Source organism: Zingiber officinale, chromosome 10A, assembly GCF_018446385.1.
Source record: "Zingiber officinale cultivar Zhangliang chromosome 10A, Zo_v1.1, whole genome shotgun sequence".
NCBI classification, from domain to species: Eukaryota; Viridiplantae; Streptophyta; class Magnoliopsida; order Zingiberales; family Zingiberaceae; genus Zingiber; species Zingiber officinale.
In genome coordinates this window covers 21352687-21424775 of record NC_056004.1, presented here as the reverse complement: position 1 = coordinate 21424775, position 72089 = coordinate 21352687, and the positions used below count along the sequence as shown (strand labels likewise).

Genomic DNA, 72089 nt, shown 5'->3' with positions numbered 1-72089 from the left:
GTGCAACCTTAGGTTAAGGTTGACCTGGTTGACCAGACTCGAGTTGACTTGACTCGAGTTGTGTTTTGATGTTTGACGAGTTATGTTTGACAATGTTTGTACCTTGATGTTTTACAAGGATACAAGCTTGGGAGATTGTGGGTGCAACCCGTGGTCAAGGTTGACCTGGTTGACCCGAGGTAAGTTGACCTGACTCAGAAAAGTCCAAGCAGGGAGCTTGGCACGGGAAAAGACCAAGCAGGGAGCTTGGCATGGGAAAAGTCCAAGCAGGGAGTTTGGCATGGTGAAAAGTCCAAGCAGGGAGCTTGGCACGGGAAAAGTCCAAGTATGGAGACTTGGCACGGAGAAGTCCAAGTATGGAAGCTTGGCACATGGGAAGTCGGAGAGGGCTCGGTAGCTAGTTCTCCGGACTGTGGTCAGAGAGGGCTCGGTAGCTCGTTCTCCGAACTGTGGTCAGAGAGGGCTCGGTAGCTCGTTCTCTGGACCGGATGTGGAAAGTCCTGGTGAGTGAAGCCAGGCAGACGGATAAACCCTAGTGAGTGAAGCTAGGTGAAAGTCTTGGTGAGTGAAGCCAGACAGTTGGAAAGTCCTGGTGAGTGAAGCCAGGCAGTTGGAAAGTCCTGGTGAGTGAAGTCGGGCAGATTGGAAATCCTGGTGAGTGAAGCCAGGTGAAAACCCTAGTGAGTGAAGCTAGGTGAAAGTCCTGGTGAGTGAAGCCGGGCAAGGGAAAATCCAGATGGATCAAGGGTGATCGGACATCTGGTGTTGAGAATGTCAAGTAGGTCAAGGGAGTGACCGGATACTTGACACGAAGAGAAAAGTCCAAGTGGGTCAAAGGGATTGACCGGACACTTGGTGGGGAGTCTTAGCAGGTCAAGGGAGTGACCGGATGCTAAGCATGATGTACCAACAGGTCAAGGTTGACCGAATGTTAGTTTGGAAGGTTTGGGACTTGGTTTGGGTAAAAACCAAGCTCTGGATCGATCTGGGGACCGATCCAGTGATACGGCTGATCCGTCTAGTGACCGATCAGTAATCAAAAAGAATGCTTCTGTGGATTATCTGATCGGTCTGAAGAACGATCAGGAAGCAAACAGAAGAGAAGAAGGAGAAAGGTTGATCGGTCCAAGGGACCGATCAGACTCCTCCTAGACCGATCAAGACATAGCCTGATCGGTCCCCAAGACCGATCAGGGACAGTGTGGACCGATCAGATTGGAGCCTGATCGGTCCAGGACTAGCCGTTGTGAGTGACAACGGCTAGGTTATTTCGGGCTTCTGTGTTCTGTTCTTTTTGCTTGTAGGTTCGCAGGTTGGCTCAGGATATCAGAGGTTATAAGAAGAGATCGAGGGCTGCTGACTACTACTTTTCTTCTTTTTTCTCCTCGAGCTGCTGTTCTTCTGAAAGTTGTGCTTGAGCTTTGCTGAGCTCCGAAGCTTCGGGGGAGCTTCTTTGACTGAGTTGCTTGTTGGCATTCGTCCGTGAAGTTGGTGCTTCATCCGGGACTTCAGTCGACGAGAAGGCAAGCGAATATTTGTACATTCATTGTGTATTTTGTTCTTGCTCTTCTTTGTATTTCCATATTGCTGTTGCAAGCTATTGTGGCGAGGTTTCTCCACCCACAAGGAGTATTTATTAGCCGGTTCTCCGGGGACTCATCCACCGACGGATTAATAGGGCTCGTCCACCTTACGGACACGCCGAGGAGTAGGAGTATCACCTCCGAACCTCGTTACATCCATCAAGTTTGAGGTTTGTCTTTTTCCTTTTCGTTTCTATGATTTCATTTCCGCTGCACTAACCCTAATCGTAGGAAGAACGGAAAGAATTTGGGGCGGCTATTCACACCCCCCCTCTCTAACCGCGATCATCGATCCTAACAGAAAACACTCAAGCAACTCTCACAATGCTAACACAAGGGATTTATTTGGTATCCACCTCTAGAAGAGGTGACTAATCCAAGGATCCACACACTACACGCTCTCCACTATGAAAAATACTCCTTCTCGATAACTATCGGAGGTGGAGAAATCTTGTACAAGACTCACACAACATACAACACAATGAAAGAAGAAAAATACAAGTACACAAGGAAAAACCTCTTCTTGCATGACCTTGTTATAGTTGATCGCCTCTTGAACCTTGGAAGTGCAGCAGTACTTATCCCCAAGAGCTTCCAAGAACTGACAGTGAGTGTCGGGGAAGATCGCGTGAGCTGGAGAAGAAAGGTTGCAACGTTTGAACGCTTCGTCGCCTTTATATCTATGCTTCTAGGGCTTCCAATAGATTAGGGCTCCTCCCAATCGATTGCCACGTCAGATCCCAACGATCTTGGCCATCTAAAACCTGCATCCTGCGCAACGGTCGTATCCCAATCGATTGAGCAATCGATTGGGGAGGCTTGAATCAATTGGATAATCGATTCAAAGTGCCTCTGTGCTCTTCGTTGGAAAAGCTTGAATCGATCAACTGATCGATTCAGCTTTCTCGCGTCACACGCGATTTCCAGGCCCCAATCGATCGACTGATCGATTGGCAGTGCCCAATCGATCGGCTGATCTAATGGGAAGCATTCTGTTTGTGCAATATAAGCTCCCAATCAATTGGCTGATCGAGTGGGCCAGCCTTCACTCGTGCACACAACCAATCGATCGACAGATCAATTGGACTACGGTCCAATCGATTGGTTGATCGATTGGCCTCCCTTCGACTTGCTTAAATCAAGTCTAGATCCCTAAATCCGACATCCGATCAATCGTGACCTGTTGAAACTCCTCGTGCCTAGCATTCGGTCAACCTTGACCTGCTGTGACTTCTTCACCAAGTGTCGGGTCAATCCTTTGACCCACTAGGACTTTTCTCTTCGTGTCAAGTCTCTGGTCAACCATGACCCACTTGGACTTATCGTCTCGTGCCAAGTGTCCGATCCTCCATGACCCACTTGGACTTCCACCAAATGTCTGGTCACCCTTGACCCATCTGGATTTTCTATGCCAAGTATCCGGTCAATCCTTTGACCTACTTGGGCTTCTCAACATCAGGTATCTGGTCAACCTTGACCCACCTGGATCTCCACGTGTCTGGCTTCATTTACCAGGTTTTTTCATCTACCTAGCTTCACTCACTGGGACTTTTCATCTGCCTGGCTTCCCTCACCAGGGTTTTCACCTAGCTTCACTCGCTAAGATTTTCTCACTATCTGGCTTCACTCACCGAGACTTTCCTTTGCCTAACCTCCAGTTAGGACTTTACCAGTCAAGTATCCAGTCAACCTTGACCTACTTAACTCTTCTTCATATCAGGCTGGTCAAATCTTGACCAGAGAGAAATTGCTCCAACAATCTCCCCAATCAGATGATTGCTCCTGCAATCTCCATATATTATCAAACATCAAAACTCAAATATCAAGACTCAAGCTTGGTCAATCTGGTTAACCTTGACCCAGGGATATTGCACTAACAACATTCTCATTACTAGTAAATTCAGTATATATTCTCTAATATATACTCATATGCTAATGTGATATCTCATATCCATGACTTATGGGATTAAGTTATCAATTGACCTACATGTTAGTCTCAATGTATTAATATTATATTTACATATTAATGCTTGACCAGGAATAGTTAAGAGTAGTGTCTATATGTATCTACAAGCTCCCATTATTAATTCAATTAATTGATATGCTGTAGACTAGAACCTACTACCCTAGGACATTATTATACTTATTCATCTAGTATAAATCTAAAGTAAATATAATAATCATTGTCTTTTATTAATGAAATATGATATAATATGTCCTAAGTCAATCAAATCTTGATTGGCTCTTAGGGCTTATACTAACAAGTTTGTCATCTTATCATTTATGTTGATAATATGTTAATAACTAGAAGTGACAAAAATATGTGATAGAAATAACATCGTAGTTTTCATCATAATTTGACATAATAGATATGAGAGAAGTTGAGTACATCTTAGAAGTAAAGATCATTAGAGATCAATAAAAAAAGCTTTGGGTTTGTCTCAAGAGACTTATATCACTAAGATACTATAACACTTCAACATGTCAAATTGTAATATTGAACAATTGTGGCAAAAAGGCGAATACGCTCGCCCCCAGCGCCCCCGCCAACACGGAGGAGGTAAATCACGGGTGGCTACTAGCCTTTGGAATAGTGACTAGCACATAAGGGAGGTATTTACCTCGGCTTTGCCAAGATTCGAACCCCAGACCTCATTGTGGCAACACCTCATGTGCTAGCCACTAGACCCATCTGAGGGGATAATTGTAATATTGAACAAGCACCTACAATGAGAGGTATTATTTTGAGCAAAAGTATGTATCCCAAGACTCTTAAAAAAATAATCGAAATGAAGAAAAAAAGCATATGCCAGTGTCATTGGTAGTTTAATGTAAACTATGTTGTGTACTCGTTCTGATATAAATTATATTATTGACTTAGTTAGCCATTTTCAGTTAAACCCAGGATCAAGACACTTGAAAGCGGTGAAGATGATATTCAGATATCTCAAAGGAACAATGATTATTGTATCTATTTCCAAAGATCTAAGATAAGTCTGAAGGGCTATACAGATGCAGATTGGGCAGAAGATCTTGATGACAAAAAATCCACAACTGGCTATACCTTCTTACTGAATGGTGACATCATCTGATGGAACAAGAGGAAACAAGTTTGTGTAGCCTGTTGACAATGGAAGCCAAGTATGTGGTTTGCGCAGTGGTTGTGCAAGAAGCTGTCTAGTTGAAAAGATTCCTGAAGTATTTGAGAATTGTTGAGGACAATGGGAGTCCTGTTATAGTGTACTATGACAATCAAGCTGTTATAACTTTTTTCAAGGATTCCAAATATCACAACAATGACAAACACATAGAAATTAAGTATAATTTTATAAGGAATATTGTTGACTAGAAAAAGATAATTCTTGAGTATATCCCTACATGTGGTATGCTTGCAGATTCTTTTACTAAGTCATTAACTAAAAAGTTATTTCAAGGACATGTGAAATTTTTGGGACTTCATAAAATGTAACACTTTATAAAGATAATTAGATATATGAAATATCATGATCTATTCAGTGTAAATATCTTTGTTACATTTGGATAAAAGTCTTGGTGAGTATGTTAGCAGGTTGAAATTGGTCCAGTCAAATGGGTAATCATTTCTATTTGTTAAATATAAATAGAGGTAAGACCATTACTTAGGGACAACTTATGTAGCTATGAATACAGACACACTGAGTAATTAAGGTCGCCTTGATAATTATATTAAGAAGAGATAATTTATGTATTACTAATGATCAAAGTTAATGAACCCACCATTTACTGAATATGCTTAAGGTCATATTGTAATTCAAATGTTGAATTCAAAAAAAAAAAATGTGGAACCGCCACATCAGCGGCCCCCCTAGAGCCGGTCCCACGGATATGGAGGGAGGTAAATGCAGGTACACAGGTGGAAAGTGCATGGCGGAGACGTTAACCCCAGGCAGTGACACCCCGGGGATCGACCCCTGGACCTTTCAGCCACAGAATCATGCACTCCCCATCTGTGCTACGCCCTGGGGACTTCAAATATGCACTCTTTTTTTGTAAAGAGAAAAAAATATATACGATGTTAAATTTTGAGAAAAATATGCACTCTTTTTTTTGTAAAGAGAAAATATTATAGCATGTGATTCATACCACATGTGCTATAACGACAATAAGAGTAGTACGAGAATGGATCCCTTTTTCTCTACTATGTGAGACCCTTGAGGTCATAAGTTAATCTCAATCTTACCCTAAATGATTATTTAGCCGTCTACTTAAAGTTCTAATTAGTGTCTGCTACTTTAGTATGTTTCCTATTGGCTATGGATAATTCGGTCTACGGAGCATAATTAGGAAAACGACTAATTAGAATGAATAGATTCTAACTAAAAGGAAGATTAATATTGATTTACATCTCTGGCATTTATTCACTGATCGACCAGTTATATTTTTTGTTGAGTACTTAAAATGTGATTATGAATAATTGTATTGATTAGAAATATTGAACATGCTCTCGACATAATAACCATAGTGAGGGATTAGAGATATTCATATTGATGTACATGATTTAATCTAGGATAATACAAGATATTGATGTCTTAGATTTGTTCTATAGAGCAGCTAAGTTAAGTGTAACAATTTTCTTAGTAGTAATTGTTCAGTGTATTTGTTGTCGCAAGAATCATTTTTTCTGAAGTATGAATTGAATATTCTTACATAATCTTTGTGACTATATATATATATATATATATATATATATATATATATATATATATATAATATTGTGGACCATTACATTGCATGACTATGCAGACCTAAGGTGTCGAGATTGAATCCAGGCGCCCTGGGTTGAATTCAAGACACCTGGATTCAATCCAGGCTCCCTGGATTCAATCAAAAGTTTTATTTATTTTTTATTTATTTTTTGGATATATTATATATATTTAAGGTTCAAGATTTTAGGATTTAGGAGTTGGGTTATAATGGATTTTAGCTAATAAGATTTTTTTCTCTTGGATTCAAGCTTCTCTCTTGGGTTATAGTGTTCAAAATTAAAAATTTTAAATGTTCACAGGATATATTATATAGATTTAGAGTTTAAGATTTTAAGATTTAAGAGTTGGATTATAATGAGTTTAAGTTAATAAGATTTTCCTTCTAGAGTTTAGCCTTCTCTCTTGGGTTATAGTATTTAAAATTAAAAATTTTAGATACTCATGAGGTATAGTGTTCATCTTTAAGGAAATGTTGATTTTTAAAAATAAAAATAAAATGAATTGAGATGTTTGGATTTGATTTAGGCACCTCAACCCTATAAAAAAAAACTCTTACGAAGGGATCTCTAATATATTTGAGGTGCCTTAAGTCAGGATGTACACGAATCTATAACAGATGATTATATATATATATATATATACCCCTTATTCATCTTATGTTTTATACTTTAAATCCTATGTTTAAATCCTGAGCTTTAGAAAAAGTTATACTTGGTGCCTATGGGTATGAGTACTTAGAATTTTTTTTTTTATTATTTTCACTTTTAGTCTAAATATTATATCATAAATTTTAAATCATAAAAAAATAACTCTAGATGCTCAACAGATATACACGGATAGAATTGCAAGATAATATTTCACTATATTTAGTACTTTACACGCCATCTAAGGGTAGTCAAGAGGCTTCGGGTGTTAAATTTTTTTTTCTGATTTAGTGTTTAGGTTTAAGAAAGTATTTTTTTAAAAAAAATTAACAATATATAAAAGACATTTAAATTTTACAACTCAATCGATTCTGGATAAACGGTCCGGTCTTATATTTTGTTCATCGAATAAATACAAGAAAGACGATGATCTATGGCCTGGCAGTTTAGCATCAACCAGTTGTTACGTTCGAGAATGCAATCGAGGGTATCCCCACACGTGCACGCGAGCATACACCAGGACGGGTAGCAGATCAACTTTTTATACATTAGAGCATCCCAATAAGGTGTTAAATAGGTATTATAATGTTCATTTAACACCTCCTCTTCATTATGAATAAGTATTATAATGTACACTCATAAGAGAAAGGAGAGAGAGTATTCAAAGATTCTCTTAATTTTTTTTATTATAATTTTTTTAATATTATTTAAAAAATAGTAAAATTGTTTTTTACATGTAAGATTATTATTAAAAATAATAATAATAATTTAACTATTTTAAAATATATTTATTTAATATAATATAATTTTAAGATGAGTGAGTGGACGGTAGAACTCATAAATAATGAATGTTAATATTAAAAATAATATAAATAAAAGAGATATATTTTTAATAATGAGTATGTGATAATAGATTATATATATATTTTTTAATGAGATTATAATATTATAATGACATACATTGTGGATGCGATTAGAGAGAGTAATGTTAAGTTGTTTGATTTGCCGTATATGACTCCGTCTATCACTAACGCACAGTCGGAGAGGGGATCGGACAACGTATTAATATATATATATATATATATATTACTTTTACAGGTTGATTGAGTATCCGTGATTTTTTTTCGCTATTTAATTTATTTTAAACGAGCGGAAGAATTAAACTGGAGAAGAAAAAACAGGGAAGGTATGGACGGTTTCAACGAGCGGTGGCTGCTGCCTCTGCACCTCCATCAAACAAGCTTATCTACGTTGAGGGTCATGGAACGAGTCCCGAGGTGGCATCGCAGAGCAGACTCTGCTACTCGCCTCGGCACGCACACAAACACGTACTCCAAACTCGCTCTCTTACGTATCCCATTGATCTTTCCTTCTGCATCCACAAATTTATTTATTATAATCCAAACGCGAGGAGAAAAACGTTAAACATCCTGCTGCGTAATCAAATAAGCAAGTCTTCCTCACAATAAATCGCACAGGGCCAAGCCTCGCCTCTGATTCCTGCCGCTCCTCTGCTTTTAATCTGCCACCACCTCGTTCTTGGGTTTGCAAGGAGTCGTCGATATAGAGAACATCCCATAGAGCTTCCCATCGTAGTTTTCTTGGTTTCTGGGTTGCAGCTTGCATCATAGTTTTCTCGGGCTTGATGGAGGTGAACGACTGGCTTGGCTTCTCCTTGTCTTCCAGCAGGGGAGAAGTTGAGGAAGATGAGTTGCATGGGAGTGGAGAGGGAGGGAATGGTGAGGAGGTGGGGCTTACTACTGGCACTGACCCTCCTGTCAATCCTCTTGTTCTTATGCCTCTGAATTCTGATGCCTCCGTTTCCCTCATGGAACCACCCTTGAGGCATCCCCCTGCTTCAGGTAGGATGAGAATGTTAGGCTTTGTTAATCTATTCTCATCTCTTATCTATCCAAATTTTTTTGTTGTTTGAGAAATGGGTTTGTTGTCCAAGTTTATGTCTATGGATTTAGGTGTTTATCTATCTTGGTTCCAGTTGAATCCATGCAATCCTTCTCATCCATTTTGACCTCTTGTCATTTTTGCTTGGCTCTTGTTTGAAAATATGTGTGGTTGGGGTTATGTTTGCTAATCTTTTCCTACCCTTTTTTCATGAAGTCATTGATTTCTGGAGAAGTTCTCATTAAGGAATTTGTACAGATAGTGCCTTACCCTTCTCTAATAACAGTTCCTTCTAAGTTGTTGGATCCATGTAGTGTTTGATTGAATTAAGTACTTTTATTATGTCGAAAAAGCCCATTTTTTAATCAATATTCGTCTTCAAAAGTTGGTCCTTTCTTTCAGAAAAAGTGAGTAACTTGGGTTTGGATCTAAGATAGGCTACTTGATGTTGGTAGTTTCTCGCTTTAAGAAAGAATTGAATTGAGGCATTAACTCAATTGTTCCTTTATTGAAGATGTTGAAGTTTGATTCCTTAACATGGTAAAACATGGATAAGATTCACTAACACTATGAATGATGCTTGGAATTTTTTTTAGACTGGAAATATGATGTAATTGCCAGCCCTATCCATGATGAACAAGGGCCAAAGTTTGAGGATTTCTTGGGTAGCTACTCAGGGAATCCCAATGGTGAGCACCAATCCCTGCAACAACAGCAGCCCATCTCGCAGTTCCACGACTTGTATTATCACCACAGCTCGGGCGTAGATGGAATCAATGTTAACATTCCCCCTTCAATCACCTCCACCGAGATAACACCGGCAGCAGAAAAAGGCGAAGTGGGATACCCCTATATTCACTGCTTCCACCAGCACCACCACCACCCTCACCAATCGTTTGATGATCGAATCACCCCCAAGCCGGCGTTCCTCATTGCAAATGCTAACCAAAGCTCCACTACAAGTTCCATCTATAATTTAGGAATGGAAAGTTCAACCTCCATTTCTAGCATGAAATCATGGCTACGGCAACACCAATATGTACCGGATAATAGGAAACTGAACAAGGCAAGTGAGTCCCAATCATTAAGCCTCTCTATGGGCCCTGGTTTTCAGACTTGTTCTCATGAAATTGTTCTGCCCACTGAGGAATCTTTGCCGGAAGCCACCACCGATCTCAATTGTTTGAATGGAAAATCATCAGCCCATGAACTGGTTCCTCGCAAGTCTATTGAGACTTTCGGGCAAAGAACCTCACAGTATAGGGGAGTGACAAGGTGAGCACCTTTGGAATATAATAAGCTTTACTTATGTTAATGATGTTTAAACAAGATTGGTGTGTGCTTTAGGCATAGATGGACTGGAAGATATGAAGCCCACCTGTGGGACAACACATGTAGAAGGGAAGGTCAAACAAGAAAAGGAAGGCAAGGTACTGCGGTGCTTACTTCAAATCATCCATCGAATTGGCTACGAGTTTATGAATTATCTAATTAAGAGGAGACTTTTAACCTCTTGTTGTTTCTTTTTTCATGGCATCCTTAAATGGATTTCTTGATCCTCCATTCTTTTGGTGGTAGTTTATCTTGGTAAGTGGTGCATAGTTAGTTTGTTTTAAGGCTCGGATCTAGTCTTTTAATGTATCCGTTTTGTGTATGTTGAATTGTAGGAGGGTATGACAAGGAAGAAAAGGCGGCAAGGGCATATGATTTGGCTGCACTCAAGTATTGGGGGCCAACAACTCACACAAATTTTCCGGTAGGTGGAAATGAATCCATTGCATATTAATTAGCATAATCTCTTTGAACCCTTGTGGCTACTTATTGCAGCTGAGCACCTATGAGAATCAGCTTGGAGAGATGAAGAACATGACCCGTCAAGAGTTCATTGCCAGTCTTCGAAGGTTAATCTACACTTATCCTTTTAGAAAGCATACTGAAATTTATCCTAACAAACATATTGAAATGGATCACACAAACTTCTTGTCTTCGTTTTTTTTTCTTAATATATTTAGGAAGAGCAGTGGCTTCTCGAGAGGGGCATCGGTTTATAGAGGAGTGACAAGGTCCTGGCAATCCCAACTTTAGTTAGCATTTTAAGCACAGCACTTTTATATACTGCCTTGTAGCATTTTTTTGTCTTGAACCATAGGACGAACCCCTTTTCTTTCGTCTTCATAGGCACCACCAGCATGGGAGATGGCAAGCTAGAATCGGAAGAGTCGCAGGCAACAAGGACTTGTACCTTGGCACTTTCAGTGAGTAACTTCTTCATACAAGAATGCATATATGCAACTAATCAACCATCAGTCTGCTTAATTGATTGTATTCAAGTTTTGCATGCATGAGAAACTCCTCTTTCTTCTACAAGTATTGATAATTGGTGATGGATTGGTCTTCTTAGTCGAATTTGAATTGGGTGATGTATTTGTTTCCAAATTCGTATTTTATCAAATGTCGCTCTTGAATCACTCTCTTGTCATCATTATAAGAACTATTTCTCAAGTGGAGTACTTCATTTTCACCAAATTAGCTATTGACTATTTGATCATTCTTCAAGTTTTATCTAATGAAGAGATGCACACAGTTCGTTGTATGTTCTATATGAACTCTACTCTGCAGGCACTCAAGAGGAGGCTGCAGAAGCCTACGACATCGCCGCCATCAAGTTCAGGGGGCCAAATGCAGTGACGAACTTTGACATCAGCAACTACAATGTCAAGCGCATTTGCACGAGTTCCCACTTAATCGGTGGCGACCTCACTAAACGACCACCAAAAGAAACCACTCCCACATCGTCTGATCAGATGACCATTGCTGAGCCTCCAAACTCAGGTCCGAATGAAATGCTGTGGAATTCAAAGGCCTACTATGCTCCTGACCCTTTACTGTCAGATGCTCCACCTGAAGTTTCACCTTCAGTGAGAAATAACCATAACTCTTCAGATGACAAGGCAGAAACCTTTACACACGATGTATCCTACCATGGTGGTTACAGAGATTACTCTCCGGCATACTTCTGCCCGGCCGCGATGAAGTTTGAGTACGGGGACGGTAGCAACACAGCAAATTGGAGAGTGGCAACTGCTAGGCCTTCGGAGGTTGTAACGGTCAATCAATTTCCAATGTTTGCCGTGTTGAACGATTGAAGCATCAGTAGCTAGTCCTCTTTTGATCCTTCTCGGTTATCAACCAAAGACGACAACAATTTTAGCCAAACTTCTGCCAAAAGCTCCACTGAAAGTTCACAGATGTGTTACTAATTTACCTAAAGTTTCAACGATAATGCCAACTTTGTTTTGTTACATTACTTCAAGATAACTGCAATATTGTAGAATGTTGTAATGTCTTAACTTTCAACTTCAAGTACTTAAAATTTGGTTAGAGAATCAGAATGGTAAAGCTGGGAAATTGCTTGATCAATGTTTACTTTTAGATAATGTGAAAAAAAAAATTGGAAATTTTTGTTTGTTATATGCTTCTGCTATTAGCAGAAGGCCATGGTGCTTTTCCCATCGGTAAGGAATCTTCTGAGTTGCTTTGCTATTTGTAGGATCTGTTCAAGGGGAGCAAAACCCGAGGAGAGGAGAGGAAGAGAACAAGGCTTACTTCCATCGACGTTTCAGTGACTAGCTGAAAAGAAAGGCAGACAGAAGAGATAACAATGTTTAATTTTTTTGTAAATTTCATTTTAACTCGTAATTTTTCAATATTTTCTAAACATATCCTCTACAATTTTATTAATTAGTGTCATTTTATTCTGGTTTTTTTGTTTGATTTTGTCAATATTTCTCTTATACTTTATTATAATTTAAAAAACTGGATGCATTAAAATTTGGTGAAGGTATATTAAATATTTGACGAAATTATTAAAATCATAATGATAAATAATGAAGCAACTTTTGTCATTCATTTTAATTCTCAAATTTTAGCTGGCACAAATACTTGAAACTGATTACGGATTCCACAAAACTTTTAATTTATATTTTGAATTATTTTATTAAACAGACAAGGCCTCTGAAAAATCAATACAATATTAACTACCATATACCATAAATTAAATTAAATTAAATAAAAAGACACCATACTCAAGTGCACGCAAAGAATCATCATTCCCAAGGCAATTGATTCCAAAATGAATAAACTACTAAAAAAAATCAATACAATATTATAATTCTTCATATAGATGTATTGATAGAACTCAAATATCTCTGCAGTTAACCTTCAATGATAATGCCGGTGTCTGGTCTATGTAAAACGTGGTTCTGTTAGGGTAAATATTTGTCATGCTTGATCTATCCATATGAGAAGAATATGTAGTTATTTTATTCTCTCATCAGTTTGTCTGAAGCTAAAATTTATCTTTGTTTATTGTCGGCAAATATAATTATCCTTGTTTCAGCAGACCTGATCATTAGCTCTTCTACCGAAACCTGAGTAGAGTAAATAATTAAAATCAGTGAGGGAGAAGAATTGGTAGGATGAAGAAAGTCTAATAAAGTAAGTGATAAGGTTGCTTGCTTTGGTTTAGAGATGGCAGTGGTCGAGTTTTGATAGAATTTTATATTTTTAGCTGTCATCTTTATTTATTATATTTTATTCATCCTTAGCATATATTCAACTTTTAGCTTTATCTCGAATATTCATCCTTCAGTAAAAAATTTAATAAAACTGAATATCTGAATAAATTTAAAATTTTTAATTCGATTATTTTAAAATTTTATTTTTTAAATAAAATTAATTATTTTAGATAATTATTTTTTATTTTTTATTTTTAATTTAGTTAAAACATCACTATAATATTGATTTTCAAAAATTAACACTAAAATCAACTATAAAATCGAATGCGTTGATTGTCAACAAAATAAACACCAAGACTTAAATGTGATACTATTTTTTACAAAATTAACCTCACGTGGATGCTGAACTATTTGAATTAATTTTAATATTCGGGTTGGATATTAGTAGAATTTTAATAGTCGTGTCCCCATATTTGATTACTTGAATATTTATATTTAATTATCTGATTATTTAATCTTATTTTTAAAAAATCTTCTATACTCTCCTGAGAGTATATTTGAATCGGATTTTTTTATTATGTTCGGAGAAAATTGTAATTTTTAGTAAGAAAATCAGATCCTCTAGTCCACTTTTTATGGACTAAGGGATGATCTACAATATAATTGAGATCAGATTACGGTTACGATTCGACTACAATTGGTTGAATTCTTCCGTGGGTTTATCTTCTCATTCAGGTTATAGTTTGAGTCGGGATGGATGACAGAAGGCTGCTCGGAGGCTGCAGGCAGTGGGCCAATGGCTGGGGTGTCGAGCAAGGGGCGGCCTTCGGTCGTCCACCCCTACCTAAATTATAATTTGGATAGGAAGGTGAGCTCAAAGAGGGATCACAACTAATTGTGACCGACAGTAATTCAACTACAATTAAATTGTAGACGATCCCTTGATCGACAGAAAATGGACCGAGGATCCTCTCTCCCTAATAAGGTTGCTCAACAAGAAGGATAGCAGGCTCATCGAGTAATCAGGCCCAGCAGGCTTTGTCCATGGGCCTTACACAACCCACATCACAATCACATCACCATCGCACCCCCCCGCGAGTGAGTGCGGCTGATTCCAGCGGACAAAAATAGAACGCACTCAGCTGCTACCGATATCCCACTCGAGACGGGTGCGTGCGCTTTGGCCGCAGGGTGCCCCTCCAAAGTGAGGCAAACCACTGATGCATGGACGGTCGAGGACGATGTCTTTCTTATTCGCCATCATAAAACAGCTGCCTCCCTCCCAGCTCCCACACCCCATATGGCTTGTCTCGTGATCCTGTTTTTCTCCTAAGAAAAAGGGAAACGCACCCGGGATTAAGATTGATAAGACCCATGGATTCAATTCGGGACAGACATCCTTAATCCTTCAGTACTAGCTCAGGAAAGGTCGACACTCGACAGGCCAGACCAGATGATCCCATAACACCCGAGGAATATAATAGGAATCGGATCATGGGAATGTTGAATAGCCCGGGAGCAGGGATATATGTTAAGGCCCCATGAGAGGACCGGATGCATTGTCTCATAACACGAATGATCAACCGACCCACCATGTGACCACTATATGCCAAGATCGTATATATCGGCACGGTGGATGGTGCCAATTAATGGCACCTGAGTGCGATGCACAAATTCATGTTTCACTAAGTGGCGGGTTTCGGTGGTCCAAATTTACAGAATGTAATTAAGCTGGTGAGATCTGGCAGGGAAAAAGGGGTTATTTTTGTTTGATCCTTTCAATTCTATCGCAGGGTTCCAAACTCTCCGTTGGCAGGATGATACCTGCCACATCAAGCCAGTCCTTGTCTGCAATCATGTGATATATTTTTGGAGAGAAAAAATTATTTATTTATTTATTTTTACTTTTTCATAAAATTATAAATTTCCCTTTCTGTTTTTGTTTTTTTTTCTTTTTTAAATTCTGTTTGACATAATATCATTGTATATTGAGTCATCATATTATATGCTTTCGGGAATACAAAGATCGTGTCAGATTTTGTACACTTCCGTTGGTCGGCACAAATCGTTAGCCGTTGCTCCGCCCCGCGTGCCAAACTGTTGCCTTACAATTTAGCAATTTTATTAAAATAAATAAAGAAATCCAATCGGTTTGGAAAATTGTTGTAAAGATGCCGCATTACTCGGTGTCTGTGAGGAATTTTTTAAAAAAAAAAAACTCAAAATTTTGTTATAGATAAAATAATAATTATAATTAATTTAACTGAAATATTTTTATTATTTTATTATAACATGAGATAATTCTCCTTTTAATTTATTTTGATTGAGATGGAGGTCAAAGTCAAGATTTAATATTGGTCATAATTTACAAGAACATTCTATAATATTAGTAAGAGGAGGAAGGATTAAGGATTTATCCGGTGTGAGTTATCACATTGTTCGAGGTACCCTAGATATTGTCGGAGTAAAGGATCATCAATAAGGATGTTCTAGTGCGTTGTAGATTCTTATCCAAGACTTGTATCATTTGATGATGTCATATGAATCGCTAAAAACATGTAAAGTGTATAATCAATGTCCGATCGAGGCTATAACGATAAAATAAAGAGTGGATTTTAGATTAGTTCTTAGAAAGTGGTAGATATTAAGTAAAGCAAAAATATTAACATCAATACTAGCTTATATATATCTTAGATTTTTTTAACTTTTAACCATTAGACTTGACTTTACTTTCGACTTTGATTATAAAAATCCATTAAAATATTTTGTCAAAAAATTTTACTTGACTTTGAATGATCAAAATGACAATATAAATTATCATTAATTCATATTCTCACAGAAATTTATTTATATGCTTTTTAACTTAATCTGACAAGCTATATTTGTTAAGATACGTTAATCAGAACTATAAAATAATTCCAGACTTTTGGTTGGATAAGCCTTAAAAAAAAACGGTTTTGGCTAGCGGAAAGTTAAAATATATTATTTTTACGCTTTAAAAAATTACCTACTACGTTATAAAATATTTTTTTAATACATTAAATTTATTTATGAAAAATATTATTTATCTTTAAGAATACGTCACAGCTAAATTAAAAAAGTAAAAAAAAACAAATTTGCAAATCCCCGAAAAAATGTAAAAAAAGTCATTGAATTAAAAATGATTGGAAAATTAGTTTAGTGGCAAATAGGGATAAGACGACTATTTTATGATAAAACTCATAAATCAATTTTTCAAATGAATGATAAATTAATATTTAATGAAGGATTAATTTAATATGATTGAATGATAATTTAATTAGCATATGAATTAGAATCATCAATAAATACTAATATTTACAATAGATTAATTATAATTAATTAGGATATAAAATTATAATTAATTTTATTGATTAATTTATTCATTGATTAAAAGATTAATTATTGTGATATTAATTAATTGATTAATTAATATTTACAATAATAGATTAAGTAAATAGTTAATTATATTAAAAATTAATTAATTAATCAGAAAATTTAAGTGTAAAGGTTTAAGGGAAAAGACATATCTCATATCCTTTCACCTCTTAAAAAAATGTTTTATCACTTAGGAGTAGCTCTTCATCCCTATAAAATAAACATCATTCTTTCAGTTCAAAACACTCAATTCTCAAGTTGTAAATTCTTCTTTTGGATTCTCTTCGCTCTTCTCTCTTAAGAATTTCAAGACTTTGAAAATTCAACAGGGCTCGAAATTTGAAGTGCTCCTATTTCAAGACGCAAGTCATTGTATCTTGAGAGATGATTGACAATAAACCGTAAACACCTGAGTGGGGCAATATCATCTTAAGGAAAAAAGACCTAGCCTTCACCTCGATCTTAATACTCTTATCCTTAGGGATAAGTTTATCCAAAGAGGTTGTGTTGATATCCGAAGGGATAATTCAACGACAAACAAGATTAGGTCGGTAGCGACGATACTAAGAAGGATATGTCTCTTATCCAAAGAGGTACTTCAATCACCGGAAAAGTATTTCAAGATAAATAGGACCAGGTCTAGATCACTATATCGAATTCCACCGATTAAAATTATCTACTCATTGTCAAAATAGTTAATTGGACCCGATTATTAGCTCTCAAGATCGAAAGTCAATATACCCATATTTATGTTAAAGAAAAAAACATCCAACAAAAAAAAAAAAAAAAAAAAACAGGAGATAGAGAAGAACACACGTGGGCGGAGGCGGAGGAGCACATGCATTAAAAGAAAATGTCAGAAGTTGTTGGATTCGAACTCAACAAGTTTGGATTCTGGTCCACCCACCTACGGTCTCGGATCCGTTTCCCATCAAACCTTCCATTTTTTTTTTTAATAAAAATCTAATTTACAGAAAGAAGCTTTCGTTTGTTTGTGTGGTAATTATTTTTATCCTTTGATTTAATATTACACACTCAGCTTGTGGGGCTGCGAGCACTGCCACTGCTTAACACACGTAGTCAGTAATTAGTTAATGCCAGGCGCAGCGCAGGCACGCAGCGATGCAGATCCATTATATTTAATCTGGGACCATGCATAAGAATTTAGAAAGTGATCGATCATACTGCCATGGGGGTCTACACTGTTCAGCTGCTTCCTTAATTACTGCGGAGTATATAACTGGCCATCATCGTATATACATAGGCTAGCTAGCTAGCTAGCTACTGGCAAATGTAATAAAAGTTGGATTGATTGATTCTTTACTATCTACATTTGCTCTGAGGCTAACTATGTTCGATCAAACTAATGTCTTTTTGTTTCAAGTTTCTATTTATAAATATATAGAAACCGGTTTCGGTACGAACCAATGCGGCACAAGATTCCAAATCGGGTGGGTCATGGTCATGAACAATTGTGGAATGGTTCGGTAAGGATGTGTGAGTCGACCGGCCGGTTGGAGGAGGAGCCAGCCAGCACAATTATTACTCCATCCAATGGCGTGGGGGCCGCCGGCGGAGGGCGACCACAGCCTCACAATTAACTTGTTGAAAATCCATAAAAGTGTGCGGGGGCTGCTTGCCCCACCCACCATTTGCATGGGTGCTTAGCTCGCTCACTCCACCGAGTCTGTGCAGTCAGATTCGGGCAGATCTTTGAGGATCCTTCTTCTGCCTTTCTGGAGAACAGACTCGACTGACGGATTTCAGCAATACAAGGAGAATCTAACTCCGAGCATAAGATTCTTACAGGCCTGGCTAGCTCCAGCATCGATCCCAGATAAAATTGTTGTCAGATAACTGATGATGGTGGCGGCCAGATGAGCATTTCTGAAAGATCTGTTTGTGTTGTGGTCTTTTACTATTGTTGCCTAATATATGAATCTAGAATTTTAATAAGTTTAATCTGTTGTTATTTCCTTTTTCCTCATGGGAACTGGTACTCCAGAAAAGGTCTTACCATTTTCTTGCCTTCTTGAAGAGAAACCCTGCACATCATCAGGTTCCATAAAACAACTAAAATCCAAATGAAAGACAGCATGGTTCCTAGGCTACAGATACATTTTATAATCCCTGGGAAGAAAAGAAAAAAAAAAAAACCTGCTGTACCCACTACAGGATCAAATGATTACTGAAATTTTGTGATTTATCTTAAGGACTGCTCACCTTTTCGTCCCCTCTCTGTGGCCCTCTTAACTAGTCACCTCCACATCATGCTTCATTATCCAGCCCTTAGAAAAAGCAACCAGTAGTAACACATGCTTAATTGGCTGTCACAAGCAACCAAATGGGCACGGACAGACTAAGTACTATTCTACTAATAGAAAATTAACTTGTGCATCTCATAAACAAACATCTGAGCTTTAATATACTCGAGACTGTGAAGTAATTCAACTTCGTGATGTCAAGTCTTCGTATTCAGAGTACTATTGTGCAAGTCTTAAGGAAAACCCAGCCTGAAAATTAGGGTTCTGTTTAGGCGCCTAATAATGCCAATGTGAGGAAAAATTGAGTGCGACTAATTAAGCAATTAACTTGCTTGTCAGTAAGCTAAATTACACTAATCACCAGATGTCCAACAAAAAAAGACATATAAATGGCTTCTATATTCCTTCCTTCAAAATGCAAGACGAAGGACGTGCCCTATTAATTCAAATATTATGGTAAGCATTAAAGCGCAGGGAATTTATTAGGCAGATGTCTCTAATTAATTAAAGATAATCGCAAGGATACCAGCGTTGCTTCCTTACTTGGCAGGAAGAGCTTGGTATCCATTACAAAAGGCATTCATGATGGAGAAGACTGCCAAATCCCCGTGCTTCCCTAACCTTTATCCAAATTCCCAGCCGAGAAGATGGTCCCATAGCAAAGCTAGATTACTTCCAAAGCACTCTCAGTGCCATGTATGCTTTAGTCCCTCTCAGAGCCATGCTAGCTAGCTAGCTCTAAGGCCACACTCTACGTACCGTGACCCAAGTAGAAAGCAATCTTACCGATCGAGCTGTCCTATTTTCTCCTGCTAATTTAATGTCATTCGTACCAAAATGGCAACTGTAAGGACACTAAAGGCAAGGAATATTTGCTCCCTTTTGTGTCACGAGTGCCTCCCATCTATAGCTCTTCTAAAATTAAATGCTTAATTATTGTGCTTAGTGTCAAATTTTGGACTCTTCTTGTCACGCGATGCGATCCGCACCCTCATACATACATGACATAACATAACAAACGACTGCAACGGGCATCTTTATTTTGTAGTTTTAACCAACCCAACAGTCACCTTAATTTTCATTGGACCAAAAAGCAGCACCAGGAAGGACTCTTACCGAGAGCTTGAATGCGGAGGATCGGATCCGATCGGACGGACAACAGCAACTTGGGCCCCGCACTGAAATAGGAGAATTAATAAAGGAGAAAAGAAAGCCATGTCAGCAATCGCACGCGCGCGAGTTACTCCCCATCGCCATAATAAGGCGGAGAGCGTCGCCTCCTTCTTCTCGCCTTCTTCTCGCCCTGCTGCTGCTGCTCCTCTTCCGCTTTTCCTCTGTTCTCCTGCAAAGGAATTTCAAATAAATAAAATAAGTGTTCGATCGAACGGTTGAAAAGGCTTCTGTTTTTTTTCCTTGAAATTGAAAAATCGCTATTGGATTAATGGAGCGATATTGTGGGAAGGAGCGGCCGCAGTACCCGTCCTTCTCCTCCACCTTGCTCGACGTCATCTACCGCTCGATAGACGAGTCCGACGGCGGCGGAAAGCCCTACCCCTTCCCTGCCGTCGCCCAGCACCGCCCGATTCCGCCCTCGAAAGAGAGGACGACTCTGATCAGACCCCGCGTCCTCCAGCCCATCTCCACCTCCAGTTCCTCTGATAACTCCAGCTACGGCGGGTTCTCCTCTTCCTCCGAGCCCGAGTCGGCCGCCAGCCGCCGAGCACGGATCCGGCCGATTCGCACCCTCCCACCGCCTTCTCGCTCCGCCGCTGCCGAATCCGCGCGTCCCCCTCCTCCTCCTCCTCCTCCCCGGCCGACGCAGCGCGCTCCTTCGCCTCCAGCGAAGCACCATCGGGAGAGGACCAGGTCGAGCTCGATCCGAAACAAGCTCCGCGACCTGGGGCGATCTAAGACGCCGGCGTCGCCTGGCTCCCGCCTCGCCAGCCTCCTCAATTCCCTCTTCGCCAACGCCGCGGGGAAACAGAGGAAGCCGAAGCCCTCCCCGCTCACCGTCGACGACTCGCCCTGCTCGGCGGCGTCAACGCATTCCCGTCCGTGCCTAGTGAAGACGCCATCGTCGAGGCAGGGTCCGGCCTCGGACGACGAGGGCTTCAAGAGATCGGTGAGGTTCCACCCGGTGAGCGTGGTCATGGGCGAGGAAATCCTTCCCTGCAGCCAGAAGATCGCGTGCGCTCGTGATCCTGCGGCGGCTGCGAGGTTAGACGATCGGAGGCGGCCAATCTCGGTGGCGGATGGGAAGCAGGCGAGAGAGGACGCGAGGAGGAAAGTGGAGCAGATGCTGAGAAGCTTGGAGGTCGAAGAAGAAGAGGAAGACGAGATGAGTGATTCGAGCTCCGATCTGTTCGAGTTGGAGAATCTTACCGTTAGAGGAGGCGTAGGCGCTGGCGCTGGCGGAGGCGGTTACAGAGACGAGCTTCCGGTGTACGAGACGACTCATCCCGGTAACAATCCCGCTTTTCTCGCGGCCTCGTCCAATAAAAATGACTAAAATTGGCAAAAAAAAAAAAAAAAAAAAAAAATCCGGAAAAACAAAAATTGTGGAAAGTGAACAGGTAGGTTGACAAGTTTCTGTGTATTTTCTTTCTTATTTTGTTTTCTTTTGTTTTGTGTGCTGCTAATTCTTAATCGTTTAACTGTTTGGCTCACTGAATAGTAAAAATCTTGCTGTCGTTGGTTTAATTTACCAAAAAAAAAAAGTGGATGAGAGTAATGTTTTCAAAAACTACTTTCTAAATAAATTTTTCAACTACTTTGTTTGAACTTTTAACGTTTGAATTATTTTTTAATATTTAAAAAAGACAAGGTTGAGTTGTGATTCAATGCAGGAAAGAAATTCCTTTTATGGAATTATTTGATGGATTGTGCTAATTTTACCGTCTATACTGTAATAGTCGATGAGTCAAAACTCAATAGTTTACTAGTATTTTTATACACATTAAATAGAAGATAAATTTTTTATATAGTAAAAGTGACAAATATACTATTTTACGCTTGTTTTTTCCTATATATTAAATCTAGATCTGGGTAACTGTTAATATTTTCTTGAGGCACATAACTCTTAAATAGCAATTTTGAATCAAACTTAAGGCTTTATCAATTCAATTGGAGCTACTAAGATTGTGTTTATGGTTAAAAAGGCTAAAACTGCTTAACAAACAAAACTTATTTTCTTGTTTGTAATTTTATAACTGTATTTACATCTAAAATTTAGAATTTCTCAAATATCAATGACAAATTAAATAATGTTATAATCATACATTACAAGTACTGCATATAGTTTATTTGTGTATAATTTATTTCTAAATAGTAAGTAAACTACTCCTGATCTCATGAATAATTTGTTCATGAGCTATAATATAACTTTTATTATTTTTTTTAAAATCTGGAATGAACACAAAAACATTCTCTTATTAATTAAGTTCTTGTTAAATTTGACCTAATCATGCACAATGAAATTAACAATAAGGAAAGGGTGTGTTGTTCTTTTGATCTTTCACCCTCTCTTTTTCAGCTTTCATGAGTTCATGAGTCAAAAGAACTCATGGAAGATAATTCCATCATGGCCGGGCCATCAAATCCATCTTATCCTTGCATTTTCTTTTTCCCTTTTCAATTCGATCACTCACTTTAACGAGAAATACAAGTTCTTAGGTGTTGCAATATGGCGATACATTTATCAATCTACCGAACGAGAAAGGATTATATTGTTGCCCACTTTGTAAGGCGTTAATGGCCTAACTATCCTTAAAGAATTCTAGGAACTTGAAGGGACAATACTTGGAGTTCATATTTAATCTCTCAATTGTCCCTCCTTTTTTTGCCATGCAAATGGATTGATCTCTTGGGACACTTCAAAGTGTGTACCATTTTGTACTCTAAAACACTAGTAAGATATCTTCTTTTTCTCCTTTACAATGCACGTCAAATTAATTAATCCACAAATCAATGTCTATAGATATAGCTAAACAGGAGCATGTCTGTCTAGGGTTTCTTGAAAAACAAAGGCTAATTGCTTTGCATGGCCACCCTACCCTACGTGGAAAATCAAAGCTCTCTCAAGTCATTAACTAATCAAGGATTTATATATACGTGGCACACTCAACCTTGTGGTTGACAAAGTGAAAGCCAATTTAATTATTTAGGGTAGAGGATTATATAGACTATATGGCACTATACATTACATTAATGATGATTTTCCTACTTTAATGACTTGAATTAAGTTAATCTTTGATGTGACTTTAAGTTGAATCAAGTCGCATCTCAACATCAACAAGAGGACCTCAAAGACTAAGTCTATTAAGTAGAGTTTTTTTTTTGTTAAGATTTAATCTGTGCTTTATATATGATAATAGAAAATGCTTAAAAAATGATATGACATTGGAAATAGACATGAGGGATCCACAAATGCCAACATTCTAAAAGATCACAAAAACTATATAGCCAACATTCATGTACATGAAAAGAATCAAATCACGTTTCCTCGAACAATTAGCCAATCTTGTTATATGCTTAGTTGCATATACAAAGTCAAGGCTCGGGACTTGGTCATATGTCCTATAAGATTTCAAATTAAAAGGCACACTATAATTTATTTCTTACACTTTTCTAGGAAAATCTTTTTTTTATACTTTCATTACTCCAAAAGTATGTATAAAAAAATAATTCCTCTACCCCTAAAGAATTTGTTTTCAGACTATATTGGATATAAGATATTATTATTGAGATAGAAATGACAAAGTTAAACCTCTTTCAACACTGTTATGTATGGATTTAATTGTGTAATATATGTATAACTTGAAAGAGTTTGAGAGTTGATGGCTTGATTCTCTATTTACCTTTTGTTTTTCATTATTTTCTTTATTTTCTTGCAGATCACGCTTTCTTCACTTTCTATCTTGTCTCTGACAATCTGAGCTCCATAAGTTAGACAGGCAAAAAGCTTTGAGGCATAGCTGCCAAAATAATAATAGTAATAATTTTAAAAATAATCCTAATTACTTTTGTTCAAGGTAAAGGCGCAGATAGATTTACAGAAAACAAAGATCGATTATGAAACTGACGTAAAATATCTTTTCATGTGGTTGTCTGTTTGATTTTTTAATTTGCCTCTCTATAAATAATTGTGAGTTCAATCTTTTGTTGAAATGTTTCATTATAAATGACATTTCAAGCCTTGCAATATCTTCGGCTATATATCATTTGAGATTAGCTACATAATCTTATTTCTCTCATTGGTCTTAAATAAGTCACCTTTGAACATCGACTAACTGACACAAACGCAGAAGGAATATCAATTTTTATGCGAGTTTTATGTCTCCCATTTCATATCTTTGTACCTGAGAATTCTCAATAAATTCCACTCCGGGATGTTCACAAAATTTTGGGTCCTTTTTTCAACCCCAATCACTCAATAATTTCCACAATTTTCACAAGTGTAAATTTAACTATTTTGGGGATCTAGATAAATAATCCGTCTTACTAGGCCTGTCTTATTGGGCCTTATCGTCATTTCAACTCTCTCTCCATCAGATAAGTTTTTATTGACTCAAACTTTTATTTGTTGAAGTGAAACAAGGTCAATACGAAGTTTTTGATGTTTATACTGGTCGATCATAAAATAGAAATTCTAATTCACTCACTCAAATCATGCTTCCTTCCTATTAATAGGGAAGTTTTTGATATTTATACAAGGAAATGATTATTTGACTTGAAAAACAGGGGTTGAAGAATTATACACAAAATATATGAAAGAAATTAGTTAGCATCGTAAGTCATTCTACTATAAACTCTTTTCGGTCGAATGTCTCCTTATAATATAATAATAAAAATGAAAATTATGGACTACTAAAATTTCTACCTATTGATTAACAACTATAGTGCGGCATAATACCTTTGCTACTGTTTAAGCCCACATAAATAGTAAAGCCCAAATACGTCCTTCACCGAGGAATGGAAGGAAGGATCAAGCAGGCGCTTCACATATTAATAACTAATAGAGTTTATATATTGTAATTGATATTGATTTTGATACTTAAGAATAATTAGATCGAAAACGATTGAGTGACTAAATCTAGAATTGATTATAATTCGGTCTAGCTGAAACAATGGAGACTTGTTAACTGAATCACTTTTTTTAGTTGAAAAAACTATAGTTCATCATTTTGACTTGCGTTTTAAATTTGAAATTTAAACTTTAACATATATTTAGGATCACGTTAACGAACATCGGTTGCCAAACTGTAGTTATAGTGCATTCACCATCCTCTTGGTGTGAATATTGCAATCCCCTAAACTTGTGGATTATTTTCACTAAAAACTTAAATAGGAACCTTGTGCCTAAGGGCGTAGCACAAGACGATGGACACATGATAACTCTGACGTAATAACTAAGGATCGATCTTCCAAGTTGATGGTTGATATAATCAATCCTACCATATGCTTAACGCCTGTGTATTTATATGAACCTCCCTCCATATCCATAGATCCGGCTCTAGGAGAACCGTTAAGGTAACGGATCTACCATAAATAAGAACCTTGAATTTGTAACCAAATAATGAATAATATTAATTATATATGATCAAAAGATAATTTAACATTAAGGATATATCAACGTATCGAGTTCGAAAACGAAAAAATGACTGATTGAAAAAAAGTAGATACGGACCAAATGAAGACCACTATATCTAAGTAATTCTCAAACACTCCCGCGTGTAAAAAGAGCGTTAGCGATCTGACCAGGAAAGGGGTGTCGGCATTAATCCTCCGACGCTCAAATCAGTGATCGATTTTCGTAAATAAATAGTGAAAAGAACAGTAGCAATCACCATAGGCTCATCCAACAAGCCGACTGAGTTCTTAATATAGTCTAATCGACTATCACTCACAAGAACCATCCGATCGACTTCGATGAATGTAGACAACAACTCAGCCTTTGTTCAGGTGGACCAACCGTCTAATATGTCCGATTGAGTCATATGTCTGATCGGCTGGAACACTTGGGTGAGCTTGTTAATACTTTGACTTCACGCTTCAATGCTTAGGAGTTCAGGTGGGCCAAGTGTCCAATATGTCCGATTGGGCCATATGTCCGATCGACTGAACCACTTGGTCAAGCACGTTAATGCTTGGCTTCGAGCTTCATCCATGCTTACGAGTTCAAGTGGGCCAAGTGTCCAACATATTCAATCAAGTCATATGTCTAATCAACGGGAACACTTGGTCAAACTCGTTCATACTCGACTTCAGACTTCATCAATGCTTAGGGGTTCGGGGTTCAAAGCCCGACCGACCAAAGGATCCGATCGGACAAACTCTCAATCTAAATAAGGGTATACTTTGACTCAGAATATTGATCGATTTTTGACTTCAACTATCACGCCAACCGACCTCTTAAACTTTGACTTTCACTTTCGATGATCCAGCTTAACTACCGTATCAACTTTTTTGAAATTTAAATGATTAAAAGTATCCATTTTTAGTGACTTTTATGTCAAGAGCCATAGCTCACTCTTTGTAATGCAATAAACAGCTATTCGATCTATGCTAAAGGATTGATAACGGTATCATTCTAAATCCTGGACCTTTGTACTTCCTATTTATTATATGACTAATTATATATTGGATCTCAAAAATAGGATTCTGATTCAAGTGAAAACAAGTTAATATCCATACTCTAAATTGTCTTAAAATCCCCAACTCAAATTTTATCCTAAACCTTAAATTCTAAATTTTACTCTCAACCCAAAACCATAAATCCTAAACTTTACTCTCAGTCCCCTTATTTAAAAAAAAATTATTCCTACTCCCTGACCAAATATATATGTTTGCTTTGACTCCCTAATTATCCTCATTTTTTTATAGGCACACCAATCTAAAAGGAAATATAATTTCTCTTAAATTCAACATCATTTAAAAACAATCTAATATATTTTCTATTGAATTGAGCATAACTTTTATTGTCTGACCAATCGATTAGAAGTCATATCAATCGATTGACTTAGGCTGAATCGAATGGGTATACTAGCCTAATTGATTGGGTATAGATCCTTTTGAACTTTTTATACCTATGAGAGCTTCGTTCTCTTGCGACAAACCCAACCAATTGATTGCTGATCGATTCTCAATCGATCGGAGATGCTCAATCGATTGGACAACCCCACTTGATTGGGGCAATCGATTAGGCAACTTAGATCAATTGGGAATCAATCAACAATCGATAAGTTGAGTTTTGTCGCGAGGGAACATAACCTATTTTTCATAGATACAAAAAGCTCAAAATAAAGTATAATTCCTCTTAAATTCAACACATTTAAACTAAAATATAATATATTTTTTTATCAAATTAACATTTTCCGCTTGACCAATCAAATGACTTAGGCTGAATCAATTGACCTCATCGATTCAATTTAAGTCAATTGATTGGTATGTCTCCCAATACTCAATTAGATAAAAAAATATACTAAATTCTAGTTTAAATGTATTAAATATAGGAAAAAAAATTATACCTCCTTTTATACTTTTCATATCGATAAAAAATGATAACAATTAGGTAAATTAATATCCATTAAATAGTATTAGGGAGTTGAAGTAAAGAAATATATTTCTTCAAGGAATGAGAACAAAGAAAATTTGAGTAAGGGAATGAAGAAAAAATTGAATTGTGATTAGAGATTGTAAGACAATTTTGTTAGGACACCCTTGAAAACTAGAGAAGGGGAGGGTGGTTAGCTCCAATTACTTTATTGATGATTTATTATAGCAAAAATTCGAAGCAAACGCTAGCACCCTTAATTTTACTTGGTATCCACCTCAAGAATAATAATCCAAGAGTACACTCTCCTCACTCACGGTACATTGAAATCCTCCTTCTAAGATGCTAAAAAATCTCATACAAACAAATACACAAGCGAATAAAAGCTACAACAAGAAATACAACAAGAACAAGAAAATAGATACAACAATGAATAGCCTTTGCTCTTGATCTCTTGTTGCTGTAGATTGTCTTTTGATACTTGGAAATACAGCAACACTTTGCTTCAAGAACCTTCAAAAAACGGTGGAAAGAATCGGAGAAGTGTTGCGTTTAAATCTTCGTCATCACCTTTATATCCTGCAGATTAGGGCTCTTGATCGATTGACCTTACCCCCAATCGATTGTCACGTCAGATCTAATTGCATCCAACCGTAACCTCGCAATAGCTCTTTTCTTTGTTACTTAATCGATTAGTCAATCGATTATGGACCTTCTTAATCAATCACTCAAATTGATTATGAAATCTCCTGTTTTCTTGAAAGCTTCTCCCAATCGATTACTCAATCAATCAAGCAACTTCAATTGATCATTTGATTGATTCAGAAGCTCTCTATTTGTCGCAAACTTTTTCCAATCTATTACCCAATAGAGTGGGTTCAAGGTGAATCGATCACCTTATCGATTTACCATGCTTCTGTGTCGCGAAGAAAACATGCTCAAATCGATTGACACAAGTCTCAATTGATTACCCAATCAATTCAACACCTTTCTGTTTTGCGAACTTCTCCTCCCACCTAATCGATTAGGTTTGACCCTGATCGATTACCCAATCAATCTGAGTAGCCCTTTCTGCTTCGCAAAAACAAGATCCTAATAGATCCATTGATCGATTGGATTTGACACAATCGATTAGGTAATCGATTGCCTAGCCCTAACTCACTTAATTCGAGTCTAGGATTCCCTTCCCTAACCTCCGGTCAATCGTAACTTATTGAAACTTCTCCATCAAGTATTCGGTCAATCTTTTGACTCACTTGGACTTTGTCAACTTCCCGTTGGACTTCTAATCAATAAGTGTGGTCCTCCTTAACCCACTTGAATTTTCCTCTTATTTAACCGCAAATAGAACTTAATCTTGTCAACATGCAGTCCCCCTTGTCCCACTTGGACTTCCCTTTTCCTAACCACAGTTAGGGATTTCCTTTGCCAACTTGCGATCCTCCCTGATCCACTTGGACACGCTTGCCAAACTACAGTTAGGACTTTTCTTACCGACGTGCGGTCCTTCTTGACTCATTTAGAATTTCTTTGCCAACGTGCGGTCCTCCGTGACTCACTTGGACTTTCCTTTACCTAACTGTAGCTAGGATTTTCCTTCCCAACATACAGTCCACCTTGACCTACTTGGACTTTCCTTTCTAACATGCGATCCTCCCCAATCCACTTAGACTTTCCTTGCCTAACCTTCAGTTAAGACTTTACCAATCCAGTACCGGTCCTCCTTAACTTAACTTTTCTCACATATGTCCTCCAATATATTTTCAAACATCACAACATATTATTCAAACATCGAAACTCAAGCTTGAATCCACTTGAACTTAGCCAAACTAGTTAACCTTGATCTGGGAAACGATTACACCAACAATCTCTCCCTTTTTAATGCTTGACAATATGTTTAAGTTAGACTAACCTATATTAGCCCAACTCCAACTTCATTTAATATTCGAAGCATGAATGTAAGTTTCTAACTTAAAGATCACATTCTCTCCTCCTTTGACACACATCAAAAATTTTCCTTTAAGAGTAAATTTTGTCAAAAGAGACACAATAAAAGTCTCATATCTTTCACTATATCCTGTGCTCACCCTTGAGCATATATCGCATGCTCAATCTTGAGCCTATACTTACCCTTGAGCATATATTGTATACTCACCATAAAGCATTCATACATTTATACATCTATAATGAAAATTTTTAATTTTTTATTATTTTCAATGCTCATCCTTGAGCACTCATATATCTACAATGAAAATTTTCAATGTTCCATTATTTCCAATGCTCATCCTTGAGCACTCATAATAATGAAAGTTCCTAATCTTTCATTATTTCTTTATCTCAAAAATAAAATTAAATCATATCTTTTAAGGAAAAACTTCCCCTCAAAACATGTCTCAGACTTCTATCATTGTACTAACAATAATTTGGAGTTCTTAAACCTTTAGGAAACCCAAAATTTAAAATTTTGAAGTTCAAAATTTAATTTTAAAACTAAACCTCCTCCTAAACTCCAAGTTAGTCTTCTTTAACCATTTCTTTTTTTTTTTTTTGTAGTCATCAAGAAAATTATCTTTAAATATTTATAAATACATTTTTAGGATTAGGGATGGTTAACACGATTAAATAAGATTTAATGGATAAAATTCATACTATTTCAATCAAAATAGACATTTTCAATCGATTGAAATTAGGTTTCAATCGATTATAGTCTTTCAATCGATCGACTTATCGATTCTACGAACCTCTATATTTGCGGAAATAATTTTAATTGATCACCTGATCGATTAAAGCCTGGGCTAATCGATCACTTGATCGATTTTGCGAGCCTCTGTGCTCACAGAAAATGACTTGTAATCGATTGACACTTAATCGATCGAAATTTTTTATTGTTCTGATTTTAAATTCAGACTGAATTTTAAAAATACCTAAATAATTCTAAGATTTTTTAAAAATTATGAAATTTTACATAGATATTATTGTCATATACTATCAGGGAAAAATAATTTTCTCTAAAAATAACTCATATTTTTAAAGATTGACATAAAATTAAAAATAGAAACTTCAATATTTTATTTTATATCTAACTAATCAATGATAATTCCTATCAAAAATGAATATCACCCATATTTTTTAAATTAATTTAAAATATTTTAAAATAAATTTTCAACCATGTTCCTTAGAAAAAATGCACATAACTTGTATATTAATTTTCTCAATTATTAGACTTCTCATAATCTATTGATAAGATGAAACTTAAACTAAAAAAGATGTACTAAATCAACACCTTACGTTTTATTTATTCTCCTAATATCTAACTTATATCTAGTGCGTCTCAAAAATACATACAAATTAAGTCTATGGTTCTTGTAAAATATACAATAAGTTTTTCCTTAAAACTAAGAAATCATACATATTTAACTAGACATTTAAATTTTGATCATCTAACCTAGAATATCAATTGATGTTTTTATCCTTAATTACAAAAATTTTTAAAATAATACATTAAAATAATTATGACATACATTAAATGCATATTTTTTAATAGAACAACTGTGATGAATAATGATATAAGTATGACATGACATATGATATTTTTATAAACATATATGAATATTAAATATGATATCATAACATATGATGGGTACACTATCATGACAATTTTAACATAAAAAAAATACCTAAACTATCTATCTAAGTATCACTAACTAATCGCTAAATTTAAAAATAATCCTTAATTGTCCTTGTCCATTTAAGAAATTGTCAAAATCCCAACTTGATATTTCTTTGATATTTATCTTAATTGTGTCAATTTAATTAAATCTAAAATGTTAAATTTTGACATATTTTACTCTTTTAAAGAATAACATTAATCGTTCATTTTCAAAATCTAGCAATATCTTAAAAATGCCCCAAAATATCAACTTAACCATGGTTAACTTAACTACCCTTCCAATTAGAGTTGTCACTCTATAAACTCATCTAGGGTGTAGAGAACACACTCTTAGGAACGCAAAACCTATTGGTGCTCCTTGGGTACTCTAGGTACTTATTAAGGATAATTTTCTTTAATACCTTTCTAGGCTTTTTAGAAGTTTTAGTTACATTAGACTCTTTACGATCAACTCTAGGGATAACTTCCCTTATGAATTTCTTAGTAACTTTCTTAGACTTCTTAGAAGTCTTAATCACACTAGTCTTTCCAAAGTTACTTTTATCCCTTGTTATCTTGACTTGACTCCTAAACCTAGAATTAATTCCATAGTTACATGAAATTCTATGTTACAAGAGCACATTCTCCTTAGCTTTTGATTTGTATCTCAAATCTCTCTTACAATTGAATGACTTATATATCTATCCCTAAATTTTTCTTCTTATGCCCTTAGACACTAATTGTTATTTTTTTAAGGGTCTTCTTTAATTTATTAAACCTTTGATCTCAACATTTAATTTTCTCTCCTTAAATCTTTAAATTTGAATTTTTCTTGATTTTCTTGTGATTTTTTTATGCATGTACCTGAAATCCTTAAAATTCTTATCTAAATTATTATTTACCTTCATAGCTTTAGGTGAGATAATCTTAGTATGAAATCATTTATAATTGATCCTAGAATTTTCATACTTTCTATTTTCATGATAAATAATATTAAAAATAATAAAATTTAGATCTAATGTACTCTTTATCATGACATAGAAATACAATTAACTAATGGTACCTTAGTGTTATTCTTGGAACCTTCTCTTGACTTGAACTTTCTCCTTTCTTAAGCCTTCCCTTTAAACATTGATTGCAATAATGTCCCTTTTGATTACATATAAAACACACAATGTACTTCTTGTCTTTATGTATCATAGGTAAGGTCTCCTTTGATTTCTTCTTGCCCTTTAGTGTTAATTGACCCCTCTTTTTGATAAATTTTGAACATTTGCTCTTGTAGTGTTTGTTTTCTCTACACTAAAAGTAAACAATACGAGTTTTATTTTTACAAATTAAACTTGATATACCTTCTTTGCTTATAGGGGTTACACATGATCCTTCTTCATTTGACCCGGATGTAGAAACTTCTTCTTGCTCTGGTATCAATGAATTACGCCCCATGCCTCAATCCTTGAGGTGGATATCTCTTCAACTTTATCCTCGGATGTTGAGCACCTTTCAACTTCTGAATCCTCTTCCTCTTCCTCTTGATCCAATGAGTCTCTCTTTAGATTTTTTTTTTTATTTGGCAAAATGAAGGGATCTTCATGAAATTTGACCAAGTTGCTCCATAACTTGTTTACACTCTTATAATCCCCTATATTGCACAAGACATTGTTAGATAATAAATTAATCAAAATTTTGATTACCTTATCATTGGTCTCAGATTATCTTAGTTGTTCCTCGGTCCACTTTCTTATCCTAAGAAGCTTTCCTTTGTTATCCATTAGAGCTTGAAACTCCTCCATTAGAACAAATCATTATTCCATCTTCATCATGAAGAAATTTTCAATCTTTGATTTCCAAATATTAAAGCTTTCAATGCTGAATAGTGGAAGTACCCAAATATCATATTTGAATATGTCTCTAAACTTTATTTTAGAATTTAAACTCTTTTAATGATAATTTCTTAACTTTGAAATTAAGCCTTCAAGTTTCAATGTCTTCTTTCTCTAGCTTGTTACTCTCTCGACAATTAGTCAAATAAAAAGTGACCTCGTTTTGATACCACTTGTTAGGACACTCCAACAAGCTAGAAGGGGTGATTAGCTCTAATCGATTTATTATTGATTTATTGTAGTGAAAACTCGAAACAAACGCTAACACCCTTGATTTTACTTGATATCCACCTTCTTGAGGTGACTAATCCAAGGGTCTATCTCCTCACTCATAATACACTATAAAATCCTCCTTCTAGGAGGCAAAGAAATCTCATATAAGCAAATACACAAGCGAATACAAGATACAACAAGAAATATAATAAGAAAATATAATAATGAATTACCTTTGCTCTTGATCTCTTGTTGTTGTGGATCGCCTTTTGATACATGGAAATACAACAGCACTTTGCTACAAGAACCTTCAAGAATTGACGGAAAGAATCGAAGAAAAAGTGTTGCATTTGAATCTTCATCAACGTCTTTATATCTCACGAATTAGAACTTCCAATCGATTGACTTTACCCCCAATTAGAGGTGAACAGTCAACCCACCAAATTGACCAACCCGCTTATACCGACCCAAACCAAACCGAAAAAAAATCCGCCGGATATAAGACCGGATGTAGAGTCCCTATATTGCATTATCCGATCTAATAGGGCCGGATATTTTTTTATCTCAATAACCGAACCAACCCGATCCACGATCACCCCTACTTATAGCAACTATTGCCGATAAGTTGCTACATGTTGTAGCAGCTACTGGCGATAAACTGCTACACGTTGTAACAGCTACTGGCGATAAACTGCTACACGTTGTAACAGCTACTGACGATTAACTGCTACAACGTGTAATGAGTAATGTCTATTATCATTTTAAAATATTTTATTTTTTTATTATTTTATATTTATATTTTATATTTTATATTTTATATTTTATATTTTATATTTCATTGGATATAAGGTCGGATATCCAAATAACTGATAAATCGTTGGATATCTGATATATAATAACCGTCAGATATAGGGTCGGATGTAGATCCTGATATTGTATTATCTGATCTAATAGGACCGGATAATTTTTTACCCTAATAACCGAACCAACCCGATCCGCGATCACCCCTACCCCCAATTGACTGTCATGTCAGATTCGAGCGCATCCAACCATCCAAATCTTGCTATGACTCTTTTCTTCATCAATTAATCGATTAGTCAATTGATTATGGACCTTCTTAATCAATCATTCAATCGATTACGAAGTCTTCTGTTCGCTTACGAATTGCTCTCAATCGATTACTCAATCGATCAAGTAACTTCAATCGATCACCTGATCGATTTAGAAGTTCTTTATTTGTCGCAAGCTTTTCCCAATCGATTACGATTGGGTTCAAGGTGATCAATTCACCATGTTTCTGTACGTCACTAAGAAAACACACCCAATCGATTGGCCAGGTCAATTACCCAATTTATCCAACACTTTTCTGTTTCATGAACTTCTCTCAATCAATCACATGATCGATTAGGTTTGACCTTAATCGATTACCCAATCGATCTGAGCCCTTTCAACTTCACAAAAACAAGCTCCCACTAATCGATTGGATTTAGCACAATCGATTGCCTAATCGATTGTCCATCCCTAACTTACTTAACCGTGACCTGTTGGGACTTCTCCACCAGGTGTCCGATTAATCTTTTGATCCACTTGGACTTTGCCAACTTTTCGTTGAACTTCCGATCACTAAGTGCGATTCTCCTTGACGCACTTGAATTTTCCTCTTGCTTTAGGACTTAACCTTCCTAACGTACGATCCCCCGGGATCTATTTGAACTTCTTTTTGTCTAACCACAGTTAAGACTTTCCTTTGTCAACATGCAATCTTCCCCGATCAACTTGGACCTGTTTGTCTAACCGCGATTAAGACTTTCCTTCCCAACGTGTGATCATTCTTGATCCACTTAAACTTTCCTTTGTCTAACCATAATTAGGACTTTCCTTGTCAATATGCGATCCTTCCTGACTCACTTGGACTTTCCCTTTACCTAACCCTTGAGTTAGGACTTTCTTTGCCTAACCTCCAATTAAGACTTTATCAATTTAATATCGATCTTCCTTGACCTACATGACCTTTCTCACATATATCTCACAAGATATTATCCAAACATGTTATCTATACAATATTGTTCAAACATCGAAACTCAAATTCAATTCACTCAAGGTTAATCAAACTGATCAACTTTAACCTGAAAAATAATTATACCAACAATCTCCAAACAAATTTTATCTATTTGATGATTTATAATTTAATAGCAACTAACGTATAATATAACAACACAATACTAAAAAAAATATATCCATAATACGATTTATTTAGATTATAATATTACCTAAAACATAAATATAATCTGAAGATTATTTAGGGTAAAATTCCATTTTTTTTATATGTTATTTAGCATTTAAATTTGATAGTAGTTAAAATATAGTTTGATAACTAATCCTACTGAACCATAATAGGACCCATAAAAACCGTGGGTGCATGTTAGTTACCGTTGGTCATCAGGTATCCCGAAGACGACAACCGTCACGTAGCATTGAAACAGATAGTGATTTATTTATGCAAGCAATGTTCGAATCACGTCCCATCGTCGATAAAGATGTCCTCACCGTGCTAATGAACTCCATCAGCCTACCTATACATTCAACATCTTCGGATCACGAACGATACCAAAATATCAGACACCGGTGTACTTAACCATATAGGTTAAAGAAAAAATATATATATAATCAGTTAATTCTAAAACGTTCAAGTCAATCAATTCGATAAATTATAAGGATATATTGTCCTAACGCAACCATCTTTATAAACCTTTTATATAGGTATAGTCAATTCGATAAATTATAAGGATATATTGTCCTAACGCAACCATCTTTATAAACCTTTTATATAGGTAAAGTTAGAGACGACTCATTTTTACACCTGTTTAAAATTGAACAAACCTAATAGCACCTCGTCAGGCCAATCTCGAAACCTGATTACTTGACCAAGGCCATCAAGACAGCCACACAGTTGAGCCCCACGATTGCATGATCAAGCGACCAAGCCCCGTGACAAGGCAGCTAGGCCTTGCAGCTGCACGGCCAAGCCGAGTGACCACAACCGCCGCATGGCCAAGTCGTCCAACAAGGCCACCAAACGGGGGTGGCGAAAGGATTTTTTTTTAAAATACATGTAAAAATAATTATAAGAGTACGACTTTAAAAAAAAATAATCTGAAACTCAAACGCGTCAAAAAAATACTTAACCCGACTTTAATAATGCGAAAAGAGATACATACAATACAAGTGTCCTGATGCATCGTACCATACAAGATACAGCTAAGGTTGCACCCAAAGCCAAGCATCCATGATCCGTGGACGGAGACACTTCGGAGATGGACCGGTATTTGTCCTTGTAAGGAACGAGACTTGCCAACTGGGTTGACAAGGAATAGTAGATATCTTGTCCTTCAAATCAAATTGAGGGTCGAAAAGGGACATAGGCGAGTGGCGGGCCCAGACTGCAGAAATCTCAATCCCACAGCCAACATTGGCCCGCCCACTGAACCAACCCTATCCAGAATGAGTGGACAAGTGTCTGCATCAGACCCCCTACAGAAATCTACCTTCTCCAATTGACCCAGTTTCGTATCTTATCCCTGTTTCAGGACAAAGAAAAGGATGCTCGCTCGCATATACAATCCAGCTCCCAGTAAGGTTTGATTAAGATAGCGAGGAAAGAGAATCTCTCCAGGTTTCTCTCATTTTATTTACAGAACGAGTTGTTGTCCATGACAAAAAGGAAAATATCTTTTATTTATTCAAGCAACTACTAAATCTGAGCCCATGTGCAGGCACTTTTCGATATTAAATGCATAAGTTAGAATAAGCACCTCTGGATCTGATAACCAAGGGGCTCTGATTAGATTGGACTCTTTTATCACTCTCTTTAGACGTAGAGGCCGTGCTGGAGATCTTATCCTTGCAAGCCATTCAAAAGAACCACTTGCCTGACCAGAAGCAATATTCCCTTATCCAAAATGCTGACAGTTCCTGTAAGCTCGGTGCATTTAATATGTTCCCGTACCATCTAGCAGAAGAATCTATATAAAGACTCAGCTATATGCTGACTCATGGATTGAATTGTTTAGAGGCTGTTTTTTTAGCCTCCATAATCTCCGTGAAGAAGATTGATCTGGGGAAACAAACACATATTGGAGTGACTAGTCAAACAATTCGAAGTAATACTGCCAACTCTAGTCAGGTTTGGCCAATCATAAGAGCTTGCTTTACCAAGCCGTAAGCTTAAGATAACTAGCCTATCAAACTATATTATTCAAAGAAATATATCCACCAACCAACAATAAGATAAATAAATGGCTCATGAATGTATTGAATTCTGGGACATATTCGATGATGCTAGACAGGAGCGATAACAGTGAAGACATTTATCAGAGATCAGTGTGCTGTTCCCTCACTTCGTGGTCAATAAATCAAAGCCAATATTCATAATGTCAAAGAACAAGTTTACCTAAATTGAACAATGAAATAAAAATTGCTGTATCACACTGTCCATTGAAACAAAGGCCACTGTAAAAGAGGGGAAGAACCGAAGAAGAGATGGAGGAGTGGAGACTAAGAAGATGAAACCAATCCTACTGATTATTAGCAACAGCTAAAGTTCCCCGGTCCCCTCACCTTTATCGAACTTGGTGTGCCCATAAAAGCCCCACAATGATATAAGACTTCTTTGTTGTTATATGATTCTTTCATTCTCACTCGTTAACTTTCTGTTATTTTCTGCAAATAGTTCGCATCAATTCTATCACAGTTCAAGGATTTGTATTTAGCAACCATTATCAGTCTACAAAATAGTAGGTTTGGGCCAAAAAATTGGCAGGCATCTCAAAATTCTACAGCAAAAACTGAAATGCAATGATAAAAAAAGTATTCAACTTGGTTTCCAGTGAGTTTCACACCTGAACACTCTTACAAACCCTCATTTCCCATCCCTTCTGAACAAAAAATTCACTTCTAGATGCTTGAATCAGAAAGCAAGGAAGTTTAACTTTTTTATTTGGTTACAAAAACGCATATCCTAGTTGGATTAGATTGAATCAGCACATTTCATTAGTAACAAAGGATTCGATCTCACGAGATGTGATTTATAGTTCTACTAAATATATACATAAAACGAAACTGATTTAAGAAAATTGGAGAGGGCATAAACAGAAAAGAAAAGATTATTTAGCTTGAAGTACCTCATGGAGATTCTTTGGTTGAAAGCCTCTTCAAGAGCTCATAGGTGGTGATCATGGTGGTGGCGGACAATGACATCGAAACCCACCTCGGACCCAGCCCTCGGTAGCATGCTCCCCAACCCCCTTCTCTCAGAAGGCTCCTCACTGTTCGCCCAATTGTCATCCTCTCACCCTCACCATCCAACACCTGCATCCTTGTCTTGATCGTGTCAAGCGGCATCGTCATGACTGCGGACGCTCCACCAGCCATCGCTGCGCTCACCCCCTGAACTGCCATCACAGCTCCGTAACTCGGCCTCAACTCGCCACCTCCTTCGGTCATGTGGTAGCCGATACCACTCCAGATGAGTCTCTGAGAAAGGTTGTAGGAGGCCCACCAAACGGCGTTTGATGGCGCATAGGTGAGGATCGACATTCCGAACCCTCTGTAGAGGCCGCGAAGGCCATCGGAGCAAAGGATCTTCTTGAAAGCGTCAACACCACCGCGGTACTTAGCAGCGGCAGCGGAGCCCTGCACCATGAGGCGTTGGCTGACCACATCGATCGGCGTCCAGACGAACTGGGCGGCGATGGCCGCGCTAAGGCCAGCGGCAGCGGAGGCGGCAGCCGAAGCTGCAGGCTCAGGGACGCCGAAGCGTAGGGTCGCTGTACCGACAGCGCTCTTTGTGGCCTCGAGTGCGCCCATGTAAAGCGCCCTCGCGGGGACGGTACCTGCGAGGGAGGTGGCGAATCCGCGGTAGAATCCACGGGGACCCTCATGGCGGAGGATGGACGCGACCGCACGGAGGAGGCACGGAGACGGCGGCTGCGCAACTTGAATCCGAGTCTTGAGGACGACAGCCGGGTAGAGAGCCGCAGATACGCCGGAGAAAAGGGCCGCGCCGAGAACGAAAAATCGCCACTTGTCGAGCATCTCCCAGTCCACCTCCGCCGGCAAGTGGATCTCCACTTCTGCCGTAGCCGCCACACTCTCCTCCTCCTCCTCCTCCTCCTCCTCCGCCCCTGTAGCGGCCATATAGCTCATCTCCCCTACTGGATCTCTCTATCAGACTCTCGACCTCTCTTCCATCTCCACAGAAAACCCCTATGAGAAGCCTAATCCTAATCAATCCACACTATATTAAGCAACAACTCAACGTATTCAGATGAAGAGGCGGTGTAAGAATCGAAGCTTCTCTGTCAACTCTCGAGAGGATATCCTCATCGGAGTAAGCTCTCCGTTCATCGACGACATGGGCTCCAGAGCCGGATCCAGAGTTGCGCAAGAAAAGGGACGACGACGACGACGACGAAGCCGGTGCCTTGGTAAGGTTAGGGTAGGGGTTAGTACTATTTATTAGATCTCGAAGGGGCTTAATTGCATATTTCTAGGCCCTTTCTACCGACGACCAAAGGGACACGTGTAATTTTACAGCTGATGATCCCGTTTTGGGGTCCTCAAAGCCAGGTTACCGAGACACCAGGATGACGTGTCAGGCTTTACCGCTTTCAACGACATAGCTCACTTACTTTTGGATCGTTACGTTTCCACTTTTCTACCCATCATCTGCTTCGGCCAAACACTGGGAACCACGACCATTATTAAAGCGAGATTATTGGGTATAAATACAATGGGAAGAGAATATATCAGAGTTTACTCCGCTGATTACCGAATTCTGACCCAAACGTACCCAGCACATTGCAACGCCTGTCTTCTTTCACTCGATGAGACTGCGGGACTCTTTTGTTGAGGTTGTTGCTGAGAGTGGGTGTCGATTTTTTGAGTATGAAAGACATTGATCCTCCGGCGGCTGATTCCTCGGCGGGGCGCCGGTTGAATATGGTGGTTGGCCGAGCCGGTCCGATGCGATTTAAACCGTCGGATGCGATGGTCCCGGATAAAAAGGAAGCCCATGTAACGAAGGGCACGTGTTTCTCCTATGATATGCTTAGTGGAGTGGTGCCAATAGTTTGGATTTGGAAAGTAATATATCCTACTTTTGCTGATGTAAGCCTAGGTCCGTGGACCTGATAGATTTAAATTTTAAAAAATATAAAAAATAATTTAAGAAAAAGGAGAGAATATTAATATAGTAATTTTAATTAAAATTATTATATTTTTCTTAAATTTTAAATCATCTTTAATATGGTATGCTTCTTTAAAAAAAACTCCCAAAGATAAAAATAATTTTTCGTATCCAAACTACTTTATCAAGAACCAGGTAGATTTACCCCCAAACAGTCACTAAGGGCAGACACTTTTCACAGCTTCCAATGTCTTCAGCGATCGAAATACCACACGACATGATTACTATGCAATTAAGATGGAATAAGTATTCTTTCAGGAATGCTAACTATTCATAAACATGCATACCATTAGATAGTGCTAAATACTATCTTATTAGATAGTACTAAATTTGATCAGTCGAAAAATATATATATATATATAATAATATCTTATGGATATATAAATTACATGCATGTAAAGATACAAATGGACCAGTAAATAAGAATTTTTCAACCTTGTGATCCCTCCCATTCTTTGAAATCATTTGATGCAATGCAAAATGACAAGACACAAATCGACTAGTAAATAAGAATTATTGTGATCCCTCCCATTCTTTGAAATGTTTGGTATTCATATAATTTTTTTTAAAAAAAAATTACACAAATATGAGACTATTATGTTCATCTTACCGCTGCAGCTTGTGTCATCCCATTGTGCGAAATACAAACGACAGCAGGTTCATTCACAGTCACTCGTTGTGTTATAGGTGAAGGGCTCGGCTTATTACTACCTAATTCACACAAACAGCTCTCTGGCATCCATATCCCACAGAACCAACATGGACATAAAAAGTAAATATTTGGTTTTCCTCGATCATAAATGTTGTTTGAGCAGAGGCAATGACTTAAGGATTCCAGAAATGATATTTATGCAGGTTCACTCTGCTAACTCATCTCACTCAGTATTGTGCAGTATCGATCGTACTCGGAAGTGATATTAAAAGTCGGTGTGAAATCTGAGAAAAACCTCAAAATTGCAGCAAGATGTTGCGAGTTGTTAGCTGCAATTGCTGCTTCAAGAAATAATGATGGCTGCACTGTAATAACCTGCAACCAGATGAAATGTCAATAAAGCCATGCAAAGCAGACCACTTGTTTATTAAGAAACAGAAGTGTGAATGGAACATGCTGTTAAGGAGATGAAACGGCCTGGAACTTGGTTAGAGATTCTATCTGGACGGTGCAACAAAATTTTCAACTTTTTCAAATTATAAGCGCACTATCTAAGGGGGTGTTTGGTTGATGGATTTGGGAATGAGAGAATGAAATGATAATAAAAGATAGTATTTGGATTGTGGGTTTGGGAATGACAATTTGGGAATGATTTCTAGATTTATAGCAATCAACCAAACTCATATAACTAGGTGGATTTCCTTTCCATTCTCATTCCATCTTATTATCAAACTCATACCTATAGTCATTCTCGTCATTTAACAAAACGTCACCTTAGTTATCATGATCAACCTTTGTAAACATCTAAAATCTATGTAAGCATTGTAAGCCAATATTCCCGCAAGGCGCATTTTACAGCTGAGGTCAGCATGTGGTATATAGAAGTAATCAACAGGCGGCTTGGGCATATGTAGTATATAAAATTAATCAACAGGCGGAATGTCGTAAGCTGCATCACACATGCATATGCATGCAAAAATAACAAAATCTTAAGCTTTATGACCACCTCTTTTTCCTTGGTTGTCAATGATTAGAAAGTTAGAAGCATCAGCATAACTTTGATGACAGGTTTTTTTATGACATGCAATTTATCAAATTTTCTGTGAAGTTTCCGTTTTCTCATTTATGGTATATAATCACATACATTATTCTTTTCCAGTTAATTAAAACATGACCAGTGTCAGTATAACTTTAATCTCATGTGGCCGCCACCAATAGGTCTAGGGATCAATTCCCAGTGGATGGCAAATACCTCATTGGGTGTTTGACCTCCCTCATATAAAAAACCGTTGTCTAGGGCAAACTCCCCCCCCCCACACACACACACATTTGCCTGCCAGTATCTTGTCGTGAGCCGGTGATACTGGCTGCTTGGGGTAAGCAATATCACATTTTTGCTCCAATAACTTTAATATCATGTTTGTGTGTTATGACATGCTATTTGTCAAATCTTCCATAAAGCTTTCAATGTTTCACATTTATCTTCTACATCCCTAAACAATAGACCCTTCCCTGGAATCCCGCATTGGCGGGAGCTTAGTGCACCGGACTTCCCTTTTATGCATGTTCACAAAATCCCACACAGATTGCCGCTACACACTGATAGCAGTAGGGAAAGAAATGGACTAGGGATCTTTGTATCACCACACTACTTAAAATGTTTCAAGTACTAGGTTTAGTAAGAGGACAATAGTAAATGAGAGTACCTTGTGTTTTCTGGCATACTGCAGAGCTTCAAGGTAGTATCCTTCTTGCAGAAGTATGGTGACATAATCATGATGGAAAGATAGCTGCCTAAGCATATCCATACCCAGCTTTTGAATTTGCAAGTTTTGACGACCTTGTTCCAAAAGTTGCAAGGCAACTTCTTTAGATGGCTCCAAGATCTGTAGCGGGGACATATTCATCAAGTATTAGTTGACCATAAAAATCTTCTACTATCTACACTTTTAAAGCTTAATAAGAACAGATTTCCAAATGTAGAGAATATTCCTCCTTGAAGTGAAATAGAAAGTGCATGTCAATTATTCAGGTAAAAGAATAATCTAGTCTGCAAGAAAGTATGATATAAGATAGTTTATATTTCCCCAATGCAATAAATTAATGACCAGCCTTGATGAGGTTTTATATTAAACAAGCAATTCAACAATGAGCCCAGAGGATTTTAATGTTTTAGGAACAACTATGGGCTTACTCTTTTCTGGAAATGATATTGATTGGTTGATAAGACTACCAGTTAATCATGTTGATACACATTCCAATTTTTACAAGTGTTAATTTGCCAATGGTTCTGATATTCCAATCTAATAACCTATAAAGTTACCAAGATATATTGATCTTAATTATGAGTCTAAACAGGCAGTGGAATTTGAAGCATAAGATGTTTTAAGATGATTAAATCAGTTAACAAATTAAAATAGCGAAATTTATTACATTAGAATGTAAAAGAGAACTCAGTTCTGATCATAAGTGATATGTCTTCTTTAACTGTCCATCAACTATTGGCAACTAGGATATTGGAATCTAGAGGCTAAGAGCAATTCAAGCAGAACATGCCCTTTGATTACAATATGCCATAAATTTGATCACATGCCCGAGAGTGTGAAATGTTTATAAATACCATCTTGAAATCACCTCACTCGATGTGGTCAAATTGCCTTTATAAAATTGTTATTTATATTTGCTAAAAGAATATATAAAACCAACATGAAGCTCCTTATCCATTTTATGTGTTCAACTAAGTGTTCAGATCAATTAGTTTGCAAATAAAACAAAAATACAAGTCGATGCATATCAACTCTTCCACGGCAATATAATATGGTTTAGAACCCTCATTCTGGCTCCACAACCTATGATTCGTTAGTGAGTCACTCCTAAAAGCCTAGTATGTTTCTCTTTCTCGGATCTCTTATAGAGGTGGAGAAACCTTATACAATGTCTATCTTCTTACAATATCAAGTAAAAGCTAAGAAGATTAACACTATGAGCACTAGAGAAACACTAAAGAGATTATTTATAGCCTCCTTATCACTATAATCTTCACTCTGCTAACAGTTACCTCAGTCAGTTGGCTTCCACCATCAGTCAAGTGTTCTCTTGTAAACCCTAGGTCATCCAACCATATCTACTTAAATTTGTTAAGGGAGTTCTCCTTATTCTTATTTCATTGTCCTTTTAACCTAATCATACACCTCCCCAGCCATCTATTACTATTGACCCAGCACTTGGGCGCCTCCGGTGTACAGTTGACGACCAAGATGTGGAGACACTCTAGCACCTCCCTAAGACTCCTATTTTCCTATCGTTATTTGTTACTCTCACTCTCTAGTCGCCAATCATCATCCCAGATCCCCATATAATTTGGACAATCCTATTCCTTTCTGCAAAGGTACAAATAAATATTTCACTTCTCAACCAATTTATTGTTTTTTGTCCTATGTATCTCTATCACTCAAATAGTTTGGTTTTGTGTCTTCTTTATCCTTAGATTATTAGAAATGTCTATATATCAGGGTGCTTAGGAGCTCATTTCTCTTCCTTCAGAGGTGTCCACCATGGCTTGTAGATGTGTCTTTTCAGTTAAGCATTCACTACATGTACTTTTAATTTTGGTGGCCAAGGGTTATACTCAGATCTATACATTCATACATTCTCTTTCTAGTAGCCTTCCACTCCCTAACTACTAGCTTTCACTGGCCCCTTCATTAATTTGATATAAAAAATGCATTCCCTCATGGTGATCTTTTGAAGAAAGTTTATATAGAGTGTAAATCCGCTCTTCTGCAATTGAAAGCTCATTTCTCTAGGAGCTTGATTTTGAGAAATTTAAATCCGCTCTTCTGCAATTGGCATGATAAGTGTTTTATCTAAAGGTGATTTTTTATTACCTATATGGATGATATTAGCATCACTAGCAATAGCACCATAGAAAAGCAAATTTGAAAATTCCCTTCATCAGCACTTGTAAACTAAACGAATTGGTAACCTTAAGTATTCCTTGGTTCATAAGTTGCTCGCTTAGAAGCCAAGAAGGTATATAATGGTTATACTCAAGGAGGCTCACATGCTAAGGACTAAATCTATACATATTCCTACAGATTTCGGTGTTTGGTTAGTACCAAGGGGAGCCACTAACTATTCGTGTAATTCAAAAACTAGTAGAAAATTGAGCTATCTTGAAATCATTATATGACATCTCAAATATTGTTAGTGTGATCAGCTTGTTTCTAGAAAATTTTTATCATGATTATGGACAACAACTACTACGATGGATTCTATATTACCCAAGAGATGCTCTAAGGACTAGGTTTTATATTTTGTAATCAAAATCATCTACAGATTATGAAATAGTTTGATACAAGTGGGCAGACTGCCCTACAGATAGAAAATGTACATCTATCTATTGTATTCTCTTAGGAGGTATCCAAAAACAAAGAATGGTTGCAAGGTGCAAAGGCAGAATATAACATGCAAACTCATTTGAGTAGTCAGTATATGATGACTAAGCTAAGGCATGCCCATGCAGAGTCAATGAAGTTTTATTATGCCAATCAAACTGCAATCTTTATAGCTTCACATGTTATATTTTAAAAGAGAAGTATATAGAAATTGATTGTCACTTCATTAGAAAGAAAGTCCAAATCTAATGAAATAATTACCTTTTTTTGTTAAATCTAATTGATCTCTCTATAACATATTAGAACTATCTTGAAGGGAAGTGTTATGGGCTATGTAGGTTCATTTGTATATGTAGAGTTTAACTTATAACTTTTCATATCCTTAATAATATCATGTATAGGTAGAGAACTACATAGTGATTCCATGAGGAATAATTTCCCCAAATTATAACAATATTAAATAAATAAAGGAACCTCAAATTAGAAGATTACCTTGTTTGTAACAAAAAATGCAAGTTCACCATAGCGATTGCTGCGGACTAGCATTTGGATCACCATTGCATACATGTCAGGATGAACCCTGAACTTTTCCTTCATAGAACTGCAGCCCATACAAGTTTTTCACTAAAACGATTTAGTACTAGGGAAAATAAAATAACCAATAATAAAAGCACAATAAGAAGGTCTATGGTCCAAAAAAATAAAGCATGGGTCATATTTTCTACTCTTTGGTTTCCCACATTGTACAGGTTTTCATTAGGACTATTACTGAAACTTAAATTCTAATATTTCTCTTTGAACACAAACTGCAACCTTGTTTGATAATTAGGTATCAGAATACTGGAATTGGAAAGGAAGAAGCATCCTAGGATTTAGTACTCTTGGAATCATAAATAGGTAGCAAATCATAAAAAAGTAAACAGAAAGTGATCTTATTTTTTATACCCCTTAGGGATAGTATGATTTGTAATAAATGGGATGGAATAGAATAGCCTTATTAGTTTAGGGTGCATTCCAAATCAATTAAGTGATTAACATTTTGATAATTAAAGAAAATTATTCTTGTTCCATACAAATGACTAGAATATATAATGAAACACTTGTCTTCCCGCATTATCAGTTTAATATCCTCACTATATCCTTTTTTGATTCTATATCACAAAGAGGTCCTGAATATCATACCAGCGTAAAAACTCCACAATAATCGCAATCAAGTATGAAGGATCAGCCCCCAATTCTTCTTCTACTGGTGCAAATATAAACTCAAACATTTCATACGGTGAAATTGCCACACTAGTTGGTTGAGTTTCCAGCTGGTTAGAAACACCAGAATCAATTCTGCTGCTTCCACATTGAAGTCCTTCAGATTGTAAGGAAGGTTATTTCAAGTAAGACTGAGTTCCAGATGCATAGTTTCTTAATAAACTATGTCGAATTTGACAAAAGAAACAGTTGATAAGGAATTATCAAGAGACTCACCCAAGTGGATTTTCATGGCATCAAGATTTGGATTGTCATCCCCATCAGAAAGTGAATTAAATGATCCTTTACCATCAGAATTTCCAGCATGATTAACATGCTCATCATCAGAACCTCGAGTCATTGATTGTTTTGATTTATTCTCTGCTACTTCAATGATAGATTTGCTCCTATTAATTGTTTCTCCAGAAGATTCTGCAGACACAAAGTTAGAGGAAGTTGCAATTTGGCCACTTGAATTTTCGGTTCTCTTTGAACTTCTGTTTCCTCCCTGAAAAGCATTTTCAACTCTAATGCAGTATGAATAAGATGTGACAAGTACATCTATCGCCCTTGTGATGATTGATATTGGCCTTCTTTCGAGAATAATAGCGCACATCATTCTAAGGCATAATGTCTTAATCTGGAAGCCAGTTAAATAATTTGTATTATCCACCAAATCTAAAGCCATTGCCATTAATACAGCTGCAAAGTTGTAGTTAGAATCATCAGTATGATAACAATTATTTTACCTTACTTGGATCAGATCTGCGACGTTGTAAAAACTCCAGAATGGATGGAACATCAGAGCTACTAGCAGCAATAGACTGCAGGACATTATAGCTTTTAACATGATTCAAGCCCATCTTTAGGATACAAGGAAGGCACAAATACTAAAACTCACCTCTAGATCCAAGGAAATCCTCCACAAAAGACTATTATCAATATCACAAATAAGGTCAGGAACCAGGAAAATCCAATTGTCTCCATATATCATTGCACTATATGCACTAGTGAGACTATCCTCAACTTGCACTCCTTGTCTACTAGAAACTAAATGGCGTCTCAACAGAAGTGGAAGTGGAGCAGATATTGGTGATAGAGAATCAAGAAATATATCATACATTATGACAACTTTTGCATCAACTTGATGAATCAAAAGTACATTGTCAATCACACTAACTGCAACTTTGCTTGAGTAAATAGGTAAAGCCCCCTGAAAAAAATATATAACGTATGTCCTTAAAGACGTTTAAAGCTAAACATAATCTCAATGAGTGTTCTTGTGTTGCAAAGTATGTGGTCCTTAGACCAAGTTAACATATATATTAACATATTAGTAAAATTGTAAATTAGCTAGTTATAAAAGCATCCATGCTATTCAAGGGTAAAGACTAATCAGATGTCCGTACTGTAGATGATCCTGCATCATGAATTGTTATTAAATTGTAATAGCCAAATTTAATACCAGAAAGAATTTGCATTATCCTATGATGAACAAAATATAAAGATGAACTGATCTGATGATGAACAAAATGCAAACACTTAAGTTGCAAAAAATACTGATCTTTCTGAGGAAGAGACTATGCAACAGCACAAGTAGTCAATTGCATGTACCATGCAATATGGACTAAGACTGTATAAGCATATGCACCAAAGAAGAGCATTTCTTTAATACACTGCCTAGAATAGGCATCTACCTCTGAATCATATGACAGACAAGTAGGTAGAATGTTGTAGCAAGAGACAATACAAGTTAATCAGCATGGAGAGTAAAAGCTTAGGATCTGTTATAGAGACATGAAATTTCTTAAATCTAAGCTTAATTAAGTGGCCATCAATACCGAAAGCTAAATCTGTTAGGAATTGGACCATAGGAATTCCCTATGAATTCTGTAAATTTGGATTATCAATTCATATTCATAAAAAATAGTTAGTCTATTCCAAGAATTGTTATTCCTTTTGTATTCTATTTTTTAATAAAATAGATATTCATCCTCTATTCAACCCTTTAAAAGACTATTGAACGAAGACTATATTATGAATGAGCAAAGTGGGTTGGACCAATCCAAATCAGTCACTCGATTGGATGATTAGAGTGGGTAGAATCCTCCAAAAATATATAATATGAAGAGCAAAACAGCACGGTTTATTTGGATGATCTCATTGAGCCAAATGGTTCGAGCAAGCTAGCCAGGACAAATGGTACAAATGGGTTGGTCGGTTTGAAAGGTTAGTACATGTCAATCAAGTAGGATAGTCTAGATGTGGAAAATAATAGTGGGGAAAGAAAACAAAATTCGAGGGAATACCATAGGATTTGTGGAGAGAAGAGAAATGAGTGATGTAGTCTTCCTTCTTTTGGAAAGATTTAATTGAGGAATCTTATAGATCTTTTGAATGGGAAGTTAATCCAACACCCAATGGTGCTAAAACCTCTTTCAAATTTTGAATTCAAATTAATTAAAAATTTGAATTCAAATTCAAATGAGCTTGAATTATTTTGGGTCTAATTATAATTTAATCCTAATACGGGTGTCAAAAATGAACCCAACCCGACGACCCAACCCGAGTCGACTCGAAAACAATCAGGTTTGGTTTGGGCATTTTCGGATTCGAGTTGAGTTCGGGTTGGAGCATTTTTGGATTGAAAATTTTCGGGTTGAGTCGGGTTAGGTTCGGGTTGGGCATTTTTAGATTCAGGTTGGAGCATTTTCAGATTGAAAATTTTGGGGTGGGGTCGGGTTAGGTTCGAGTTGACCCGGTAGACCTAACTATAGGGTTTAGTGGATTTTTTGGGGTTAAATCTTAAGATGTTGTTATATATATTAATATCAATGTTAGTATGATAATGATGGAGTATTGAGATAAAAGTGAAAAATTATATGGAAAATAGTTAAAAAAAAAAAAACAAAAGTCATTTTGAATCGAGTTTTTGGGTTGGTCGGGTTCGGGTTTAGGGATTTAGGGTTGAATTTAGGTTCGGGTCGGGTTTGGGTTAAGTTTAAAAAAAAAATCAACCTGACCCGACCCACCCGAATTGACACCCTTAAATCGTAACCCATATGATTTATATAAATTGGATTGAATTAATTTATGTTAAAGTTAAGATTGACTCATGTGGGTCTTAGACCTTTTTACACTGCCTTCTCATTGCAACTCACTTATAAGTCAAGTCAAGATGAAAATTATATTTGATATGAACAGTCATAAGATTATTAAGATAACATGATTATATCTCATTTGTGTGTATAGATAAATTTTCACATCTGAAAGTGAGAAAATTGTAATGTTAACAAAGGGGGAGACAGTCAGATTTACAACGGAGATGAAAACTCTAAAGGTACACTTTCTTGGAATAAATTAAGTCACAATTTTTCTCCTAGTTATTTTTCCGATTATACATTGTTCTATCTTGTCAATGGTAGAAAGATAGCAAATCATATTTAAAATTTATGAATAACCTGTACAATCAAATTCACATACCAACTGAAAAGGAAAAAAATCATCACAAACCGTATCTCCTTGGATCCAATTTATAACAAAGATGCATACAGATCACACAGTGGATTTATTTTGGATCTAATTTAGCAAGTGATGAATTGCTTGTTACATGATAAGTAGCTCTTATGCACTCTATTTCTGTAGTCCAGGAACAAGAAGAAAGGATTACGCCATTCTATAATTTAATAGTCATAGTATGCTAGGTCCAAGAATGGTAATTGAAATTGTAATTTCTGGAACCTTTGAGTAGTGTCATCCGTAGGATCGAAGAAAAAAAATTAAACACAGATAATTGAATGAGAAAAATAAAAATGAAATGTGATAATATGAACATGTGCAATGGAAGCCATACGCAGCAGACTTACAAATACACACACACATATAGGAACCGGCCAGTTGCGCTGAATTGTCACTTCTATGGTTAGATGAGTTAAATCAATTAGAATAGACAATGTAAGGAGTAGAGGTAGAGAAGAACTAGCTAATACAATAAAAAGTAATTTAATAGATCTAGATGTTCCTAGTTTATAATCCTGGATCAAGCCCAAATAAAATCTCTAAAAATCTGAAGTGACCTTCCTGATGTCTTTCTGAACCTCCGCACAGGAACAAAATAGTTCTATCATTAAATCAATTAGAAAAAGAAGAAATATAGCATGCACACACAAAAAACCTTTGGAGATTTTTTTTTAAAAAAAAAAATCAAAACAACAAGAATAATTACATTGGAACTTTTCTTCCATACCTGTTGCACAACAGCATCACGATAAAATCGATATAAGTTGAGCCGCATAGCCACCCTATCACATTGCAGGCAGTATATTCTACCATAGCTGTCATATAAACCATGCTTAACAACACAAAATGCTGGATTTAAGTAACAAACTTGTAGCTATGGCAGACAAAAGAATTGGACAAAGCTTACATAGTAACTATATGAACATCTTCTGATGCTAGAACAGGTTTGTGGTTTGCCTCAGATTTGGCCATTGTCATCTCAAATTTAGGCAAGCGAACAATTCCTCCTGATGAGAACTGAACACAACAACAAATTAATACAATTTATTAAAATGCAATATTTGTTATATAACTTATACAGAATTAATTAATCAATATATAGTATTGAAGATATATTACATAATTTTTATAAAGAATTAAATAATTAAGATAAAAGGCAGCTCGGTGCATGAAGCTCCCGCCAATGCAGTGTCCTGGGAAAGAGTCTATTGTACGCAGTCTTATCCTGCTTTGCAAGAAGTTGTTTCCGAGATTCGAACCCGTGACCTCTAAGTCACACGCAACAACTTTACCGTTGCACCAAGACTGCCCATCAATTAATTAATTAAGATATATTATTTAAAAAAGGATAGTCCGTTACATGAAACTCCTGCCAATGAGAAGTCTCAAGAAAAAGTCGGACCATATTATTTAAGAAGTACTATATAATTTATACAGAATTAATTAATTAAAATACAGTATTTGTTAAAATTAAAAATTAATTAATACAGTTATTATTCAATAAAAAATGATTAAACAGTATACAACTTATATTACATAATTTAAGGTGTATATAATTAACAAAGATATATATCTAGACAGTAAACAAATTATAATTATATATATGTATATTATATGACTTAAGATTAATTAACCCACTCATGTCATGTTCCTCCCCATCCTAACACAACGCAAACTCCTCACACTTGTGACGGTGATGCCAACAACAGAGATGCCCCGTAAGGAATCAACTATTTTCTATCAAGTTCCTAGCTTGATTTGTCCATTGAGATCACCTAATTCCTTCAATGACCCAATTCCTTCATCTCATTATTCACCCAATTTACAGAGTTGTGTCACTCCCTCTTCTCCTCCTTGTGCAGTTGAGTATCGTGTGCTGATGAATTGTTAAAACAAAAATTCGGGGCATGCCACCAGATCAACTCAAAACTTTAAACCTTACTTTAAGGTGAATATTAAAAATGTACAGCTGTGACAAGATTAAAGACCATTAAGATTTCCTAATACAAAGAAAAGGCAATAAAAATGGACAACGACACTCACACTAGAATAAAGCACTGAGATTCCCTGCTACAAAAAGGGCAATAAAATAGACAATAGCAGCACTTCACAAACAGCAGAATTTAAAGTTTGACCAAAGTGTATAATATATCAAGTTAGATGTTACCTGAAACCCATAGAACATAGTGCACTGCATTCCAAAAGCAAGAAAAACCATCCGGCTTTCATGAGTATAGACATACCAACTGACACTAAATCGTTTAGCCTCCACCAACCGAAGAGAATTCATGTCAGGTTCATATGAGAGCAAGTCTATGCCACTGCATTAATATTTCAAGTAAACCATAATCAAACATATGTTTGCCCCTGAACATGCATAAACACTGTTTTATACAGAACTAAATGTTAAAAGGCTATAAAGGGCCTTCTTTGTATAAAATATGTTTGCAAACTCCTATTACAACTTTCATCATTCTGAAGACATGTAGGCCCCAACTATTTGGAGTTGGCTACATAGATGATCTGACATAAAACTTTGTGCAAGGCTACAGGAATACTAATATTCAAATCAATAATCAATTTTTAATACATTAACTTAAATTTTCATTGGTTTCCCTCTACCTTTTACTCTTTCAACTCTAATTAATTCAACTTGTTTAATTATAGAATTCATTAGCCACCTTTTATCATACTGATACCATCTCAATATATTTTTCTCATTCTATCAACAACTGGAGTTGCACCTAATTACTTCAATAGTAGTTTTTTTTTTAATGTCTCCCTAATAACCTAACACATTCAACTTAGCATTTGCATCTTTGTTATATTATTTTTTAACATATTATTTCCTAATATTCCAAAACTCTAATTTATAATGTATGAAAGGTTGTACCACAATCTTACTGAATAATAGGTATCTGATATCTAAAAGGACTTCACATTCTTCCATCTTAATTATTCTCTTTATTATTTTCTTATTAATTATTTCTAAAACTATATATTCAGTGGTAATCCTATTCAGTTTCTAAGCAACAAAGTCCAACAACAATGACAAGATCAACAGAATTGAGTGGAGGTAGTAGGTCAGACAATGTTGATAATTTCCTATCTCAAGACATAGCAATGGAGGTGCAAGAAAAAGTGTGGCAGCGACTACTGTGGAGGGTCTGTCACCACAAGAATCAAACACATAGATTCTCCAGCAACATCTAAAAAGGGATAAGGTGAAAGAGGAGACGATCCGAACCCATAGGAGTTAGCATTGCAACATGAGAGAAACTATTGAGGTGGGATCTATACCATGTAGAAATATATAAAAAATTAACACTGATAATCCTCTCTTTTATATATTATATCCAATGATATATTTACAAATAAGCACATGTACATGGAATATTTATCAGTAAGCCTCAACAATAAACCACTAAGAAATGTTAAGTTAGCTGAACAAAGAAGTATTTTCAGCAACAACAGAATGTGAACAAGCACCATATAAAATTTTTATAAAAGGATAATATCTTATGCAAGAAGGTATCTTTAGTATGGCAGTTAAACAGTTAAACTAAGTTGGTCAATTTAGTTACAGCAAGAAACCAACAAATAATAGTAACCCTACATGAATTTACAGATCTATAATGATTGTCAGTAATATAAATGCCACATGGCCACATAAAACTATGACGGTGACCTTGTTAAATATTGTATTATCATTACTCACTGATAAAATATCTTGATGAGATATTTCAAAAAAAAAACATTATAGATTAAAATGTATAAATCAGCATTAATAGCTGCTCAGTGAGCAACATTTTAGCAAAACAACCTTGTCTTAATCAATATAATATCACAGGACGGGCAGTCTGTCCAAAAGAATCCAAGTATTCTCTCAGAGTCAGTTTTGCATCTGTAACTAAATGTCTGCCCGGTTTCTCTATTCTTGAATTGTATCTCATGATGAGACCTTTGAATTCCTATTAACTTTGCATCAAGAGAATATCTGATGAATAAAACAGGTCCATCGCCAACAAAATCGGAACTAGGTGGATCCAACTCAGAAGATGTACCAACTTTCCAGGACAAAACCTGTAATGTAAAACTTCAGAAAAAAAAACCAGCATTCTCACAAATATCCCAGAAGAGATGATCAAAAACTTAAGGTAATTGTATTACATGGTCAGATGATGGAGCCAGAATCAACTTATTCCCATCATCATAATACAATCCTTGTACTCCAGGAACATTGCATCGCAGAGGTGGATGTTGAATATAAACATGAGAGAGTGCACCAGAACCATTAATTCCTCCCTGAGATTGTTCACCAGAAGCTTTATCCGACATAGTGTACTTGGAGCTTAGAAACTAGCAAGGTAACCTGCCACTGTATATACTCATTTACAGATAAATGACAAACAATATTAGGAGAAAAATAAGTTTTGTAACAAAACCTGCTTAATACGCTTGAGTTTCAAACCAGTAATCAACTTAGTCTTCCTGCTTCTAGGATATCCAATAGTTTAAAAGGGACTCCAAATAGCTTATCTTTTTCCTGAGTCAATTTTACACCTTGTTTCTGATCTTCAAGATCAATAAAAAAAAAATTCATATCAGTAAAGGAATGTTTAGGAGGGAAAAGATAGAAATTCATGGTGCAATAATTATTCTGCAAACACCAAGATGATTGACAGGAATGAAAATGTTCTTTTGAAAGAAAAATTGTTCAGGTACCGTGCTCTGCATGCATGCTTTTAGTGCAAGGAATTCTTTCAAACACATATCACGTTCTATCTCCGGAACTTTTTTTGCGATGCACAACCCGTATTCTTTTGACTGAAGAGACGTTTAAAAACATAGTAACAAAAGAACATATATTCTAACTGGTTAAGTTCGGATGGCTAATTTTTACCGACCTGAGAAGCACAATTAAGCAATACACGCTTCAACGTAGAAACAGTCTTTCTCTCCTTCATTTAGATCCTTGATAAAGCAAGCAAATACATGAAAGGATCTACAAACAACCGGCAAGCGCACCACAGTTCGACAAAATCCGAATGACAAATGCAACTAGGGTTCCGCCCGAGTGAAACGCAATGCGAATTCTAGAAAACGAAATCGAAGTAGATCACTGTAACTGCAAACGACAGAAAAACTTGAAATCGAGATCTCACCGTAGGGATCAGGAAAAAGCGATCAAAAAGTTAGATGCTCCGAGTTATGCCACTTCAAGAAAGAGCCAAACACTTAGTTAGGACGTGATAGAACTACCGGTCAAGGACGAATGGGAATTGGGAAACGAAGGACTTCTATTCATGTGCCCGGTTATGAAGCCGATGTCGTTCCTGGCCTTGCTTCAGTTTCGGCCCATCATTAAAGGCCTTATACAACTAAAAAAAATAAATAATATATATATATATATATAATCAACTGCACGAATTAATAGAAAAAGTTTTCTTAACACTTAACACTTGAACCAATTACTTTTCGATTTATCTGATGTGTAATAGAAAGTTTTTATATAGTCAGACAGATTAATTCAAGATTAATCAATATAAAGGGAATATGTGATGTTAATTAAAAAAATTAATATAAATTTTATAATACATAATCTCAAGCAAAATTCGTTGCGCCATATGAACTTTTTCATATATTGACTTGGAACTAAGTTGAACTAAAATGATTATAAACCTAGATTGGTTAGCAAAATGCACGAAGAAGGGGTGGCTCAACCCTCAAGATAAACTAAAAGTATTCATATCATAAAAATATTTCTCCTAAATATTTGTAATCTCTATTTCCATATCACTTTTTAAATATTTTACTATTCAAATATCATAATAAAAAATCTCACCAACAAAATATTTATAGGTCTCACGTTTCAAATATCATATTTTCACACCCAAATGATTTTCCAACGTTCAATTTTATTTTTTTTTTATCTTTTTCCTAAAAGGTCCAAAAAAATTAATTGAATTTCAAAAAAAATGGTAGCCCAACTTTTGGTGGGCTCTACAAAAGAAAATTCATCAGGTACCAACTTATGTCCGAAACTTTTAATCATCCTAGAAATATCTCCTCCGATGAAAGATATTTGAGAGGGGTAATATTTAGAGAAATATTCTAAAAATCCGATGTTCTAAGACATTTTAGCCTCATTACATGTCAAACCAATCACAATCTACCCAAATCTTAAAAAAAAAACGCTTAGAAATTATATTACATAATTTAAAACTATAATATTTTACTATTTAATTAACAATCCAGACTCTTTACTAATCAACTCTCAATTGATTTGGTAAAGTTTAAAATTAAGTTATGTTAACATTTCTTTTTTTTTCATGCCAAAAATAATTTCAAGGCTTATTAGTAATTTTAATTTCTTATCCTTTTCAAATCACAGACACATAACCTAATTTTTACTATCTGCATCACTTTTTCTCGTCGTTTACATCCTAATCGATTTTTCATCATTCTCTCCTCCCCTCTCTCTCGCCAATTTTTGCTACAGTTTTCTCCATATTTTTCTTTTTATATCACAATACATCAATCTATCTATTTTGACTCTTCTACATATCGATACAGCCACATCAATTTATCCATATCTCATTGATTCTTCAGGAAAAATCACAGTTGCTTTTATCCATCTCTATATCTCATTAGTTCTTTGAGTGATATAAATCATGTTAGTCCCATGCGGACCGTGCGATCGACAAGAAAGAGGTGAATTATCCTGTAAGTAAGTTTTAAAAAAAATCTCTTCTATTTGAACATAGCAAGGATGTGATATTAATTAAGCAAATATAACATTTAAGAAGAAAAACTTAAAAGGAAAATAAGTAAGAAGGCTACAATGTTTTACTTAGATATAACCTAGATGACTGTTAATACAAGACAAATAAAATATCATTAAGGGGACGTTTGGTTTAGGGGAATAGGAGTGGGAAATGGGAATGAGAATCATTGATTGCCATTGTTAATGTTTGGATTATAGGAATAGGAATACAAATAAGGGAATGAATCCTTGAAATTGGGTAATGACTCATTCTCATATACCTCCCCTTCAATGAGCCATTACCCTATTTTTATCAATCAAAATATTCCCTTATTCCCAAAATACCCTTCACTTAAAACTAAAATTTTCTCCATTAATATCAAATATCAAAATATATTTATTTATTTTTTCTTTTATATCACTTCTCTCTCCTTGTTCTCTCTCATCATTTTATCACATACTTTCTCTCTCCTTAATCTCTCATTTCACACTCTCTTTCCCTTTTTTCTCATTACACTTTCTCTCTCATCATACTTTCTCTCTCCTCAATCTCTTCCATCGCACTCTCTTTCTTCTTTTTTTTTCTCATCACACTTTCTCTCTCCTCAATCTCTTTCATCACACTCTCTTTTCTCTTTTTTTTCTCATCACACTTTCTCTCTCCTCAATCTCTCTCATCACACTCTCTTTTCTCTTTTTTCTCAGCACACTTTCTCTCTCATCACACTTTTTCTTTCCTCAATCTCTGTTGTCACACTCCTTTTTCCTCAACACACTTTCTCTCTCAACACACACTCTCTCTCATCATTCTTTCTCTCTCCTCAATCTCTCCCATCATACTCACTGTTCTCTTTTTTTTCTCATCACACTTTCTCTCTTATCACACTTTCTCTCTCATCATACTTTCTCTCTCACCATACTTTCTCTCTCCTTAATCTCTCTCATCACACTCTCTCTCCTCAATTTTTCTCATTATATTTTCTCTCTCTTCATCCTCTCCCATCATACTTTCTCTTACATCATATTTTCTCTCTCATCATGCTTTCTCCCATCATACTCTCTTTTCTCATTTTCTCTCATTACACTTTCTCTCTCTTCATTATTTCTTATCACACTTTCTCTCTCATCATACTTTCTCTCTCATCATTCTCTTTCATCATATTTTTCTCTTACATTCATCTTTATCTCACATCTAATTTTTTCTCTTATTTTCCTTTAAGGGTAAAAAAGGAAATTTTGATTTATTCCGATAGAAGATATGCAACTAACCAAACATTGCTTTTAAGAGTGATATCCATATTCATACCCATTCTCATTCCACAATATAATGATTCTCATTCCTATTCCTATTCCTAGGAAAGAACCAAACGCCCCCTAAAATTCTCCTTCATTGAAGGCGGAGAAATCTCTTACACTTTTTTATAGCTCAAAATAATATTAGAAATTGAATACAAGAGTTGTTGCTAAACTAAGTGAACTAGGACTTTATTTATAGTGCTCTGGTCAGACTTATTCGTTGTTGATATGGCAGGCTTTGGGCACATAGATGGTGATCCAAGCGCCTCCAGTGTGACAAAGTTTATCTCCGCTCAACGGCTTCGCAACAGCTAAAAGATAGAATTTTTCATATTCGGGTGCATGGACTATCTCCGAACGCCTAGACCGTTGCTGACGTGGACCCGAAGAGTGATCCACTGCGACAAGATGCTTGTTCGGCACCCTGGTGGTCCGAACGCCTAAACCAGGTTGTTCGAGCACTCGGATGGTCCAAGCACCCGGACTAGTTGGTCTAGGCACCTGGACTAGTTGGTCCATGCGCTCGGACTAGTTGGTCCAAGCGCCCGGACTAGTTAGTCTAGGCGCGAAACAGTCAGCCTAGTGCTGACTCGTCCGACGCCTTCTCCGGTGGCATGGGTAATCCTTCGGCCTTATGAAGTTGAGCTCACTCAAATCCAACTTCGGCCTTCTCCTCAAGCAATCTTCCGTTTTAGCTTCTCGTCCCTCAGAAATATCGTGTGCATCCTTCTAGCTCCACCAACATACTCTTTCGCAGTTTCTCGTCCCTCGGATGCACCGAGCCTGTCTACTCGATTCCCGTGTCATTCTTCTCATCTGCTGTGTCTTTCACTAGATTTTATGCGTTCTTAAGTCCCTGCATACTCAGACGTAAGACATCAAATACGCAGAACATAACTTGACTTGGTTGATCACGTCAAAACCATCAAAGAGTACTTATAATCTTCCATTTTCTTATGTGAATCAGCACAAATTAAGTTAAGGTTAAACCCAAAATAGTAAAATGAATGAATATGCAAATTAAAACATTTAATATGAAAATTAAAGCAGTTAATACAAATAAAAATTGTACCTCACCTAAACTTTTTTTTTTATTTCCCTTTGATCACATTAAAAATAAGGGTGAAACATTGAAAATACATAAAAAAAAAAAAAAAAAAAAAATTGTACCGTTTATAAAACAATGTCCAAATTTGGAAAAAAAAATCCAAAATTTTATTTATAAATATTTGAATTTCTAACAATTGAAGACTAGATTTGTCAAAATAATTTAAAATTATTTTAAAACTTTAAAAAATTCTGAAATTTTTTTTGTCAAATTGAAACAAAGGGATCAGAATTAAAATTTTGATAACAAATAGATATTTATTTTGACTATTATGAATTATTTAATGAAAAAGACTCATTTTCGAAGTTAAATGCGTAAAAATAGAATTTGATACCTACAAGTCCTAATAATTTTTATAAATATAGATAATTTAATGTTTATCTAAAAAAATTAAATAGTCAAAAATATATTCTAGATAATTTTTAATTATAAAAATATTATTTTTAGAAAAGTCATAATAATTCATATAACCATAAAAAAAAATTCAAAAATATATATGCTAACAAATAAAATTTTCATTTTTCATAGATAAAAATTTGAAAAAAAAAATATGACGGAAAGTTGGTAAAATAATTAATTTTTTAGAAAAATCAAGTAAATTAATTTTCTAGCATACATATAAAATTAATTTATTGAGCTAAGTATGATTTTGATATTTAAAATAAATTATTTTCTACTATATTAGATAAATATTTTCTAGAAATTAATTTTCTATCTACTTTTGTAATTTAGCTGTTGTGATTTCATAAATATCAATTAAGCCTTCAATGATATTTACAATTTCTGTTTAGAACATGTAAGAAATTTGAGCATGTAAGAAATTTGATCGGATATGGTAAGTGAGGTAAGAGACGCACCTCACTTAGCATATCTGATCTAAAGCTATAATTGGAATCTCCCCCTTTAGTACTGTTGTCATTTGACAAAGCTTCCCCTTCATCTCGGACAATATTTCTTCATCGTTTTCAGGTAGGTATTCAACTATCAGTGCTGCTTCAGCAATCTCTTAGGTCTCAGAGTCTTCTGAAGACTAGTCGGTACCCATCGAAGAGTTGGATTCATCTTCTTTTAGTTCTTTGTGGAGTTCCAGAAGCTTATCCTAGAGAGCTTTGGTGGATGTGTATGTACTGATTCTGTCAAATTCTTCAACTGATAATACGCTTATAAGATAAAATTCAAACTTACCATTTGTTATAAACTCGTCGCGCTTCTTTTTAGTCCAGAGGTGTTCTTCAAGTTCTTCGTCATTCTTATTCTTTAGTAATTCAAAACTATATTTCATTATTAATAAAATATTAAAATTTGTTTTAAAGAATACCTCCATTTATTGTTTTCAAAACGCGAACTCCCCTTCAAACACTAGTGGGTAGATGATAGATCTGGCCATCATCTCGTTACTTCAGTTGGCGATTAGTCCTTTTGAGCCGATTGAGTTCTGGTATCAATTGTTGGTCCCGTACAATCGATAAGATGATGGTGAATTTCCATGCATATAAGTTAAAAAATCTCTTGCTTTTTGAACATAGCAATGATACAATATTAATTAAGTAAATATAACATTTAAGAAAAACAACTTAAAAGGAAATAAGTAAGAAGACTACAGTGTTTTACTTGGTTACAACCTAGGTGGTTGTTAATCCAAGGCAGGTAAAAGATCACTAAAATTCTTCTTCATTGAAGGTTGAGAAGTCTCTTACACTCTTTGATAGCTCAGAATAATATTAGGAATTGAATACAAGAGTTGTTGCTAAACTAAGTGAACCAAGACTTTATTTATAGTGGTCTGGTCAAACTTATTCGTTGTTGACATGGTGGACTCTAGGTGATTGGATGGTGATCCAGGTGCCTCTAGCGTGACAAAGTTTATCTTCGTGCAATGGCTTCACAACGATTGAAAGATAGAATTTTTTATGTCGGGGCACCTGGACTATCTTCGGGCGCTCGAATAGTTATTGACTTGGACCCGAAGAGTGATCCATTGTGATGAGGTGCCTGTTTGGCACCTTGGTGGTTCGAATGCCCGAAGTAGGTGGTACGTGTTGGTGCAATTAACCTCTAGAATTTCGATGTTTGACAATGCACCTAAGTTTAGTCAGTTTGACTAAGGGCTAACCCAAACAGGACTTGATGTTTGGAAGAGAGTAGTCTAGTCAGGACTAGATGACTAGCAAGGGTAAGTCCTAACCAAAGGATAGGTAAGTGAGAAGTCCTAACTAGAGGTTAAGCAAGTGGAAGTCCTGGTGAGTAAAGTCGGGCCCTAGTGAGTGAAGCTAGGTGGTGGAAGTCCTAGTGAGTGAAGCCGAACCCTAGTGAGTGAAGCTAGGTGGTGGAAGTTCTGGTGAGTGAAGTCGGGCCCTAGTGAGTGAAGCTAAGTGGTGGAAGTCCTAGTAGTGAAGTCGAGCCCTAGTGAGTGAAGCTAGGCGGTGGAAGTCCTGGTGAGTGAAGCCGAGCCCTAGTGAGTGAAGCTAGGCGGTGGAAGTCCTGGTGAGTGAAGCCAGGCAATGGAACTCCTAGTGAGTGAAGCTAGGTAGGCAACCCTAGGTAATGTGTGACCGACTGGTTTCCGGTAGACCGCGAAATATGTTGACACTATTTTACTTTACTATTTTTTCTATTATACTAACCTAGTGTGCAGGAGTTGATAGGTCTGAGGGAGTCCAGCTAGGTCAACGGCTCGATTGGATAGTTGACATGAAGTCCTGACAGGTCGATGGCTGACCAGATGTCTGGCAAACTAGTAAGTTAAGGTAAGTCACTGAAGGAGAGTGACCAAGTGAGGACGCGTCCCAGTTAAAGGGGCATTAGACATCGGTCTAGTTTAGGTCCATTTGGGATCCCTAAACTGAGACCTTGATTAGTTCCTGGTCTAGGAAGGATAGGAACTAATTACTATTATTTAATTATAATTATGCTAACACTTATCCTGCAGGTTTATTGGATTAACATTGTTTTACAGGACAAAAGAAGAAAGTTACCTTTGGGTGAACAATGCCCGAACGAGCCTTCTATGGCTATGAAAGGCGCCTTCACACTGTTCATAGAAGGCACCTTCCATAGCCATAGAAGGCGCCTTCCATGGCCATAGAAGGCGCCTTCCACAGGATAAACTTGGACGTCGTCGTGGATAAGAGCTGAGTTGTTTGGGATACAGTTTAACTAGTTGAAGGCACCTTCCACAACCTATTTAAGGTCGCTCGCCCAAAACTTCTTAAACAACTTATATATAAGCTTCTACGCGTCTGATTGAAGTTTCGACTGCTCCGGCCTACTGCTATGACGCTGTTGCACCTGACTACTGCCGAGGAACTGACCGACATTGAACCTAAGTTGACAATCTTTGAAGGTGTTGGGTAACGAACTGTAATTTGCATACTTAATTATTTGCAATAGGATAAGTGTGGGGTGTTGTATTTGTTCCTTCTTTCTCTGTACTCGATTCTCTCTTCCGGAGGTACCGGAAGAGGTTTATAGTGATTTATCCATCGATAGGTCCGAAGGCTCCGAACCAAGTAAATCAACCGTGTTTTCTAGTGTTCACCTTCTTAATTTCCGCTGCGCATACTTGTGATTTTAAAACCAACAAAACGAGGTTTGAAAACCCACTTGATTCACCCCCCCCCCTTCTCATGTGTGTATTGATCCAACAAGTGATATCAGAGTAAGTTTTGCTATGATTTGGTGCAACCATCAATCAAGCCGGGGAAATCATTTTCAATTTGTTTTATATTTGAATTAGTGAAACTTTACCTATTCAGATAATTTTTGTTCTTTTCGCTCATACGATTTTAACTCAAAGTTGGTACAATACCTCTTGAGCTCTTCTATATATTTTTTTTTTATCTCAAACTCTGTTAATCTAAGACTAAGTCTTGGTACCTTCCTTTAGTTTTCTATCTTCAGTGATTAATAGCTCAAGGTGAAGGACTAAGCGTTCACGAACCACCTCCATATGAGATGTACAAGAGATATGAATTCAATCTATGGAGAATGCAGATGGAAACTTTCATCCTTATGAATGACTTTGATGGTGGCATGACACTGAGAAGATCAACACAAAATGCAGAAGCCAACAGAAAGGTGATAAATTCAATTGTAAGATTGTTACTGATCCTGTCTGAGAACGGAGTCGATGGACGCTGGGGATGTGGCGCTCCTGTTGGCTAGTCGAAGACCCTGAAGACGTAGGTCGCCTGCTGATGTGGACCTGCAAACACAGCGCCGAGCCGGGGAAGGGTTCCCGGGGATGGCCCTCCGACTCTCAAGTAAGATCTCCGGCGAAAAAAGAGCAAAGCAAAGAAGAAACGAGAACTGTAGCTATAATAAAGAAGTGAGCATACCTTCGTCGAAGTCTGGGGGTCCTTATATAGGGCTCCCCAGAGGCGCGTGCATGCCCCCCGAGGTGTGCACGCTCCTCAAAGCATACCTGGAATAGGTGTGTCAGAAAAGTGTGTCTGACGTCATACCTTAATAGCACGAGCATATCTCTGACGTGATAGTGGAAGTTTACACCTTACGATTCTCTGTCTGACCATGCCGCTCACCATGCCTCTTGTCAGCAGCACTGGTTTCTAAGAAAATATCGCCAATTGCTCCCTTTGTCCTTTACCGGGCCGAGCAGAGGAATCGCTCGGCTAACGCCCTCCAAGAGACACTAAGGTCGGACTGATTTGGGTGTCCGCTCGGCCGGTGATTTGATGTCTGACTCCACCCTGTCGAGTGAGGGAACCCTAACTGCGGGGTTGATGTCGTGTCCCTTGTTAGCCGAGCGGGATGACCGCTCGGCCTTCATCTCTTCCCGCTTTACCTTACGAGCGTCAGAAACTCGGTGTTAGGCCGAGTTGTCGAGATGTCGGGTCGGCTATTCTTTTTGCCGCTCGGGAAGGTATCTCGCCTGATCGGATGTCTACCCTGGGTGTTGACCATTTTAACTTCCTACTGAGCGGGCCACGTCTTACCACCGGATCACGTGCCTCCCCCTTAAGTTTAGTCGAAGGAGGCTACAAGTCCGACTGACTGGACAAGTAGTCTGGCGAACGGTTGGTCGGTCGGCTAATAGATGAGTTGGATCCCGCTTTGTCTCGGTAGGATTGATCTTCCTCCCCAGTCGATGCTTCGTGCCTTTGTACTTGGATATTTTAGATACCTTTCCTCACCTCTTTCGAAGGGGCGTGGGTCGGTTAGCTAATGCTAACGTCTTCCGAATCTCCTCATGATACGCGCCAATCACCTTCATTAAGGCCGAGTACGCACCCATTAAATGTTGCCCTGTGGGAGGACGCCACGTGTTGTTGGCGCAGTCACCGCACGTCTGAGGTGACAGTTGCTGATGTGACGTTTGGCGATTCGAATTCGACGGTCGGATGTGCACTCTGATTCCCATGCCCTAGATCGGGTGGCTCCGCTCAGACGGACCCCATCTTTATAAAGTTGCCTCACCGACTCCTACTCCATCGTTGTTACCCTTGTGTTCGTGTTTCGGCGATTGTCATCGTTCAGTGCTCCGATGATCCCCGACTTCCTTCGGCGCTCCATTTCCCTGTAAGCTCCGGCTCCTGTTCTTTCGTGTTCCTTTCTAGCCTTTATCGTTTTCCGGTGTTCCGTTGTTATGTTCAGTGAACCCTTGTCGACCTTGCTCTATTTTTTCGGTGGTCCCCTTAGCGAACCCTTCTGCTTCTTTGTTTTCCGATGATGGCCAGTTCCTCCTAGCTAGTCGACCCGACCCCTGGTCTCTGGTATACCACCATGGAGACCAGGTTTGATGCGGGCGACACGACACACCTTATTAACACTTTTGACATCCCGCCCAACCACGAGATTGTCCTGGTCGAACCGTCCGATCGGCCACACAACCCGCTGACCGGTATGATTTGTTTCTTCCGAGACCAGTTCGTGGTCGGTCTCCGGTTTCCTATCCATCCGTTTATCACCGAGGTTTGCAACTACTATCGAGTCTCGCTCGCCTAGCTCATTCCCAACTCTTTCCGCTTGTTATGTGGTGGGGTTGTGCTATTCAAGGTGCACAACATCCCCCTTAAACCTCAGATTTTCTATTACTTCTACTACCCCAAACAGTCCGAACTGGGTACCTATCTGTTCCAATCCCGCATAGGTCTGGTCTTCTTTGACAGGATGCCCTCCTCCAATAAACATTGGAAGGAGTATTTCTTCTATCTGAGATTTCCCGAGCTGTCCCCCTTCCGAGCTCCATGGCAGACCACCCTGCCACCCCCGCCCGAACTGAAGAGATATAAGACTCAGCCGGACTACCTCCATGCTGCTAATATGTTGGCTGGGCTGAAGTTCGATATCCACAAGTTGTTGCCAGAGAGAGTGATGTACATGTTTGAGCTGAGTCCGAGCCGAGTGAAGCTCCCGATCAGCCTAGGTATGAAATTCCTTTAACTTTCTTCATTTAAGTCTAACTGATTCTGTTCTTCTTTTACAGCCAATATCATGATGAGCTGAAGAAGCTCAAAATTTCTAGAGAAGGCTCCTCCTCCCAGGGACCACCGTCCGCTCGGCTGAAAGCCGAGCTGGAGAAGACCCAAAGGCTTCTCACCGAAGAACAACAGAAGTTGGCCAAGCATACCAGTAGGACAGGCCAGATCGAGGTGCAATAGAAGACATATGATCATAAACTCGAGCTAGCTTCCAAAAGGAAGCAACGAGCCATCACCGATTTGGAGGAAAAAAACAAGGAGGCCCGACGGCTAGTTGAGAAGCTGAATTAGGCGGAGGACTTCCTGGTGGTCGAGCGGGAGAGTCGTTCGACCAAAGAGGCTGAACTTTAAGGCCAAGTGAAGCGCCTTGAAGGGAATTAGAGGCTTCGCGCGACGCCCTGAAGACCTACCAGGAGGCCGAGCCGGGTCGCTTTGCTGCCATGAAACATCAGTACCTCCGCTTGGAGCCATTTTTGAAGAAGGCGACCAACCGGATCGTCCACTCGTTCGAACTGGCCATCGATGCCACGCTCGTCCAGCAGAAGGCGAACGACCACCTTCTTGAAGCTTTCTCCGATAAGGATGTCAACCAAGTCCAGCTTCTCGAGGCTATTCCCGACGAGGCCTTTGACTGTATTGAGTGAGCGAGGGGTCGATAGAGTGTTTTCTGTAAGCCTTAACTGTATTCCTGCCGCTCGGCAGCGTTTATTAATGAAATCTTTTTGCGTCTTCTTCATATGCTGTTTGTGTTAATGTACATACTAAAAGCCTAGTTTTTTGTATAAACATTTATTTAGAAATAAAGAATCACAATGGTCAAATACCTACATTTATTTGTTAAGTGTAATTGTTTAATTAATTTATATTGTAGATAACATGGTGTGTGGTGTCACACACAGAAGATCATGTTATCAGTTCTTTATAAATTATAAATAGTTGCTCACGACTAAGATTGAAAGGAACAAACCATTGAAATAGTCGTAGTGTAATTAGGTATTAGTTTACCTTGACTAATAAATTACACTAGTACACTCTGAGTGTATTGAGTAGGACCATTTGAGGTAAGTTCTTTTTATACTGACTTGATAAAAGAACTAGACCTTAGTTATTATGGAAGTGTGCGCTCTTAATCCTAATATAATAACAAACACATATATTTAATATTTATTTCTTTGACTTATCAATGGATGAGATTTAGCTCGATAAATCAATAAGCCCGATAAGTTGGGAAATGATATTACTTATAGTGTGTGTTGTTGATTATAGAAGGAAACTGTGTCCTAGTAATCTAGGTTGAGAATGTCCCCAAGAGGAGCTCATAAGGATTGTCATGTTAAACCCTGCAGGTGGATTTAGTCCGACATGACGATAAAGTTGGGTGGTACTACTCTTGGAACTAGATATTAATTAAGTGAGTTGTTAGTAACTCATTTTAATTAATGGACATTCGATATCTTAAACACAGGGAGACTAATACACTCATAATAAGAAGGAGCTCAAATATAATTTGGGATTGGTGCGGTAGTTCAATAATAATTTTTTAGTGGAATGAATTATTATTGATGAAATTAAGTTATGTGTTCGGGGTGAACACAGAATGCTTAATTTCATCGGGAGACCAAAACCAATTCCTCCTCTCGGTCTCTATCATAGCCTCTTAATTATAGAGTACTATACCCACCTATACCCACCTTCTTACCCATCCTATAGGGGTCGTCCAAGCTAGGGTCGGCCAAAAGCATGGTTCATAGGTTCATGAGGTGGCCGGCCCTAGCTTGAACCCAAGCTTAGGTGGCCGGCCCTATTAAAATAAAAAGTAATTTTATTTTTAAAATTTTTCTTATGTGGATTCCATGGTTTTAAAGAGAGTTTAAAATTTAAATCTTTCCTTTTATAGCTTTCTACAAAAGATTAAGAAAAGATTTGAAATCTTTCCTTATTTGTAGATTGAAAGGTGGATTTTAATTTTAAGAAAACTTTCCTTTTTAAACCATGTTCATGTTATAAAAGAGAGTTTAAAAATTAAATATTTCTTTTATAAGTTTCTACAAAAGATTAAGAAAAGATTTGATATTTTTTCTTATTTGTAGATTAAAAGGAGATTTTAATTTTTAGAGATAACTTTCCTTTTTGAAAATTATCCACATATTTAAAAGAAAGATTTTAATTTATAAAAATTCCTTTTTATAATCCACCATGAAGGGAAAAATTATTGGAGAAATTTTTATAAATTTTCAGAAACAAATTAGGAAGTTTTAATTCTTGTGTTAATTAAAACTCTCCTTGTTTTGTTTTTAAAAGTGGCCGGCCATTACAAATTGAGAAGAGAAAATTGTTTTTAATTAAATAAATTTTCCTTTTCATGGCAAAAGAATTAAGGAAGTTTTTATTTAAATTTTCTTATTTGTCAAAGCCAAGGATTATAAAAGAGAGGGTAGAGGTGCATTCATGGGTGACAACTATATTCTATTTTTCTCCTCTCTTTTTCTCCTTGGGTGTGGTCGGCCCCTCCTCTTTCTCTCTTTCCTTTCTTGTGGTCGAAACCTCTTCATTGGTGGAGTTGCTTTGGTGGCCGGATCAAGCAAGGAGAAGAAGGAGAGAAAGGAAGTCTAGTCTCTAGCATCCCTTGGAGCATTGGTGGTGGACGAACCTATCCATCAAGAAGGACTCTTGGTGGCCGAAACCTAGAAGGAAGAAGAAGGTGCTTGGTGGTTCTCATCTCGGAAGATCGTTACCCACACAACGTCCGAGGTTAGAAGAGGAATATGGTAGAAGATCAAGAGGTTATTTGCTTACAAAGAAATGTATAACTAGTAATTGTTTTCCGCATCATACTAGTTTTCTTTGTATAGTTATTTTTGGAAATACCAAACACAAGAGGCATATGATTCTAGAGTTTTCGGATTTGTGTTTCTTTTGTTTTATTTTTCGAATTTGTGATTCGATTGTTCTTTTTGGTTAAACCTAGAGTTATATAAGGAAATTAAATATTAGCTTTCCTTAAAAGGCTTTGTCTAGGCGGTGGTGGTTGCTCTATCCAAGAAGGCCATGTGCCTCGCCATGCAGTCCTGGAAGCCAATTTTGGAAATTAATATTTAATGGAATTAATAACATAGGTGGATTTGAATCAATAATGTTAAGTTCCGCTTGCGATTCAAATCTAAACCAATAAGAACAGATAAGTTAAATTTGGAATCAATGATGTTAAGTTCCGTCTGCGATTCCTAATTTAACTTCTAAAGAACACAATAGGTTATTTAAGGAAAGGTTCGACACTTGTACAAAATTTTTTGTATAGTGGAACCGGTACGATTTTCCTAGGACTAACCAACAATTGATATCAGAGCTAGGGTTTGCCTCTGTGTGTTTGGTTTTCAAATAGATTATGCACATGTCATATATAATTTAGACAGGATAATAGTAGGATGTGCTAACTTTGTGGTTGCAGGCTCCAACTATTATGACATATAGATATTGTGTGTGATTGGACCCTTGGACATGTCAAGGGCATTTTATTGTGTGTGCATAATTGTAATATTAAATACAGTAGGAGCTGTATTAGTTTTTAGAATTTTACTTTTTTGTTCGATCTAGAATATATGTGCATTCCTTATGGAATATAGGATCGATGTATGTAAAATTCTATATTTGTCGCGGATCGTATCCTTGCGAGGCGTGGTGCTATCGGAGGACCAGAGGCGCAGTGGAATAAGAAGCAAAATGGATGCGACAACTCGACCCGATGGTGGTGGCTATAGATGGCAGCAACTAGGGTTGGAGCACACGGAGGACAGTGATGAAAATGCCATAATAGTTGGAAAATTAATTTCTAAATTTATTGCTTTTATTTACTGTGTGTGTACATGTGTTATATGCGGACTCAATTCTGACTTCAACAGGGATGACTACTTCACCTCCATAAACCAAGTGGAACGGGGTCACTCCCGTCCCTTCCTTAGGAGTCATGCGGATTACCCATAACACTCCAAAAAGTTCGTCAACCCAGCTGCCTCCGACGTGGTCGAGCCGGACTCGAAGAATTCGTAGAATCTCCCAATTGGCGACTTCAGCCTGTCCGTTGCTCTGGGGATACGCTACGGAGGTGAAGGCCCGTTGAATCCCGTACCCCTCGCACCATTCTTTGAGACACTGCCCGACGAACTGTCTCCCGTTGTTTGAGACGAGCCAACACGGAATTCTGAACCAACATATGATGTGCCACCAGATGAATTTCTGAACCATCTGCTCGGTTATTCTAGCAAGTGGCTTGACCTCGACCCATTTGGAGAAATAGTCTACCGCGACGAGCAAGAACTTTCGTTGGTCAGTCGCCATGGGGAAGGACCCTACTATATCCATGCCCCACTGATCGAACGGGTAGGATACTGTGGACATCGTCATTTCTTCCGTTGGTTGGTGTGAGAGGTTGTGATACTTTTAGCAGGACAGACAGGTGGATACTGTCCGAGCAGAATATGCTTAGAGGGTTGGCCAAAAATATCCAGCCAGCAGTATCTTTCTGGCCAATGACCGACCGCCTGGGTGTCCTCCGCAAGTTCCCTGATGCACCTCCTGTAAAATATAATCGATGTCTTCTGGTCCGACGCACTTGAGTAGGGGTCGGGAGAAAGCTTTCTTGTACAGTTGATCCCCGATCAGCGTGATCCCTGCTCTCCTTCTCAACAGGTGGGCTTCCTCCCTATTGGACAGCGTAATTCCTGACCACAGGAACTCTATTATCGTTGTCCTCCAATCATTTGGGAAGGTGAGTCCTTCCATCCGGTCAATGTATGCCACCAGAGATACCTGCTCGATCGACTGCGATATAACAATCGACGATATGGAGCTAGCTAGCTTAACCAACTCATCCGCCACTTGGTTTTCCGCTCGGGGTATCTTCTGAACAATCACCTCCCTGAAGTTGGCCTTTAGCTTTTCAAAGGCCTCAGTGTAGAGCCTGAGTCGAGTGTTGCTTATCTCGAATGTTCCTGTGAGTTGCTGAGTAGCTAATTGGGAATCCGAGTGAATCAGGACCTTGATCACCCCGACATGCCGAGCGGCCTGCAGGCCTGCTATAAGTGCCTCGTATTCGGCTTCGTTGTTGGTTTCCTGATAGTCTAACCAAACGGACAGATGCAACCGCTCTTCCCAAGGAGAGATCAGTAGTACACTGATTCCGCTTCCTTACCGAATGGACGATTCGTCCACATATATCCTCCAAGTGGCTTCTGGCTCGGGATTCTGTACTTCAGTGACAAAGTCCGCCAAGGATTGTGCCTTGATGGTCGTTCGGGTTTGGTACTGTATGTCGAATTCACTTAGCTCCGTTGTTCATTTGATCAGCCGCCCAGACGCCTTTGGATTAAGAAGAACTCTTCCCAAAGGGTTGTTGGTCATTACCACTATTGTGTGTGTGAGGAAATATGGGTGAAGCCTCTGAGTGGCGAGCACCAAAGCAAAGGCAAGCTTCTCGAGACCAGTGTAGCGAGATTCAGCATCTTTTAAAATATGGCTCGGGAAATACACTGGTTGTTCCTCGTCGCTCGGTTGCACCAACGCCGAGCCGACAGCGTGCTCGATTGAGGACAAATAAATGTGAAGCGGCTCGCCGGCAAACGACTTAGCCAATACAGGCAGAGAATTCAGATATGCTTTTAGTTCCTCAAAAGCCATGTCGCATTCTTTGTCCCATTGGAACTTAGTAGCTCGGCATAATATCTTGACGAAAGGAAGACTCCGATCGGCAGATTTGAAGATGAATCGAGATAAGGCAGTTATCCGACTGGTGAGGCGTTGGGTTTTCTTCAAATTCCTTGGCGGCGGCATATTTTGTAGTGCCCTCACCTTACTGGGGTTCGCCTCGATGCCTCGCTCGGTGATGATATAGCCGAGGAATTCTTCCCCCTTTGTGCCGAACAGACACTTGCTCGGGTTTAGCTTGATTCCGTATGCGCGGAGTGTCTGACAAGTTTCCTCTATGTCGGTATAGTGATCAGGGCTTGGAGGGACTTGATGAGGATATCGTCGACATATACCTCCATGTTTCATCCGATCTGCTCCCGGAACACCTTATTCA

At 37.3% G+C, this 72089-nt stretch overlaps 4 protein-coding genes across 12 annotated transcripts; 2 read left to right on the top strand and 2 right to left on the bottom strand.

The window, feature by feature from the left end:
• Positions 1–8158: 8158 nt before the first annotated feature.
• Positions 8159–12273, top strand: LOC122026309 (AP2-like ethylene-responsive transcription factor AIL1). Its single transcript, XM_042584980.1, has 9 exons — positions 8159–8834; positions 9471–10149; positions 10222–10304; positions 10453–10461; positions 10542–10630; positions 10702–10775; positions 10887–10937; positions 11053–11129; positions 11494–12273. Exons 1-9 carry the CDS (start codon positions 8618–8620, stop codon positions 12018–12020), a joined length of 1806 nt encoding a protein of 601 aa, XP_042440914.1. The 5' UTR covers positions 8159–8617; the 3' UTR covers positions 12021–12273.
• Positions 12274–20276: 8003 nt separating this feature from the next.
• LOC122026171 (protein BIG GRAIN 1-like) lies at positions 20277–21751 on the top strand. Its single transcript, XM_042584819.1, has one exon. The coding sequence runs from the start codon at positions 20493–20495 to the stop codon at positions 21558–21560; it is 1068 nt and encodes a 355-aa protein (XP_042440753.1). The 5' UTR covers positions 20277–20492; the 3' UTR covers positions 21561–21751.
• A 15251-nt stretch (positions 21752–37002) lies between these two features.
• LOC122027071 (solute carrier family 25 member 44-like) lies at positions 37003–39852 on the bottom strand. 3 transcript variants are annotated; one of them, XM_042585897.1, is made up of 2 exons: positions 38528–39852; positions 37003–37319 (listed from the first exon to the last, which is right to left on the bottom strand). In XM_042585897.1, the coding sequence occupies exon 1, from the start codon at positions 39549–39551 to the stop codon at positions 38529–38531; it is 1023 nt and encodes a 340-aa protein (XP_042441831.1). In that variant the 5' UTR covers positions 39552–39852; the 3' UTR covers positions 37003–37319; position 38528. The 3 variants fall into 3 exon arrangements, with proteins under 3 accessions (XP_042441831.1, XP_042441830.1, XP_042441832.1); XM_042585896.1 differs by lacking the exon at positions 37003–37319 and adding an exon at positions 37326–37461; XM_042585898.1 differs by lacking the exon at positions 37003–37319 and adding an exon at positions 38052–38066.
• A 1241-nt stretch (positions 39853–41093) lies between these two features.
• Positions 41094–55721, bottom strand: LOC122026395 (regulator of MON1-CCZ1 complex-like). 7 transcript variants are annotated; one of them, XM_042585112.1, is made up of 16 exons: positions 55569–55721; positions 55311–55499; positions 55129–55230; positions 54849–54978; positions 54574–54781; positions 54227–54486; positions 52571–52724; positions 51311–51420; positions 51131–51218; positions 47786–48097; positions 47634–47708; positions 47122–47524; positions 46825–47002; positions 46135–46243; positions 42952–43131; positions 41094–41620 (listed from the first exon to the last, which is right to left on the bottom strand). In XM_042585112.1, exons 5-16 carry the CDS (start codon positions 54739–54741, stop codon positions 41459–41461), a joined length of 2199 nt encoding a protein of 732 aa, XP_042441046.1. In that variant the 5' UTR covers positions 54742–54781; positions 54849–54978; positions 55129–55230; positions 55311–55499; positions 55569–55721; the 3' UTR covers positions 41094–41458. The 7 variants fall into 7 exon arrangements, with proteins under 7 accessions (XP_042441046.1, XP_042441044.1, XP_042441045.1 ...); XM_042585110.1 differs by having other exon boundaries at positions 54574–54775; XM_042585111.1 differs by having other exon boundaries at positions 54574–54762.
• Between the last annotated feature and the right edge of the window lie 16368 nt (positions 55722–72089).

Bases quoted from the DNA above. Each gene is read 5' to 3' on its own strand.
- LOC122026309 (XM_042584980.1), top strand. From the start codon at position 8,618: ATGGAGGTGAACGACTGGCTTGGCTTCTCCTTGTCTTCCAGCAGGGGA. The intron at 10,631-10,701 runs GTAGGTGGAAAT...TACTTATTGCAG, and splicing joins CAACTCACACAAATTTTCCG to CTGAGCACCTATGAGAATCA. The intron at 11,130-11,493 runs GTGAGTAACTTC...TCTACTCTGCAG, and splicing joins CTTGTACCTTGGCACTTTCA to GCACTCAAGAGGAGGCTGCA.
- LOC122026171 (XM_042584819.1), top strand. From the start codon at position 20,493: ATGGAGCGATATTGTGGGAAGGAGCGGCCGCAGTACCCGTCCTTCTCC.
- LOC122027071 (XM_042585897.1), bottom strand. From the start codon at position 39,551: ATGAGCTATATGGCCGCTACAGGGGCGGAGGAGGAGGAGGAGGAGGAG.
- LOC122026395 (XM_042585112.1), bottom strand. From the start codon at position 54,741: ATGTCGGATAAAGCTTCTGGTGAACAATCTCAGGGAGGAATTAATGGT. The intron at 54,487-54,573 runs GTAATACAATTA...TTTACATTACAG, and splicing joins TGGCTCCATCATCTGACCAT to GTTTTGTCCTGGAAAGTTGG. The intron at 51,421-52,570 runs GTAACATCTAAC...TGTTGTGTTCAG, and splicing joins CTATGTTCTATGGGTTTCAG to TTCTCATCAGGAGGAATTGT.